Source organism: Nelumbo lutea, chromosome 4 (assembly GCF_056320005.1).
Source record: "Nelumbo lutea isolate HS-2025 chromosome 4, American lotus-T2T, whole genome shotgun sequence".
Classification (NCBI taxonomy): Eukaryota; Viridiplantae; Streptophyta; class Magnoliopsida; order Proteales; family Nelumbonaceae; genus Nelumbo; species Nelumbo lutea.
In genome coordinates this window covers 38,892,693-38,964,781 of record NC_142687.1, presented here as the reverse complement: position 1 = coordinate 38,964,781, position 72,089 = coordinate 38,892,693, and the positions used below count along the sequence as shown (strand labels likewise).

General features: G+C 36.0%; 1 protein-coding gene, 1 long non-coding RNA gene and 1 pseudogene across 4 annotated transcripts; all 3 read left to right on the top strand.

The window, feature by feature from the left end:
- The first annotated feature begins 33,392 nt into the window (after positions 1-33,392).
- On the top strand, positions 33,393-38,457 carry LOC148855314 (receptor protein kinase TMK1-like). Its single transcript, XM_088985153.1, has 2 exons — positions 33,393-36,035; positions 37,619-38,457. The coding sequence occupies exons 1-2, from the start codon at positions 33,710-33,712 to the stop codon at positions 38,143-38,145; spliced, it is 2,853 nt and encodes a 950-aa protein (XP_088841279.1). The 5' UTR covers positions 33,393-33,709; the 3' UTR covers positions 38,146-38,457.
- A 6,590-nt stretch (positions 38,458-45,047) lies between these two features.
- LOC148855313 (uncharacterized) lies at positions 45,048-48,124 on the top strand. Of its 2 annotated transcripts, XR_016094905.1 has the most exons (6): positions 45,131-45,270; positions 45,977-46,080; positions 47,180-47,293; positions 47,430-47,520; positions 47,658-47,898; positions 47,991-48,124. It is a non-coding gene; the product is annotated as an uncharacterized LOC148855313 (long non-coding RNA). The 2 variants fall into 2 exon arrangements; XR_016094906.1 differs by lacking the exon at positions 45,977-46,080 and having other exon boundaries at positions 45,048-45,270.
- Positions 48,125-64,607: 16,483 nt separating this feature from the next.
- On the top strand, positions 64,608-66,717 carry LOC148855312 (U-box domain-containing protein 21 pseudogene; annotated as a pseudogene). The gene has a single exon (XR_016112531.1). The product of XR_016112531.1 is annotated as a U-box domain-containing protein 21 pseudogene (transcript).
- The last annotated feature ends 5,372 nt before the right edge of the window (positions 66,718-72,089 follow it).

Sequence of the window (72,089 nt, the reverse complement as noted above, 5' to 3'; positions counted from 1 at the left end):
AGATCTATCCTATATTGTATGGGCATGAACTACTCGGTTAAATTGATGGCTCATATCCGTGTCCAATTGGACTTTTACCAACAAACTCATCATCACAAACTATAACTCTAATTGAAAAACCAAACTACAAAACATGGTGGATCCAATATCAACTTCTCCTAAGTTGGCTCCTTTCATTTCTCACAGAACATGTGCTAGCCCAAGTTGTGGGTTGCACTACTTATAGACAAATGTGGTCAATGCTCAAGATTATGTATGCTCTGAAATCAAAGTCTCACATCATGCACCTTCGATTTGAATTCAATGACCTAAAGAAAGGAGCAATGACTATGGGTGATTATCTTTTGAAGATCAAGAATATCTCAGATGCACTAGTTGCGGCTGGAGAACTCTTGTCAAAATTTGATCTCATATACCAAACACTGGAGGGATTGCCAAGTGACTTTGAGAACTTCACTATTGTTATACTTACCAGACCCAATGGTCTCTCATATGATGAACTGCAAAGTCCACTACTTCAATAAGAAATCAAAATGCTGAGAACACGCAAGAAACTTACAGACTTTAGTCTTGATGCTTCAGCTCACCTTGCCTCTAAGGGATGGACATTCAAAACAGCAATCGGTTTAGCCAACCTCCTTTTAGCGATAAAGACAATGAATTTAGAGACAAATCACCTAACAAGAGAACTAGAAGATACAAAGGGAGCCCATGCCAGATTTGTAATCGTACTAAGCACTCAACTCTCACCTGTAACAGTCATTTTGATGCCTCCATCAAGTATACACCACGAAAACCTTCAGCCTATGTTTTTGAAACTACAACTTCACCTCCCTCAGCAGACTACTCCTGGTATCCTGATTCTGGTGCCACTCACCATGTCACTAATGATCTCAACAATCTGAAACTTCATAATGAGTATACAAGACCTAAATAACAGTGAATAGGTAATGGTACATGTTTAAAAATACATCATATTGGCCCTACTTCTCTTTCAAGTTTTGAGAAAAATCTAGTTTTGCATGACACTCTTCATGTGCTAGATGTCACTAAAAATCTTTTCTCTATTGCACACATCACATCTGATAATGATGTATTTCTTGAATTTCACCCTTCTCATGTGCTTGTAAAGAATTGTAAGTCGAAGAAGGTTCTTCTTCAAGGCAGTCTTGATCGTGGGCTCTACAAATTCAGTCATGATGAACCGCCTCCACATGCATACATTGGTGAAAGGGCAGCTCTCAACATTTGGCATTAGGCCACCCCAACTTATGTTGTGTGATCTGATTGCTCCCTCGTGTTAGGTGACTCAAACACTGATTTAGGTGATTCCCTGCAAGGGCCAAGCTGTGCCGAGCTGAGCTAATGATGGCTGAGCTAAGGTGCTTCTGCAAAAGAGGATGTTAGAGTGCTCAGGTTGTCTTTACCCGGGGAGGGCACTCCAATGCTTAAGTCCAAAGGTGTTTAGAGATTTCTTGAGAGAATGAGGGATCTAGAGAGTGTATTATCGCATGTACCTTCACAGGTAGAAATAAGCACCTTATATAGGTGTCAAAGGTTTGAGATTCCTTACAACGGGTCTCATCTTCTCGCGATTCATTTCTACATAGTTAGATGAGTTATTACGTTAGTTACATGATCTGTGTGGGTGTTACGACTCGCCCAAACAACTCTAGCGTGGGTAGGTTGGCCTAACGGTCGAGTGTTATTACATTGGAGAGCTTGATCTTTTTAACAAATCTATGTAATAGGTCGGCGAGCACGCCTTGTAAGTCGTCACTTACAACTTAGCTTGGTCGATCTCCAAAGGAGGTTGCTCCTCAAGTGGAGGTCCTTTAGGTTGGCTAGGCCGAGGTACATTAGGTCGGCCATAGGTGAGGTGCTACTGCTTGACCTGCTGGGGTGATCTGCTAAATCAATGTCGAGGTGTCACTTGGATGCCATGTGTCTCTGAAGTTAGGTCGCCAGGTCGCCATGTCTCTAGTAGGTCCTCAGAGGTAGGTCACCAGGTTGGCGAAGCTAGGTCTCCAAGTCTCCAATAGGTCTTTGGAGGTAGGTCACCAAGTCAGCGGAGGTAGGCCTCCAGGTCTTCATTAGGTATCTTGGAGGTAGGTCTCCAAGTCTCCAGTAGGTCTCTGGAGGTAGGTCTCCGTGTCTCTAGTAGGTCTCTGGAGTTAGGTCTCTAGGTCTCCAGGTCTCTAATAGGTTTCTGGAGGTAGGTCTCTAGGTTTCTAGTAGGTCTCTGGAGGTAGGTCTCCAGGTTTCCAAGTCTCCATCATTTTGGCTAAGGCAAGTCATCGCCTATATGGTGTTGGGGTGTCATCTAGTTGTTCTTGAGATGCCACGTATCACGATGTCAGTGGAGGGCCAAATCTTCCCTCATCACCAACGATAGCATCATGAAACACATCATTAAAAGTAGTAATCTTCCAGTTGCATCCAATAAAGCACATCTCTTTTGTTCTGCATGTTAGCTTGGAAAGAGGCATCACATACCTTTTATTCCAAGTTCATTTCAGGCCTCAGGCCCATTAGACATTGTTTATTCAGATTTATGGGGACCAGCTCCAATAGTTTCTCATTTTGGTTATCAACATTTTGTAAGTTTTATTGATTCCTTCAGTAGATTCACATGGATATTTCCAATTATTCATAAGAGTGATGTGCCTTCAGTGTTTATTATGTTTCTCAATCAAGTTGAATGTTTATTCAACTGCAAACTTAAAATCTTCCAAACTAATGGAATGATTGAATACAAACACCTGGAACCATTCTTTGACGAGCATGGCATCATACATCGCTCCTCTTGCCTAGACACTCCTGAACAAAACGGATATGTTGAATGCAAGCATAGACATATTGTTAAAACCGAATTGGCTTTATTGGCTCATGTATTTGTTCCCAAAACATACTGGTATGAAGTATTTCACATGACAATTCATTTAATCATTCAAATTCCAATGAAAGTTCTTCATCTTTAGTCCCCATTGGAACACCTCTTCCAATGGAAGCCAGACTTTCTCTCACTCAAGACTTTTGGGTGTTAGTGTTTTCCCTACACTAGATCCTACACCTCTCATAAACTTGAGTTCAAAAGCACTCCTTGCATCTTTCTTGGCTACTATGATAACTTCAAAGGGTACAAGTGCCTTCATATTTCCACTGATAAGCTTTACATCTCTTGGCATATTGTTTTTAATGAAGAAAATTCTCCATTTACAAACACTTCATCCACTACACCACACTCACTCTCGCTGCCCATATCTCTCATTGGACCACCTCCTCTAATGCCTTTTTCTATTCAGCATGTTAATTCATTTGAATCATTACCCACATTTGAACCCTTACCTACTCTTTTAATTGAACCTTCCTCACTTGACCCATTACCTTCATTTCCCTTGTCCACTTCTTCCCCTCCTAATCACAAAACTCGATCCATTGCTGATCTCCTTGCTACCATTCAACCCATTACCTCTCAAACCTCCGACCAACCTGCACCATTCCCTAGTCGTCATCACATGGTAATCCATTCCCAAGTCAACCGTGTCCCTCCTCATTTTCATGTTATAATAAAAGACCCATTGTTTCTTGATGACACCAAACCAAGTTAGTCTCTCAAGCCATGCATCACCATCGTTGGCTAGATGCTATGCAACAAGAACATGCTTCACTTCGTGCAAATCAGACTTGGACCCTTTGCCCCCCTCCCCCTAATGTCAAGCAAGTTGGTTGCAAATGGATTTTTTGATTGAAATGGAAAGACGATGGAACTATAGATAAGTACAAAGCCCACCTTGTAGCCAAAGGCTATACGCAACGAGAAGGTATAGACTTTACAGATACTTTTAGTCCGGTGCTTAAGCCAGTCACTCTCAGGGTTGTACTTCATCTTGCCCTTGCTAATAGCTGGTCTCTTCACCAACTAGACGTGAATACAACATTCCTGCATGGTGAACTACATGAAATAGTCTACATGGCACAACTGCCAAGCTTCGTTAATCCATCCAAACCCACACATGTGTGTTGCTTACATAAAGTGTTATATGGGCTTAAACAAGCTCCAAGGGCCCGGTATCATACGCTTTGTGGTTTTCTTCTACAATCTGGTTTCCATCTCAATAGCTTGTTCATCATTATTTATCAAACATTATTCTCATGGCACTCTCTTGGTGCTTGTCTATGTTGATGATATAATAATCACTGGCTCACACTCTCCCATGGTCACAAAGCTGATATATGAATTAGGGAATGCTTTCTCTATCAAGGACCTAGGCTTTTTGCACTATTTCCTTGGCATAGATGTTACACACACTCAATTAGCTCTTCACCTATCTCAACACAAGTATATAGTGGATCTCTTTCACAAGTCAAACATGGCTAATGCTAAGCCCATCAACATCCCCATGTCTGCTCCCTCCTCTTTGTCTAAGAACTTAGGTTCTCCACTCCCCAATCCCTCTGAATACAGAAAACTTGTTGGAGCTCTCCAATATGCCACACTCACACATCTAGAGATTGCATTCACTATCAACAAACTATGTCAATTTCTTCATCAGCCCACTAAAGAACACAGTTGTGCTGAAACGTGTTTTATGCTACCTCAAAGGGACCTTATATTATGGGTTGGTGTTCCACAAATCTACTTACATAGAGTTACATGCGTACTCAGATGCCGATTGGGCTAGCTTCCCTGATGATCAACACTCTCATAGTGGATTTGACATTTTTCCTGAGTCCAATTTGATCTCTTGGTTGTCCAAGAAACATGCCATTGTGTCTCGATCTAGCATAGAGTCTAAATATAGGAGCCTTGCTATTGCCACCTTTGAATTACTTTGGCTTCTCTCTCTCATCACTGAGCTGAAAATAACTTCACCTGTCCGCCTACTCTTTGGTGTGATAACATTGGTGCGAACTATTTAACGGCCAACTCTATGTTTCACGCATGAACAAAGCACATTGAGATAGACTTTCACTTTGTCCATGAATAGGTTGCTCGCCATCAGCTTCAGGTTTAGTACATCAACACCACTGATCAACTGACTAACATCCTAACTAAACCTCTTCCAGGTCCAAGGTTTAGCATGTTGCAAGACAAGTTAAAAGTGGAGCCCTCACCTTCAACTTACGGGGGGATGCTAGCCAACCAACCTGACAAGGGCGATCAGTGTTTGAGATAAACACTAACCACTTGTTTTCTTCTCTATATCCTATCCTTGGTAACTGATCAATTAAATGATAGCCTTCTTTTCTTTTAATCCTTCTTTTAGGGGTCTATATCCACAAAATTGGTTTTAAGGAAGTTAGATTTTGAAAGCATTTCCTAGCATTAGCCTATACAAACTCATATTAGTTGGTTATTCTTGTGCATGAATTAACCAATATTTACACAACTCTTTTTCTTTCAAACACGATGGTATCCGGACTCGAAGCTACATCTCCACTAGGACAAACCATCCAACATACCAACAAGCTGTAGTTCAAGCTTGGAAATAAAATTTGGGAAGAAAAATAAGGACTTCAAAATAAATCAAGGTATCTATTTCTAGGAATTCAAGTTACTTAAATGTTGCATTTCAAAATGATCTAAAAAACACAAAAAGAAAATTTAGATTAGCTGAATGTGATGGTTGTTCAACAGAACGTGGAACCAATGATATCAATTAATGGGCCCCACTATGAGCGTATCTCAACTTCCGTGCATTTTATTAATGGTGTGCAACATTATCATTGGTTCCACAGCCCACTAAACAAACATTGCGTTCATCTAATCCTTACTCACAAAAATGTAGTTTTGAGAGTTCATGGTAACTCTGTCACTACCCCCCAAATTACAAGGTACCTATCAGTATTTTACCCTAAAATTAATTTCGATGCTTCTCAGGAGAACGATGGAAGATGCACGATTAATAGCAATGGACCCATCATTAATATTGTGAATAGGGGTGCAACTTAGGCAGCCTTGAGTTGTGATTTCACCAAAATTTGAATAGATTCCAGCCCAAAGGCCCAAGCATAGAACAATGTAAGATGCAAACGGGCCAACCCAAGTTACAACCCTAATTGTGGTCAAACCAATTGGATACACTTCTATAAGTTCTACTAAAGCGTGGGCTTCATGGGAAGCCCATCACTTGCTATTTCTAGAGGTGCAAACAGGGTTATCATTGAAAGTTATTCCCAGCTAATTGTCAACTGTTTGAGAGTAGAAGGTTGATTAGGCCCAGTAGAGGTTTATAAGTCAATTACGATCATGTATGTAGAGAAGCAAACCACGCGCTGCTGACTGGCTAGCAAGCAAGGGTTTGGACTTTAGAGGGTCCGTTAGTTGATAGTTTGGCTCTATCTTCAGCAGTTCAGCCTTTTAATTGTATATATTTTTGTAATTCCTGGGACGTGCTATTCCCTGCCTTGTGTAGTATTTATATAAAAAAAATCTAATTTATTTTTCTAAATCAAATAAAAATTGGATTAAATGCCCAGAGAGATATTATGTGAATAGGGGTGTCAATGGACCAGTTTTGGATTGGATCCCGTCCAAACCAAAATCAATTTGGACTGATTAGACGTATAGAATTGAACCGGTCCAGACTTAATGGTCTAAAGTATTTATTGGATTCGATTGGACCTGGTCCATCCATAATGAATTTATATTGGATTGGGTTTGATTGAACCAACATTTAATCCATTGATAGAAGATAGTAATATAGGTGTCAATGGATCATGTTTGGGTTAAAATTAATTTAAATTAAAATAAATTTGAACAGATTGGATGGTCCAGATATTGAATTGGACTGGTCCAAAATATTCATTGGATTGGATTGGACCTGGTCCATTTGTAATGGACTCACATTGGACTGAATCTGATTGGACCAAATCCTGTCCAATTGACACCCCTATTTAGAGGGACACTCAATGACCTAACCCACCTATTTACTTTGTCGGTTGGAGATGTATTAAATGCCGCACTAGGTATAATTTAATGGGTTGGGTTAGGTTGGGTTGTGAGCCCGTTCTATCTTGAAAACCAAAAGGTCCAAAATCACTTCATTACTTAGTGGTCAATGATTCAATAACTATTAAGGCTATGTTTTGGAGTGCTTAAGTTATAAATAAGTGCTTAAAAATAAAATGCTTATTCGAATAAGCACTTATTTGCATTTAGCATTCAACTTTTTCAAGTGCTTATTTTTACTTATTTCATATTGGGTGTTTGGTAGTTTTTTTCTCCAATAAGCATTTAAATAAGCATTTTTGACTATTCTGTCCATTTTCTTTCAAAATTTCAAAATATACCCTTATGAAAGTAATTTATTAAATTACTTTTATAAAAACACTTTTGTGAATGTACTTTTACGAAAGTACTTTTGTGAAAGTACTTTTACGAAAACACTTTATAAAAGTATTTTTATGAAAACACATACAAAAGTACTTTATAAAAGTACTTTTACAAAACTACTTTTATGAAAGCACTTTTATAAGTGATATTTTAAAATTCAACTAGGATATATAATTTTATAAGTGATATTTTAAAATTCAACTAGGGATATATAATTTTATAAGTGATATTTTAAAATTCAACTAGGGATAATTTTGGAAGAAAAAAATTGAATAAGTGCTTGTTGTATAAGCATTTAATAAAACCTGGTAATTTGGGCTTAAAAAATAAGCCATTATTTAAACACTTATTTCAGGCTTATTTCACAAATACCAATAAATGTTTAATGACCCAAATAAACACTTATTTTTAAGCACTCCCAAACATGGCCTAAGAATATGTTGGTTTTAACTTTTAAGTCATCCTTTTTATAAAACTAAAATTGTTAAAATGTTAATGGATTGATGAGTTGGGTTGGGTCAATGCGGGTTTAGTTTCATTTAAATGGATCATTAACAGGTTGGCAGGGTACATGGATGGGTTGAAATTTAACCCAAATCCATCATGCCCAAACCCAGCCAATCGTCACCCCTAAATTACAGTCGAATAGATAATGGATCATTAAAGTATATCCTGCATATTTTAAGCTCAAAACCCAATTGGGTCAATTAGGATTCTTTTCAATGGTGTTTTAAAAACCAACTCAGAAATGTTTGTTTTTATACTAAAAGTTAAGATTTCAGGCAAAAAAAAAGAATTTTTTCTAGAAAAAATACTGAGTCAAAATCCTTTTATTATATATATATAACAAGAAGTTACCTAAAATAATAAAAAAAATTACCTCACTCAGACCACAAAATAAAAAGTTATGGCCTTTAGAAGTTTTTACACATATAATATAATTACATGTGCCAAAAATATAATAATATATAACTATTGTTATAAAAAATAATACTTTAATTAATATGCATGCACACACATACACATGTATGTCGCTTATCTGATTTATACAACATCAGGCATGAACCTCTATCCATCCCCATTCAAAATTTCTTAAGTTCTCAACCTGAATCTGCCGAAGGGATCACGGATCTCCTACCCATAAACTCTTTCCATATCCTTATCCACAGAACACTACAGATGCACATTAGAAATATTTCCCCTATCATTCATGAGGAGATGCTACCATACACGGTGATAGTATCTTGTGGGTAACAGATCTAGAGTGAAAAAGAAAAAAAAAGCAATAGATATTATTATATAATAAAATTTAAATAATATACTGAGAGTAAGGTTTAATCCTAAGCATATTGTATACATACACGAATTAATCTACAAGAGTACATGCATACATGAAACTGGTTTTCTAGTCAAGTCAATTAAGCTTTTGATTAAGAGATATCACATGGAGCTACTAATGAGGGTCTGAAGCTGGAAGTCCTGACATGTCTAGTCCGCAAAGTTCCAAGCCTGGGCTTAGGAATTTTTTCTTAGCCAAGCCTGGGCAAAAGACCACACTAGGCCCACATATAATATGGGCTGGGACATGGCCCAAAACTTCTTTTTCTCTTTTTTTAGGCTCACAAAAGACCTTTTCTGCTGTCAATGAGTTAGATATGGTTCAGGTCAGGGTGACCCAATATGACCCTATAGGGTCTGTAATCAGGACTGTTTGGTATGACCCAATAAGACCCCAATTGATAACAATGCTTTTAACTTATTTGAAACATATAGACATCATATACACACATACGCACATTGACCGACCAAAACTAATCTGGACCCACTTATAATTGGGGCACAATATGAAGACCCAGACCCTATATAATAGGGTTTGTTTGGTTCGGGTGTGTCAGACTGCCTGACCCATTAACAGCCCTATTAGTACAGCACAATGTGGTGGTAGGGACGTTGGGTGGATGAGGTGAAAGAAAGGATTCTTTCTTTTAGGGGAAGAGTGTTGGCATAGTAATACTACAAGCAAATTGGGCCTCTTTCGGAAATGGGAATAACCATTTCTGTGAGACATTCCTGGAAGCACCCATTTTCTATCATCAATCACGCTATGTAGTAATGATGCCAAAACGGCATTTTCCATGCATTTTCTCATGAAATTATGTTTGCTGTTTGCATATTATTGGCATCAGTTGGCACTTCAACAAAGGCTGAAACCTAATCAAGAGTGAATAAATACATCAGTGATCGGCGTAGATGTCGGTTGTGTGGCATAATGGCATTTTCACTCTCGATTCTACTTCTAGGCTGTAGGGGTTCAAATTGGGTATTCAATTTAAAGAATTTACATTTCACCTCATTCAGGTTTTCAGGTTGGGTTCATTTAAATTTTTCATCCGAGCTGATCCAAGTTGTACCCTTGCTTTAGGGCCATCAATGGATTCCGAAAGTTTAATATCAAATTTGACTTAAATTTTGGTTATTCTGAGTTTGGATGCTAAAACTTACATTTGATTAATAATTGTTTTGGATGCAGGTTTAGCACCATCCAATTCTGATAAAAAATTATTATTTTATATACATATATAGATATACAGTTATAAGATTTATAATTAAGAATACTTAGTTTTTTTCTAAAACTTTTTTAATTATTTGGGCATTTTAAACGCAATATGATGGTTGCAGATTAAATCCAAATCCAATCCCAAATATTTAGAGGTTTGGTAATTGAATGTGGATACAGTATCCAGATCCGATTCAAATCTGATCCATTTACATTCCTACCCTCATTATTGTACATACTTACATACTTTGTTTTGTAGCAGATTTAAAGTGACCTCAAGAATGAATCAGATATGAAACTTGGTATTGACTATTTTCTCCAGTGTTTTTTTTTCCCAAAAAATTGAGCTTACCAAATGTGTTTTCTCAAGTGTTTTGATGAATTGGATGATGTGGCAAGTTGAAAAATACAGGAACGGGCATTTTATGTTACATGACATTCCTTTCAAGTAAAGAACAGAACTGATAGTGGCGAGACAAATGTTGAAGAAAAGTCACAAATTTTCAAAGTGCCAAGACAATAGGAAGAAAGGATTCAAGAAAAGTTTACATAGAATCTGGCATAAAATTTGATCACACAGATTTGATTTGTTAAAAGGTAGGCTACAAATGCATATATATGAATTTTATTTACATGTAAATGTATGAGAGTGCAAATAGGCTGAGTGTAAATTTTGATTTACTTTTGCTTTATATTTGATTTTATCTTACTTGTTTGCGAGAAAGTAAAATGACTACCACCACCTTATATGAAAGAGAATGGTGGTAGGGGGTGCAATCCGACCAGATCTGAGATTCTATCCTGTTTTGTTGAATTTGGATCTCACTTTGTATCAGAATTAGATCACCCCTTATCCGATCCGAGAATATATATATACATATATGTTATTTATTTATTTATAAATTTATTATTTATATCGCACTTTTGTAAATTTATTATATTATTTATTTTTTTTATAAAAACATGTATATATATGATCAAAATAGTTGAAAAGACACTTATATTTTTGTGTTTCTTTATTCTTTATTTAAATTGTTATATTTTATTTTTTTAACAACTTATTTATTTTTTAAAAAATACATCAGATCAGATCAGATCCAACAATTTCATCAGATTCAAGTTCAAATCCTCATTTATGAGATCAGATCAGATCTTTAGATTGAATCAAATCTCCCTCTTAACGATATCGAATCGGATTTAAATATACCCCGATTCAAATTTGATCTGATCGCATTTACATCCCTAAATGTAAACTCCTTGCTCACTCGGCATCCTTGAAATACGGAGGCACAGGATTTAAATCCGCATAACTCCAATGCTCTCTGTGGCAATGCAAACGCCAATGGAACTCAACGTACACCCTGCTTTGTCCCTACCCCTTGATCCCTCGTGTAACGTGTAACATGTAATACCTAAAAAGAAGATAAAAAAGTAAGAAGCACAATGATTTGGTAGGAGTACAAATGTGGTGCAAATTTTATATCAATTTTGGGATGTAAAATTTGCATTACTAATGAATCCAAATAAGAAAAAAAGTATAAATTTTATATTAGGTAGGAGTACAAATCAATTTAGATTTGCTCTGCAAAAAATCGTATTCAATTTAGATTTGCTCTGCAAACAATCAGGCCCAAATAAGAAAAAAAAAAAGCACAACTTATTTTATATCTAAACATATACATAATTTATCAATATTCATACACAACACATAATTTCAGCACACACGAAAAATTATCTAAAAAGCAAATTATTTTGTAACCCCACAAGACTATGATGTATCCCTATTATGGTCCTCTTTTTAGTGGTGGATACTGGAGACTTCTTCATGCTCAGCCAACCTCAATCCATTTTGGCAGGCCAGTCCACCTGTCCATCCAGGCTGGAGAGACCGTCCTTGCTGTCATTTTCTACCCTTCCTTTGAAACTATCTTTGTATCTTGTCCCTCTCTTGAAGCCCTAAATGGATCAGTCTAAACAATATGGCATATGATCATTTGCAGAGTTTAATTTGGGCCAAGGCTTTGGAAATAGTTATTGTGAATAGAAAATACACCAAAAATGATTTATTCCCATGCCTGTTTGGTTAAGACAGGAATCGAAATGAGAATTGAATTTAACTGGCTTGAGATTTCATTTCTAAGGGAGGGGAGGAAATAACTATTCCTTCAAATGGGAGAATACCATTCCATTATGAATTAATAGGAATGAGATTCTGATTCAACCCAAACAAGTCTTATTCTTACAAACCAAACAAGCCCTAAGATATATTTTTTTAAGATTCCTTCCCCTGTGTTACAGACTGTGCACAGGCAATCCAATGATAAAAAGTGTCTAAGATCATCCACTTACTTAGGAACGTACTGTTCACCTGTAAAATCTTTTAGATAGGCCCACAGATCAGACACTTCAATATTATGTTGTGATATTGGCAGAGTTGTCCTATTCCTGTGTAAAAGATGTATGGGGAGGTACTGAAACCACCCATGCGTTAAAAAAAGCTTTAGAATCATTGAATTGTAGTTATTAGCACAGGTAGTGAGTCAAGATGAGCCCAATCCCAACAACTGAAGCAATATCTTATATCTACCCTTAACCCTACCCAGACCAAGAATCAATCAAAGACTTCATTTTTGAGCAAAGAATAGTTTGTATACTTCAATTTCACATGATATCATTCAGCCAAACTCATTGAAATTAAGTTGTTCAATCAAAGTTAAAGCCCTCCCAAACAGACCTTTATTGTAATAGCATAAACTCAAAATTCCATGTTAACTCATTGAAGTAAACCAGAGGCTTTGTGCTTGCTTAGAAACCATGCAGATATATATATATTAGGTCCACAAATTCTGATCTCAAATTGTGAAAGTAGGATGACTCAGAGATCTCGGCTAATATGGTTCAATTCAACTCAGCCTTAGTGACAACTATTTGAGGTAGATTACACGCTTCTTGGAGAGTGTTAAATAAGTCCCTCATTCTCATTGGGCAACGCATTGCCCAATGAGATTAGTTGAACGATTTGGCTGTATAGCTAGCTGTGGAATCAATGATATTGCCCAACGCTAGTGATGATAAAATACATGAGGCCACAGTGAATGATTGAATGGTTGTGGGCCCTATGGTGTGTAGAGTTATTGTTGTGGGGGTGTTTCAGTATCATATAAGTGTCATATGGAATTTTGAGAAAGTCACTTTTGAAGAAAACACTATTTGGATGTTCCTTTCTGCAGGGACAGTTTTCACTTTTGGTTGTCCTATGTGATGTCTAATAGCGTTTACTGGTGCTTATGATGCCTTTTAAACAACAATAAAAAATTGTAGCATTGAATTATCTACCAAAACACACTCACCACAAAACCAAACAGCCTCTTGGTTGATTCTGTTATATACTATCATTAAAATATGGAACTATTCTTAATTAGTTATAAAAAAAAAAACCACCATTCTTAATCCTCTTCATAGGACTATACAACAGGGGTTCTGTCTAAGGGTGTCAATGGACCGATTTTGAGTTGGATCTCATTTAAACCAAAATCAATTTGGATAGACCAATAAAGCATATTGGATTGGACCTGTTTAGACTTAATGGTCCATAGTGACTTATTGAGCCAATATCTAGTCCATTGATGAAAGATAAGAATATAGGTGTCAATGGACTGATTTTGGATTGGATCTCATCCAAACCAAAACCATATTGGATTGGACCAGTCCAGATTTAATGGTCCAAAGTACCTTATTGAGCCAATATCTAATCCATTGATAGAAAATAAGAATATAGGTGTCAATAAACTAGGTTTGGGATAGAACCAATCTAAATTAAAAAAAAAAAAAAAGAATAAATTAAACGATTCAGATATTGAATTCAACTGGTCCAAAATATTCATTGGATTGGACTGGACATGATCCATTTGTACTAGACCCACATTGGATTGGATCGGATTGGACCAAATCCAGTTCAACTGATAGTACCCCTAATTCAGTCCTTCAATACCTATAACCCCCAACGCTGGTGAGGGTGAGAATAGACCCCAAATCTCCGCTATAGGCTACAGCCAACAAGAGATCTTACCAATTGGGCTAACTGATAATCCTCTTTATGTGATTGTTCTCAAATTTTCGTTTCTAGTCTCTCCACTCATTCTATATCTTAAGAGAGAGAGAAAGCCCGGCCAAAAACATAAAACACAAAAACAAACAAACCAAGCTGAAATGGAATGCCATTTCACCCCTTCTTTTTCTACCCTATCCCTCACACAGCCTGTTTCTTTAGGGCAAGCCATGAGAGGCCTAATTGTTTAGAACCTCAGAAAATGCACAAAATTTCCTCGAGCTATTGCTAAAATAATGTACTAGAGGATCCCATCATTTATTCCAGTCTAGTGATTACTTGGGGTAGGGAGAAATTTAGTGTGTGCACAATTGATCGTAATTTAAAGGTCCTGCCTAGATTCTTTATAGTGCCTGGCCCATGCCAACTTTTTTGTTTTTACACTGCACATGACAATAACATGGTTAACCGAGTTTTTTTGCCACGTGGCTGGAATAATTGGTCTCAAGTTACATGTGTAAAGGGTGACGTGGCATATCTATGGAGAGTGGATGAGAGATGGTGGGTAAGTGTGTCTGCAATAAAAAGCCATTTACTGGGCTGCAGACGGTATTCATTTGTCTGAATTCAAATTCAGTCCTATTAAGGGTTTAATTAAGGCATCGTTTGGTTAATGTGAATAGGAGTATGGAATTGGAATCAGGATAGGTCAATTGTTTGATTGAGTGGAATAGGAATTTCATTTCCATTTCGGAATGACATTATCAATTAGAGGGAATGGCCATTCCTTTTCCTTTTCTTGAGAATGAAATTTCATTCCTCCTGATTTTAATTCTCATTTCCATTCCTGTCTGAATTAAACAGATTATAAGACTATAGGAAAAGACCATTTCAATTTCGGTTCCAACTACAAACCAAACAGACCCTAAATTTAACAGAACGACTTGCATTTATATCCAATTCGATTTGATCCACTTGCAACCCTTTGCTCGTCGAAATTTAACGATAAGACCATTTATTTCAATAGGTTCAAATAAAATAGCAAATATTTAAGATAAAGTTTTAGTTCTAGGACTGTCAATGGATTAGGCAGACGCAAGCAATATACTTGAAAAGAACCGGCCCAATTATATTAGATGCCCAATCTGATTATAATTTATAATTGGATCGGGAATTGGGATCAGTTTTGGTTGTTTTGAACCAATATTAGAGGCCCAATCTGATTCCTAATTCTCTCTGCAAAATCTATGGTAATTATGGACAAGTGATATATTTGATATCGTAAACATCAAAGTACATCTTGTTAAGCATGTAAACAACTAAAAAATAAGATATCTTTAACATAGATTAATTGAGCACATTTAATTATTGAGTTAGATCGCCAGATCGATCGGCTCTACCACGACCGGGATCCGACCCAATCCATTGACAACTTCAAGTAGGGGTTAGCATAATTCGGTCAAAACCAAAAAAACTGAATCACAATTTTGGTTTTGGTTTAATTGGTTCGGTCTAATCGGTTATTTGGTCGGTTTCAATTTTATTGTTCGTTTTTTTTTTGTATTTTGGGTTTCGGTTTTGATTATCATATTTTATAAATCGATTAATCGAAAAAACCAATTTACAATTATAATTATATATTTTATAATTTATAAAGAATGAAAGAGTGAAAAACAAGTAAAAGACAAGTAAATGGCGCCTGCTAGTTTCCGAAATAAGAAAAATGTAAGAGTGAAAAAAAATATTAAAATAGTACCTGAACCCACTATCCAATAGGTCAAAAAGTGGAGACTAACGTAAAAGAGTGAAAGAAAACATTAAAATAGCAGCTGAATGTCTTAACCCACTACCCAATAGGTCAAAAAGCAGAGACTCTCACTTGCATTTGCCTACCTCTGTTTTGAATTCTACTCTACTTCGCCAGATCAGCACTGCCATTGCAGCGTGGCAGAATACTGTTGCTAGTTGGTTAGTTGCTGCCCTACCTTACAAGCTCAGCCATCTTCAATTATTTTGCTACAAAAGAGATCGCCTCTATCTCAGCTTTTCTCATACAGTACCATCAGAAAGGGCTCAAGTCAATGTGTCTTCACAACCAAACATCAGTTGGACAGATAATCCCTTCTTCTTCTCTGTTTTTGATAAAACACGGACTGATAGAAGGCTTGCCATCATTGTCGAGTGCCGCGGCTGCCGCTGCATCTTCCTCCAAGCTCTGGTCTTCTTGCATTTTCCTCCGTTCATCTCTAATTTCTTCTTCTTTTCTGTTTTCAATAAAACACATATTGACAGAAGGCTTGACTTAATGAATAACCACATAACTGATATACATTTTTAATTCTTCTTCTTCTTCTTCTTCTTTTTTTTTTTCTTTTCTTTTTTTTTTTTTTTATCTTGGTGAAATGAGACTCAAGTTAAATAATTTTGGTTTTAACTGAAATATCCGAAATAACCGAAAAAAATCGATTCGATTTATTCAATTTTCACATATTTCGGTTTTGATTCAGTTTATCATATTGTTAAGTCGATTTTTAAAATTTTGATTTTTTCGATTCAGTTTTAAACCGAATGCTCACCCCTAACTTCAAGTTTTACCATCCCAGCATTTCGAAGGACCAAACAGCCTTGAATCAATTGGAAATCTCTATTTCCCTGGTTTGGGTGGTCTGACGGTCCGGTCCCTTAGGGGTCTAAAAAATGTATTGCTAGAAAAGCTTCACTGCATCATGCACTGTGAGGAGAATGATAACAAATAAGAAAAGCCAAGGTCTATAGATCTTAGCTTTTTACCTCAAACCATGCAAGACAGAAAGTGTGTTTGGACACCTACCTCACTCCATGGTCCACTCCCAATTGTGTCACAGTATCACTCATTTTTCATGGAGAGATGCGATTGGCTGTTCTGTATCACCAGATTTCTTTTTAGAGAAAAGCCTGCAGGCAGAATTTCACTATCAATTCTCGAAGTCTCACTTGATTGGATACATGATTTAGGTTTGATAATATGACTATCAGAAAGACATGATATGGTGATCAATCATGTGGTATTCATTAAAAATTCACGGGATGTTTTGACTGGTCAAGGTATCGTGTCCTCTATAGAGAAATAAAAACAATAAGAAAATATGAAAAAAAATCGCAAATTTAAGTTATGAAGTTAAAAGTTGCATCAAACTGCAAGAATACCCTCTATATGTAAGAGTAAATGAGGGTGAATAAGCAAAACTCAAACTCAACCGGAACCTGACTCGGGTTAAAGAATCAAAACCCTAATTCAACCCTTCACTTAAATAAAACCTGACCCTAGCCTGATCCTACAAGCTTTGATTTACCTCTTAACTTGACCCATGCATTGACATCCCTATTCCAGTCAAACCAATCTAACTCCAACTAGGCAACTAGGGCTGATTGTTAATTTGTCGGGTACTCGTGTTTATATAAAACCAGTCCTGAAGTGATTATTAATCAGGACAAAATCATAAACCCAGAACCATCCCAATTAATAAACGGGCCTATTTGGTCTAGACCTAACGGACTTGACTATACTGAAAATTATATTTATTCATTTAAATAATAACTTAAATTTTAAATTTTGATAATACAATTTTAATAAAAATAACAAAAAATACTAAATTATTTATGTGTTAATAAATTAAAAAGTTTAATTGATATTACTATCAATTTTACCATTTTAAACATAAAATATGATAATAAAATTAAGATAAATATTTTTTTATTTAATAAAATAATCAGTTCCGGATCTGAATCGGTTTGGAACAGAGAAGAACCGAAACCGACCCAATTATTAATAATCGGGATAAAAATACGGAACCAGAAGCATTATAGTCGATTCGATCAGTTCGGGTCGACGGGTAGATCCGACCCGTATCCCTGGCTCCAACCTCCACTTAGCGCCCAAACCGAATGTGGAATGTTAGTTACGTGATGACGTTGGCAGCCCGTGAATCGGAAAAAAAGCAGAGCAACCGCGTACGTAAGTCTTTTTCACTTGCAGTCACAGAACAGTCCACAGACATGCAAATTGCAGGTGGGACCCACATAGCCAAAAGATGCACCCCCACGCGTGTCCACAAAAAATCTGTGTTCTTTAGACTCGAGTGTCGAGAGACAGAACCGTCCCGTCTCGTTGGGAAAGGTCTTGGCTCACGCAAAAATCCTTGAAACATATCCGAAAGATTTTGGTCATCCAAACAGGCCTTAAATTTGGCACCCACAGCAGACGGCACAGGGTTGTCCGGTCCGGTTGAAAACGCGACAAGGTTTGGCTTCTCGGTCTCGGTTGGTTACAGCTTGGCCTTGTAACTCAACTGCGACACGTCAGCTTCCTAACCAATCCCTATGCCCGCGTAACGCAAGATATAGGACCGCTCTCATCGCTTCTTCTGGAGTTCTCTGGTTGTCCGCTCCGGTCTGACGACAGCAATTGGTCCGGACAAAACCTCTTTCAATTACCTAAATACCCCCGGAATAGTGATTCAAAGAAAAAGGTGTCCGAAGAAAGGGAGAATGGGAGTTTTTACAGTATGTCAGAGTATTTGACTAAAGAAAGCATGAGTGGGCCCACCGGCCTAATGCAATATAAAAGAGTATAATTGGAATGTCCTTGTGCCTTTGCTTTGTGGGGGACAAAAAGAGAATAATAAGGTTAAAGAAGGATTATCGACTCATGTGGATGGATGCTTTAGTATGTTACGCACCCCAGGGCCCAGCATAAATTATCACCTCAAATCAAGGGGAACACTTTGATAGGTTGAAGTTTGAACCATGAAAACTCTGAGGGCCATTTCCCTGAATTCTACCAAATAACATGGTGCCTTGGTCTATCAATTGAGAGCCCTTTACTTTTGATAATCTGGTAGGCTTAGTGTAGAAAAATTGAAAATATTTTCAATTATTTTCAAAAAATAGTTGAAAATATAATAATAATAATAATAATAATAATAATAATAATGATAGTAGTAGTAATAGCAGTAATAGTTGTAGATCTTAACAATATTTTATTCCCCTAAAAAAGTCCATTACATATATAATAGAGCATGGGGCACAGACAAGCAAGGGAGTTTTCTATAAGCTTTCATGTTTAAAATGTCGACAAAATCTATGGTGTATCCATGCACTATGGATCAAAAGATGTGATTGGTTGAACGTGATGGAAGTACACCTTATTAAACATAAAAGTATATTTTGTGAAATGTAAACTAATGAAAAATAAATAAATCTTAATTTGACCATTTGAAATCTATATTCAACGTACAACCAATTAAGTTCGGTGCATCATGATCATATTATGTCAATGTTCCTACGTATAATTAATAGTAGAAGTAAACATCTCTTGCATATGGCAGTTTCAAATAGCAATAGTAATTGCAATTTCCTCAGTATAACTCATTGAAAAGATAAGTAATTAAAGCATGGTATGTTAGTGGATTTAATATTTTTTATTTTATTTAATTTTAATAAAAATACTTTTTATTTATCATATTTATTTTGTTTAATATGATAAACATATAATATTAGAGATGTGCATAATTTTTTACAAATTTCTGTATTTTCTATAATTTTTTTATTTTATCTATTTTTGACTTTTTATTATATAATTATGACATCATGTGCTGACCTATTTGACTTGAAGGGGAAAACAATCTCATGTTTTGAGAAATTTTAATTTTTCTATTCTATTTCTATAATTAATTATAAAAACATTTCTTGTTTATCACCACTTTTCTTTGTTTAATATGACAAATTTATAGCATAGGAGATATGCAAAATTTTTCTATAAATTTTCTATATTTTTGTTTTTGTAACTCTATCTATTTTTATTTATTATTATTATTTAATTATCACATCATTGGCTGTCTCATTTTACCCAAATGATTGGACCATTCAGATGCAAGTTGTGCAGGTTTGGTTGAGTTTGTAATCAACCTAGGCCCAACCCATGCCGAAACTTTTTGGCCTAAACCCACGCCCAAGCCGAGGACAAAAATCCAAGTCAGTTCGTTTAAAATTGCAAGTTGGGTTGGTCTGGGCTCAAATTGAGCCTACTTAATTTGCACATGTATGAGTAACTAACCACTAGTTAGATGGAAAAATAACTTTATTTTTGAGTTAGTTTAAACTTTTATTCTATTTCCACCATTAATAAAACTAACTCTTATTTATCACACTTATTTTTATTTGATATAATGAGATACATAATATTATGTACCTAAATGTTTTCTACAAAAAAATGTATTTTTAATATTTTTGTTTCTTTATCTTTTTTTTTATTTAATTATGATAATGTTGGTTAACTGACTTGACATAAAAGGTTGAACCATTAGCCTATCGCTTGAATATGAAAAATGTTTTGTTTCTAGGTTAGTTTTAAATTTTGTATTTCATTTCCATCATTTATAAAAAAAGGCACTTCTTATTTATTATATTTATTTTTGTTTAATGTGATAGATATATAATTTTTGAGACATGACTTTTTTTTTTGTAACTTTTATGTTTTTATTTATTCTAAACCATTATTATTTACCTTTTGGAACATTGTTTGACCTATTTGACCCAAATAGTTGAACTATGTATGCACCACATATACAAATTAAAGGACAATATAGTTTTCATGTTGGGCTTGAACACATAGCTTTTGTATGTTTAAAATTATTGGGTATAGATTTAATTAGTAGAATGTATTGATGAAAAACAAAAAATGCTTCAAAAAATAAAAGATCTAAAGAAGGAGAATGGGAGTTAGCACCTTATTAATGAAAAGGAATTGAATTGAAATGAAAAGTAATAGTTTAAATTAGATTTTTTTCTCTCACAGTCAGAGAATGACCAAATTTAGAAGTATGGGTATTTTATTCAAGAAAAATCCACAAAGCTTATTTATTTAATATATAGTAAATATGGGATTTAATGAGAGATGGTGAGAATTTAATAATTTAAATATCTGACTTAATAAGAGGGAATTAAATGAATTTAATATATGTAATAGTTCAAATTATGTTTTTCGTCTTCCTAATAAAGAGGGACCAAAATCTACAACAAAGGCATTTTAGTTAAAAAATATTGGGATTATAATTGATAAATACAACTTTTGCACCCTAAAATTAATATTTTTAATAAAATTTCAAAAATAGATTAATCTTTTAAAAGTAAGGTAAATCTCTTAAATTACACTTACTTTTCACGAAATTGACAAACCATAATCTTACTGTTTAGATACTGTCTTGCGGTATAAATTTTCTTTAAAACTCAATTTTACCCTTCGCCCCTCTCCCTCCTTCACCATCCCTCTCCTCGGTTGCAGTTACAGCAAACCACTCTACAACCGTTTCACTCCCCGTCTCTCTGCAGCATAGCCTGCACCAACATGCATAGCTTAGCAACATCACCCACCATAAGATCCTTCTTGGCAATCCCGTTGTTGTTACAAAACTTGCAAACCGACAATAACACCATCACAACTTTATCATTAGCTATTTGGGATACCCTTAAGATCATCGTAGCCACCACCGCTACGCTTGCCAGATGGGCCAAGAAAGCTGGACATCCCTCTGCTCTCCCACATAGTTGTTCTATTACTCCCAACATGATCTCGCAGCGTCACCGACAAAATCAGATTCTTCAGTGTTCATCATCTTCGGCTCATTGAACGACAACAAGAACAGAGGTGGCGGCAAACCCCTTTCATCTCCAGCTATTTTCTCTCTCTCTCTCCAATCTGAACCTGGTGGCAACCTCCTATCTCCCCAATCTCTCCCCAGGTTATTTCTTTTTTTTTTCTTCCCGCTTTCCCTCCCCTGTTCAGTCATTTGCAGATTGCAGCAGGGTACCGATTGTCAACTGCGAGAACCTCCCATTAGTCGACCTCAACGGAGAGCCAATTGGAGGAGTGTGCTCAAGACGCATTGTCAAGCACCAACAGCTTGTTGCGCAACAGCAGAAGCAGCAACCACCACCAGCCTATTGCACAATTGCGAGAACCTCTCGTGTATTATTGCAGGCAACATTTTGTTTTTGTTTGTAATATGAATATAATAAGGACGGTCGTGGACGAAAATGAAAATCAGATTAATCTATTATTTTCAACTCAAATGAATGAGCCAAACTCTTTTGTTTCTACACGGCACTACTCTCAGCTCTGTCAAGTCTTCTACGAAAATCTCTTGACTTTGTCTCTTTGTGTGACACGTTCAAGGGGCACAGGACACGAGTCTGAATCATCTTCTGTAAACAGTTATAGTAAGACTCTACATTTGACACTACCTAGATGCTGATAGCAAGAGTACAAGATGTACAATTGAAAATTATCTAGATACTGGGCGGAGCGGCCTGCATGGGCGAAAGAAGCGTCTTAAGACTACGTAGGTGGGATTTAATGGGGGATTCCGACGATTCTACATAGACGGTGAGATAATGGGACGCCGGAGCCATCAGGAAAAAGAGATTCTGGACCATCGTTGATGGACAACGTTAGTGAACGATGAAAGTAATTTGTAAAATGGATTCGATTTGAGTGAGAGTTAATAGAAGGATAAAAACGTAAAATTAAAATTATTGTCCCGATTTAACGATAATGACAATTGTCATAAAACTTAAGGGTACCGCAAGAGAATATCTAAACATAAGGGTACTGTTTGTCAATTTTGTGAGCATTAGGGGTAGTTTAAAAGATTTATCTTTAAAAATAATATCAAATAAGAGAAAAATATTATTCATCTTCTTCCTCTTGTAAATCATTTATCAGCACCTCCGCCCGCCGCCGCATCTGGCAACCTCTGGAAATGCTTCCACCCACCTCCACCTCTGCCCAACACCGCCACTTCCTCTTGTAAATCATTTATCAGCACCTCCGCCCGCCGCCGCATCTGGCAACCTCTGGAAATGCTTCCACCCACCTCCACCTCTGCCCAACACCGCCACTTCCACCCATCTCTGCCTCTGACAACATTGCTGGAGGTGGGCGGAGGCAGAGGCGGCAACAGTGGCATTGGCATCCACCATTTGTCGTGTGACAAATGGCTTTTTCTATTAGTGGATGCTTTTGATCAAATGGTGTTTGCGAATGCTTTTGATCAAAAGAAGCAAAGCTATTGGATTGGTATAAAAAGAAAGGCTAAATCGCTTGCTTTGTCGTCACACGAAAAATGGTGTCTGCGATGTTATTTCAAGAGGAGAGGAACAGAGAGGGAAGAGCGGAAAAAGGCAGAGAATTTGGCTTCGGAATGGGGGATTTTTTAAGAGTAGATGCACTATCTGGTCTTGTATACACTTTTGAAGTTTGGAGCCACCGGTTTTGGAAGGCAGGGAATTTGGCTTAAAAAGGCAGAGAATTTGTCTACGCTTTGGAGCCAGTGCTGGCATCCACCAACGCCGTCGCCATCGCCTCTGCCCACATCCGACAACGTTGCTAGAGGCGGAGGCGGAGGCGATGGCGTTGGGTAGGGGTGGAGATGGAGTTGGGTGGAGGTGTTGCCGAAAGTGGGCAGAGGCATTGCTGGAGATGAGCGGAGGCGGCAGAGGTAGGTGGAGGCATTGCCGAAGGTTGTCAGAGGCGGCGGCGCTAATGGATGATTTGCAAGAGGAAGAAGATGAACATTGTTTTTGACCTTATTTAATATAATTTTTAAAAATTTGACATATTTTTGAAATTTTATTAAAAACATTACTTTTATTGATATTAGGGCCCAAAAGTTGCCCTTATCCACTATAATCCCAAAAACATTCCAGAATATAGACTTCATTCCTACTTTTAATAGATAGTAGTATAAATATAGATATAGATGTCTTAAGAACTAGGATTGTCAATGGTTTGGATTGATCTGAGTCTATGCCTTCATATAAGATGCTATAATATTTTGGGGACATATAATATATCTTCAAAGACAATTAATGATTCTTCTTTAGAAAAAGAAGCGAAGACAAACTGAATTAGTAGGTTTATTTCTTGTCAAAATACTAATTTAAAGGTTTGTCAAATATTATCGGTGCTTATTGGGTGAGACCTAATGAGCCAAATTGATAAAAGGATCGTTTATGGATTCAGTGCTACTTACGAAGTCTAGGTAGGTTAGAATAGGTCTGTTAGGCTCTGTTTGGCATCATTCCTATGCATTTTTGTTCTTGAGAAAATTTTTATTCCATAACAAAAATCTAGTTTCTTATTCCTGATAAAGAATTGGCTTATTTGGCAAATTGTTTCAAGAAAGGAGTTAATGAGTAAAAATTAATACATTCTTCTCAGGCCCTGCTCGCTTTAGCCATAAAAATATTTTTTTTTGGAAAAGATAACTATTATATTCAAAGGGGGGGGGGGGTTGTCCCATCTAAGTGTAGACAACTTTCCTCCAAGTGGGAAAATAATTTACCCACATAGGAGATGGGTATCACTTTCCTTGGTCCTCACACAAATCGGAAAAAGAACATGAATTTATCCCTTCTTAAAATCCAAAAAATGAACTCCCCCTTAGCATATCTTCAACATGTGATCTAATACCACATCAGTTATGCAACTTTGGTGTGTCTCAATGCCCCTTGAATGCAGGCACCTCCAAATCAGCTTGTTGAAATCATCTCATTGAGCCAACCTTGGAACTGTCACCCTAAGATCAGAGATTCAAATTGTCAAGCGCTCGTCTCAAGGCATTCATGCTTTCCTCGCTTTTGATGATGTCTATAACAACACAACTTAGCTTTATTGCCATGGTGACCGTTAGCACACATAATGATCATGATGGTCTAGGATAATGAGAGTTCTTGTTTATCTCTTGTTCATCTTATTTCTTATTGTACTTTATTATGTAACCTATATTGGAATTGTAATCCAACTCAAACTGGGTTTGACTAGCTCTCCACCACCAAACCACAAAGTTTTTCTTTCAATTATTTTCTTCTTTCCTTTCTTGTGTTTTAGCTTTGGTATCAAAGCCCTATGGTAACCTGTCCAGAAACCAACAAGGTGGGTTCAAGCTTGACGACAACACAATGGTATCGAGTGAGAGTTCCAGAATTCCCTCAATTTAGAATGGTGCATACTACCTACCAATTATGTTAGGTAGTGATAATTACCTCTTATGACAAGCCCAATTCTTGCCTATTCTTTGTCATCGTCTAATAGGACAGGTACAATTTCCAATCCTAAAACGAGAAGTGGATCAATATTGATTAGCTAGTACTTAGCTAGCTCATCTCCTCTCTCATTAAGGGCATCATGGTGTAATTTGTTGGATTGTGCAGTTTGACAGAAGTATGGGAAATGCTTGCAATAAGCTACTCCACCCACTCCAATCGAGAATTCTTCGGTTATGGCTACAACTCCAAAGTCTCAAGAAAGGATTATTTTCCATCTCAACGTACGTTCAAGGAGCCAAATTCATTGGGGGTACTCTCTCAACCATATTTGAGTCGGTATCTAATATGATCTTGTTCTCTTTATATTGGCTGGTTGTGGTAGTGAGTATGAATATATTGTTACTGCTATTACAAATCGGCCCAATGCTGATAGCCTTGGCATTGAGAATGTTCTTGGTTCTCTTCTTAATCACGAAAATTGGCTTGATGAGCAACCTTGTTATTCAAATGATAGTTCTATGAATGCTAACTTTGCCGGTGCAAAGAATAATAGTTATCAGCAATAGGGAAAATCCCTTCAACAGTTTGTTCCAAATTTCAATGGAGGTTGCAATAGGGTAGGGGTTGAGGATCCTTTCCTTTCAATCATCAACAGTTTCAACAAAATAATTTTCTGATAAGAAACAATAGTTTTTCAGTGGTGATCGAGGAAATAAGAACCCAAACGTTGTCTCTCAAATTTGCAACAAAAATGGGCACAGTGCACTACAATGTTGTAAGGCAGGGTACCCCTTTGGTTTTTAGAATGATAATTCCAACGATCCTTTTCCTTTTCATGGTGGTGTGACCTCAGTATCAGCCTCAGTATCAATTTTTCAATTCATACAATGGGAACCAAATGTTTGACCCCACATCTACACATCACATGACTCCAAACGTTGTCAATTTGTAAAATCAATCAAAATATATGGGTTCTAATCAAGTTAAAATTGATACTGAGCAATGTTTGCAAATTTCTCACACTGGGTGTTCATCCTTATTGTTCAATCAATATGCTTTCACTCTCAATGATATTTGTCATGTTCCTGATATCTGTAAGAATTTGCTTTCTACTAGTTGATTTACCAAGGATAATGACTTATACTTCGAATTCTATCGTGATTGTTGTTTGTAAAGGATTATACGGGGAGAATTCTTCTTTGAGGGATCAATAGAGATGGTCTATATTGCTTCATATCTTTATCTACTATTTTAGATAGTTCTTATCAAGCACTAGTTAGTGAATGAACTTTAGTTCAAGGATGGCATCTATGGTTAGGACATGCAGCTCTTTGCATTGTGAGACAGGTTATGTCACAATATCGTCTTTCTTCTAGTTTAGTTTGGTCTAGTCATTTTATTTGTGAGTCATGCCAAATGGATAAGAGTTGTAGGGTGTTATTAAAGAGTTCTTCTTTTTAGTCAAAGCGTCCCTTGAATTTGATTTTTCTGATGTTTAGGGACTTGTCCCTGTTAAGTCAAATAAAGGACATGCTTATTACATTTTATTTGTTGATAATTATTCAAAATTTTCTTGCTTGTACCCCATGGCTAAAAAATTTGATGCCTTTGATATTATCTTAAAATTGAAAAGACATGTTGAGGTGTGTTATGAGGTTTTATTTAATGCCAAAATTCACTCCTTTCAATCTGACTGAGGGTGATTATAGAAAACTGTCAAGTTATCTAGACTTGCAGGGCATTACTCACCAAGTAAACTATCCTCACACTAATGAACAGAGTGGTTCAGTGGAATGAAAGAACTAGCACATTATTGAATCAATCCTTTCTTTATTGGCCTCTTCCAAGTTCCACTTGTCCTTTTGGATTGACACAACTGAGACTGCATTTTATTTAATTAATCAACTTCCCACATCTACTCTTAATGGATGATCACCATATGAGAAATTATTTCAAAGATCCTCAAATTATCCTATGTTGAAATGCTTCAGGTGTGCTTGCTATCTTTTTCTCCTGCCATACAATAATCACAAGATCATGTTTTCAATCTATCCAATGAAGCTTTCTCGGCTACCACAACTCTCACAAGGGGTACTATTGCTATCATCTATCTTCTAGCAAGTTATTTGTCGTACGACATGTAGTGTTCGATGAAAATTTATTTTTGGGCATTCCTTTGTCTTCCTCTTCTACATCACCTCCTTCTAGCAATACCTTTATCTTTGCACTTATTCGACAATCTGTGTTGCCACTGCACACACCACTCCATCAAAGTCGAGTTCGTTGTCTCTAGTGGTTGGAGCTTCGTCTCCTATTGGTTCTCCTGCATCTTCATCTGACTATGGCACATTTGCACTTGCACTAGTATGATATTGTAGTGTTCAAGATCTCCTTGATACCAACCCTGTTGTTTCGCCACCACCTAGGACACAACCCATGGTTACTCGATCCATGGATGGGACTCTATATTCTTGCTCTCATCATGCCTCTAGGTACACCCTTCCTTCTGTAGTTGTCGCTCTACTTTCTTCCATTGGGAGTGAGCCTTGTTCTTACATTGAGGCGGGCAAATCTCCTCATTGGCATGATGCCAAGCAAAATGAATGTGATGCATTAATCAACAATGGCACTTGTGAGCTTGTTCCCTATGACCCTAGTATGAATGTGGTTGGTACTAAGTGGGTATTCAAGATTAAAAAGAATTTTGATGGCCTTTCAACTACTACAAAGCTCAGTTAGTGGTGCAAGGGTATAACCAAATTCCTGGTTTGGATTTCTTTGATAAATTCAGTCCGGTTGTCAAACTTGTCACTATTTGTAGCATTCTAGCTCTTGATGTTTCTCATAGGTGGTCTATTTGGCAACTAGATATCAACAATGCCTTCTTTCATGGTTTTCTTGATGAAGATATCTGACAACCTAAAGGCTTCGAAGATCCTTTTTAGCTTGATTATGTCTGTAAACTTTGAGAGGCACTGTATGAACTCCGACAAGCTCCTCAGGCTTGATTTTCTCGTCTCAGTGCTACTCGTACTCACATTGGTTTTCAGAATTCCACTATTGATCCCTTTCTCTTTGTCTATGACCATGGAGGTATAAACTCTTTATGCTTATTTATGTTGATGATCTTATTCTTACTGGTGATTCTTCAATTGCCATTAACCAATTTCTTACTTCTTTATTCACTATCTTTCCCTTGAAAGATCTTGGCTCTCTTCATTATTATTTTTGGGTATCAAAGCACAATTCTCCTATGTTGGTTTATTTCTGTCTCAACAACAATATATTGTTGATTTATTATGTTGTACTCGGCTTGATGGTGTTAAGCCTATTGCTACTCCTATGGCGACCTTTGATAAGCTGTCCAAATTCTCTGAAACTTTGTTAATTGATCCTATTGAGTATCAAAGTGTGGCTGGTGCTCTCCAATTTGTTACTTTGACAAGGCTAGATATTTCATTTGAAGTTAACAAGGTGTGCCAATTTTTTTCATTGTCTAACTAAGGAACATTGAAGTGCAGTAATGCTGATCCTTCGCTATCTAAAAGCTACTAGTGATTTTGGTTCCCATTTTACTGCCTATTTGGATATCACGTTAACTAGTTTCTTTAATGCTAATTGGGTGAGCAGCCTAGATGATTGATGCTCCACCGGTAGGTATTCTATATATCTTGGTTCCAATCTCATTGCCCGAAGCTCGAAAAAGCAAGCAATCATAGCGCACTCAAGTACAGAATCTGAATTTTGTGTGCATGCAAATTTAGTCACAGAGGTTCTTTGGATTCAGTCTCTTCTTGCTTATTTGGGATTCCCTGTCTCGATGCCTAGTGTGATAATATTGGTGCTACCTACTTGGTTGCTAACCCAATATTCCATGCTCGAACTAAACATGTGGAGGTTGACTATCATTTTCTTTGTGACTTATTCTCATGGAAGAAACTTTACATTCTTTATATCCCTTCTAGCGAACAGATTGTAGATGTACTCACAAAGCCTCTGTCTTCTTCACGCTTTCAGCTGCTTCGGTCCAATCTTCATGTCACTGCATTCAGCTTGAGGGGGCGTGTTAGCACACATTGTGATCATGATGATCTAGGATAATGAGAGTTATTCATTATCTCTTCTTCATCTTATTATGTAACCTATATTGGAATTGTAATCCAATTCAAACTCATCGTGTAATCTCTTTAAAACAAATTGGATTTGGCTAGCTCTTCACCACCAAACTACAAAGTTCTTCCCTTAATTATTTTGTTCTTTCCTTTATTGTGTTTTAACTATGACAACAAGAGAGTAAAACTGAAAGGAGAAAAAGGGTTATGCTTTTTTTGGAGGTTATTGAGAGGCAACCCTTTGGTTCTCAATCTTGCGGCAATGTTAGAGAGAGAGAGAGAGAGAGAGAGAGAGAGAGAGAGAGAGAGAGAGTGATGAATGAAATGAATGAGTGGAAAAGTTGGTGCTAGAGAAGAGTCTTTTTCTTTGGAGGTGGTAGGAGATGAATCTTTGGAGTAGTTTTTCTTTCACGTGTGAGTTCCTGTAGACTTGTTTTTTTGGAGGAAAAGCACATTCTTAATCTCATGTTCTCATTCTGAAACATGTTGTTTCTCATGAAAAACATGTGTTCAAATGTGTTTCTATTCCGCGGGAACGTCTAGAATGCAAGAAACATTCCCATAGAACAATTCCAAAAAGGGCCTTAGTTTTCTTTTCAGTTTGGCTATCGACTGACGACAACCCCGTTAGTATTATTTTTTTGGCTTCTAATGTATCAATCACAACAAGGGTATTGCGTATGTACTCTATTTATATATTTTTTTTTAGATAAATCATATGGATTGACAAGTTAACATAAAGGTAACTTAGTAGTATAGAGCATTGTTTTAAAAGGCTTAAGCCTTGAGGCATGAGGCGTACGCCTTGAGGCGAGGCACATAAATTTTGCCTCAAGGCTTAAGCCTCACAACTTTGGTGTGAGGCTTAAGCCTTTGTCAGAATGAGGCATAAGCCTCAAGCCTCAAGGCGTGACGTGTAGCCTAAGGTGTAAAAAGGCATTAGCCTCAAGTGTTAATGATTAATTAGTGATTTAATGCAAAAAATGTATTTTTATAATTTAAAGCATATAGAAAAAGCACTTCAATAATTTTGGGCCAAATAAAAATGAAAAACCAATAATGCAAATCAAATTCTATTAGCTTTTTTTTAGCATTTTAAGAGAGTCCAATGCAAAAAAGACTAATCAAGTTCTTAGTTTCTTTTGGATAAATCAAGTGAGGTTTTTCTTATTATTCTAATTGTAATGTTATTATTATTATTATTATTATTATTATTATTATTATTATTATTATTTGCATATATTAAATTAACTAAATTGGTTCCTTTCTTTTTAACTATTGGATGGCCACAAATCTAATATCAATTATGTGGATGATTCTTCATATATTTCTTTTCTAATAAATTGGTTTGGTTTTTTACATGAAATGTAAATTGTTTATAATTGTTAGTTGACTAGTTATTATTTTATATAATGCTTAAATTCCAAAATTTATTGCTTATAAACTTTTAGTTTGTGGATTGTGTAACTTCTATCATTTTAATTTGGTATATTATATGTTATCTTCATTGATTTACAAAGTTTAATTAAAATTTTCCTTAAACTTTGAGGCTTACACCTCACCTTTTTGGGCCAATACCCCTCAAGTAGGAGTGGATTCGAGCCGAGCCAAGACAAACAGTACTAGGCTCGAGCTCGGCTCGAGACTGTTCTACAAGGCTCGAGTTCGGTTTGAGCCAGAACCTTGAACTCGAGCTCGGCTCGAGTAAAAAATTCTTGAGTTCGGCTTATTGTCATATGTATAATAAGAATAATTTTTATTTATTTTTACATGAAGAAGTCATTATGGAGCTCAAGCTGAGACAAACCTAAACATATGAGTAGGGATGATCGTTTGTATAAAAACCAGACCAAATAAACCAAAATTTGAAAAACCAAATTTAAAAAATGAAAATTAAACCAAAACTGAGTTATAGAAAAAAGCAAATAATCTAAGCCAAAATTTTTTATTCGATTTTCAATTATTTTGGTTAAAACTGAATTTCAAGAATATATATACTTTATTATACTAGTAAACATGTATGTACATTTGCATGTGGCAATATCTCTAAGACAAAACTATTTATAATTTATGGTCACTTTTTATAATTCATTTATCCAAAAATTAATTAAGGTATTAAGTGGGCAGTTTCTAAACAGTTATAATTTGATGGTTTCAACACTTTGGCAGTTGTTGAACAGTTACAAGTGAGCAGTTTCTGAAGTGAGAGTAAAGGATATATATGCCCTCTTTATACCCGTTGTATGCTTAGATAAAAGGGTAAAAAAACGTTCAATGAAAATTCCAAAAGAGGGGCATTCACTCTTTTATAGGTAGTATGTATATATATATAGATATAGATATAGATATATTATAACATATAATATATATTAAGTGTTAAATATTAAATGTTATATATTATATATTACATGTTATATAGCAAAGTTCAGTTAATTTGGTTATTCCGGGTAACTGGGTTTCTAATTATAAAAATCGAAATTGAAACCAAAATATTCAAAAACTGAAATAACCGAACTGGATTAATCAAAAACAAAATAACTGAACCAAAAAAATCGAAATAAAAAATTTTCAGTATTAACCCAATAATGCTCACCCCTACTGCCTAACATATGAACTTTTGAGTTGAGACAAATTTGAGTTAGTATTTCTTACCTAATGCAAACACATCGTGAACTCGAGCCTATTCTTTTTTGTCCAGCTTAACGTGTAATGTTCAACTCGGGTCGCATCCTCCCTCATCAAGATTTTGAAATTTCTGATCTGTTTTTACACTGTATGCAATCTTATTGACCTTTTGGGAGTCGTACCTCTTGGCCTTTCACGTGAAAGTTTCTTTCACTTCTATCACCATTTCCCCATGCTTTTACATTCCATCCATTACCCCTCTCCCATTCCAACAACCCATTTTAGAAGTCAGATCGCCCTTCAGATGAGCTATTAATGTCACTATTTATCCTATCCACCTTATTTTTTACCATTTTCCGGTAGAGACAAATTCGATTCCGGCTACCACCACTAACTTTGGAGAGGGGACTATGCTATTCAGCGGTCTCTATGGGAGATTTAGATAGGTATTTGGCATTGGTGCTGAAAATATCGCACCGTTTTATTTGATGGGCATGTAGAGTTGTAAGAAAACGGTACTTATTGTTTATTTGGAATAAGTGCTGCTACATAAATGTTTATTTTTGAGAGAATAGACAATGTTGATATCAATGCTTTCAATATTGATCTATATTATTTAATGTCCAAAATGATGTCATATTAATGTCACATCATTACACCATTGGCAAAAACACACCACTTTCTCAATTATTAAGATATAATCTAGAGCAACATTTTTTTTCTAGAAAAGTGATACCAAACAAAAAGACGTTATTTGAAACACTACTTTTTCTAATGTAGCACCTATGTAGCACCATTTTCTCAGAAAATGATATCGATACCAGACATCCACTAGGTGAATCGTCAAATATCAAAAGAAAAAAACAAACCATGGGCCCAGAATGCTCACCAGGTTATAGGATACCAGTTCATCCATAGGTCCAGTCCAAGTCAGACCTCAGTGCCCAGTCCTAAGTGTTTTCAGACTCGGATTGGACTGGATGGTTCAGCCGGTGACTCAATGACATGTTGGGTGTCCGGGCGGTTTAAGATGGTTGAACCCATTTTCAAACCAGCCCATTCCAAGACCTCAAAGTTACCTTAGTTCCAAACTCCAAGGGCCACACAGCATATATGATACTTGGTGGTCCACGTTTGGTCCTTCAAAAACCCGACAAAAAAAGCAATTAAAAAATCATTATCAAATCATAACGAGAGAGGGAGAGAAGCAAAGCCCATAATCAAATTTTTCATTCACAACGCACTGACACTATCTGTCACCCACTAAGCTGCTGCTCGGCCCATTTTATACTGCTTATCATTATTTTAATATTTTATTTCCCCTAGTCATTGCTCTTCCAGTCATCACCAAGTACACGGACCCAGCTTCCAGCTCAAAACACACATGGGCCTTGAGTTTTGAGCCCTGAGCCCAAATGGGCCATTCATTTGTTCGCCCTTGTCTGGGTCTGGCCCACTATTCGGACGGTCCAGATTGGCTTCCCATGTTACCATAAGGAGAATCCAAGGCAAGGGCATTTTAGTCCCCTCCCCTAATTTGCCTTCCCCCTTGTAAATTTTAATTCCATTTCTCCTTAAATTATCACTAATTGCTTAAAATAAATAGGGGCAAATTCGTCAAAGCACGGGCGCTGCATCGTTGGCGGGGGGCCTGGGCCTTCTTAAAACGGAAACGCAGTGGGGCCCACTATAACGTGCCAGCTTCTGCTCTGAAAAACCCACCCTCACACCACCCTCCACGCTCTCTCTTTCCTCTCTTTTCCTCAATCTCCGGCGCTCGCTCTGCGGCCCTTCTCCGCCTGTCTGTTTTTTTCTCTCACTTCTCTAGAGCATCAACACAAACAGCTAGCGAGCAATGCTGACTTAAACGGTTAGAAAGAGGAAAATCTGTTCAGTCTTGCTCAAGTCTCGTCTCTTGAGGTTCTTCCTTGACGGGCTCCAAGATGAAGGAGACCCATGTCGAATCTAGGGTTTTAACCCTTTGTCTTGCGGTCTTCCTTTCGGTTTTCTTCTCTGTACAGTCTCAGACGAATCCCGGTGATGCTTCGGTAATGCAGGAATTGAAGAAGAGTCTGAACGTTCCAGTAGGACTTGGATGGTCCGACCCAGATCCCTGTAACTGGGACCATGTACAATGCAACGACAACAAGCAAGTTACTCGGATTCAGATCGGAGGACAGGATCTTCAGGGGACGTTACCTCCCAATCTTGGAAACCTTACAGCTTTAGAGCGACTAGAGCTGCAAAAGAACCAAATCTCCGGCCCTCTTCCAAGCTTAAGTGGGTTGTCGTCTTTGCAAGTTGTACTCCTTGGTAATAACCAGTTTTCTAAGATTCCGGCCGATTTCTTTGCTAAGCTTTCGTCTTTGCAAGTTATTGAGATAGATGATAACCCCTTTTCGGCCTGGGAGATTCCGGACAGCCTCCGTGATGCTGCGACTCTTCAGAATTTCTCTGCGAATTCAGCCAACGTTACTGGGTCGATTCCTGATTTCTTTGGAGGAGATACTTTTCCAGGCTTGACCGGCCTGCATTTATCTTTCAATTCACTTGAAGGTGTGCTTCCGCAGAGTTTTGCCCAATCTAACTTGCAGTCTCTGTGGTTGAACGGGCAGAAGAGCACTAACAAGCTCACGGGAACCATTGATGTTTTGCAGAACATGGCTTCCTTAAAGGAGGTCTGGTTACATGCAAATGCATTTTCTGGGCCTTTACCTCACTTTTCTGGGTTGAAAGGCTTGCAGGTCTTGAGTCTCAGGGATAATATGTTTACTGGTCCTGTTTCGGCCTCGTTGATATCTCTTCCATCTTTGAAGGTTGTGAATTTGACAAACAATCTGCTTCAAGGGCCGATGCCGAAGTTCCCTGATTCAATTGCAGTGGATATGTCTACTCAGACAAACAGTTTCTGTTTGCCCACTCCCGGCGATTGCGATCCCCGCGTTAATACATTGCTTTCTATTGCCAGCTCCATGAATTATCCGACGCGGTTTGCCGAGAACTGGAAGGGTAATGATCCTTGCACTCCATGGCTCGGGATTACTTGCAACAGTGGCAACATTACAGTCATTAATTTTCGGAATATGGGACTCTCGGGTAAGATCTCTCCTGACTTCTCGTCCCTTAAGTCTATGCAAAAACTGGTCCTTGCTAACAACAATCTCACGGGTACTATTCCGGTGGAGCTTACAACTCTACCTGATCTTAGGGAGCTTGATCTAACAAACAATCAGCTTTTTGGAAATGTCCCAAGTTTTAATCGTAATGTGATTGTTAAGACGAGTGGTAACCCGGATATTGGCAAGGATAAGGCCAGTCCACCTTCATCAGGGGGTTCAGAAAACCCACCACCTGGTAAGAGTGGTGGAAATGGAACAAACAGCGATTCAAGCAATGACAATAATAACGATTCAGTACCAGTTGGAGTTATTGTGGGTTCTGTAATTGGTGGTATTTGTTTGATTTTCTTATTAGGGCTGTTGGGCTTCTGTCTTTACAAGCGGAAGCAAAAGCGCTTTGGCAGAGTACAGAGCCCAAACACAATGGTTATCCATCCTCGCCATTCTGGGTCTGACCCTGAAATGTTGAAGATATCAGTAGCAGGTTCAAGTGTGAATGCTGGGGCTGCAAGTGAAACATTCAGCCGGACCAGTAGTGGGCCCAGTGATATCCAAATGGTTGAGGCAGGAAACATGGTGATTTCCATTCAAGTCCTAAGAAATGTGACAAACAATTTCAGTGAAGAGAATATATTGGGAAGGGGAGGTTTTGGAACAGTTTACAAAGGGGAATTGCATGATGGGACGAAGATTGCAGTGAAGAGAATGGAGTCTGGGGTGATCAGTGGGAAGGGATTGTCCGAGTTCAAGTCTGAGATTGCTGTTTTGACCAGGGTCCGGCACCGGCATCTGGTTGCGCTTCTTGGGTACTGTTTGGATGGAAATGAGAGGCTTCTTGTATATGAATACATGCCTCAGGGGACTCTAAGTAGGCATCTTTTTGACTGGAATGAAGAAGGTTTGAAGCCATTGGAGTGGACAAAAAGGTTGAGCATTGCCCTAGATGTAGCTAGAGGTGTTGAATATCTGCATAGTTTAGCCGCTCAAAGTTTCATTCACAGGGACCTGAAGCCCTCTAACATTCTTCTTGGAGATGATATGAGGGCTAAGGTTGCAGATTTCGGTCTTGTTCGTCTTGCTCCTGAAGGGAAAGCCTCAATTGAAACACGGCTTGCTGGAACTTTTGGGTATCTTGCACCAGAATATGCAGGTAACACTTTAATTTTTCTAAATTCAAATATGGTAGTTTAGAATGATTATGAGAAGAATTGCAAATTTGGAGTTCTTCCTGAATTAACTAGGAGTCAGAACCGTCTTTATGGATTTAAATACTTACTATTGTATATGATTGAGAAATGTCAAACAAACACCAAAAGAATAGCTGAACCAGGGAGAGACTACAGAGAAGCAAATAATTAATTACATTCAGTTCTGACACCCCTGATCCCCATCCCCCTCATTCACACCTGAGTTTGCATTTTGGCAGACTTCACAGTTGGGCATTCAAAAATTTGAAACATGGTACCGCCTAATTATTAATGGAAAAGGAAAAGAGAAAATTGAAAATGTAATTTTGAAACATGATAGAGAACCACGGTGGTGATATATTTAAAGAAGGATCAAACAATGTGTTAGATAACATGAAAGTTATAGGGTTCGAGGGGGTGCTGGGCACTGATTGTAACTGTAACTTACATTCTTGTTATTATTTCTCACATATAATAAATTTTATTTCAGTTACCCATAAAAAAGAAAATCCAAACTTTTCTTGGTAGAATTTGATGGATGCATTTATTCTTAGGAGAGTTCTGATGATATTCAGCAAGATTGCAATGCATGCATCCAGCTACAAAGGCCATTTCCCACCAGCTATCTGAGTTTTGGGAGTGGTAGACTGGATACTACCCTAACCTTGTCCTTTTTTTTTTTTTTTTGCAAAAGCATCCATTCTCAGACTTGGACCTGCCTTTTTAATAAAAAAAGGCTCGAACCTGCCTTCTCACACTTGTCAGTTCAAGATTTTTGTCGTTGGATCAAGTAAGGGTCCCGAGCATCCAGCTGTTCAGGTGAAATCATGTTGGGGGGGGGGGGGTCTCTCACCATTACAGACGCCCCCTCGATGGTGGGCGTGTATATTGTGTTCGTGTCATTCACACCCTTGAATACCGTTTAGATATTGGCTTCTGCCAACCCAATTGGAACCTGTTATAATTTCATCTTATTATTATTAGTAGGATTTTGATTGACTGACGTTGAATCCCTTTACATGGTTTACATTCATTTATACCATTATATCCATAAAAAAATTCATCTTAATGTGTAGTTAATTGCAAACTATACAATTCTTTTTTGATTGGTTACGAATTATGTAGTTTTTATCAGCCTTTAAAGCACGGAGTTTTTAATGTTTAGAAACAATGAAAGGCAATATTTCTAAAAACTATACATGATAAGGCACACAGACCAATTTTAGCATGCATCCTAAGGGAAATTCATTTGTTATGGTCTCCAATTGGTTAAGCCAAAAGCAGGGGGTCTTTCATCATACTGAAGTTTTATTCAATTAATACTTCTATTTTCTGTTTTTTTCTATTAGCATCTAACATATCCAAAAGTATGGTTGTAGTTCCATAATAATGGCCATTCAGTGGTTGCCTTTTCATGGTTCATTTTTTTTTAATAATCACTGCCGTTTATTCTCCATTCTCTTTGATGCCTAGCCAATACGATTATTTTGGTTTTTGTTCATTACTAACTTCAGAATTGGTTCTTTTTCACCATGTAATTGAACAGTGACAGGGAGAGTGACCACCAAGGTTGATGTTTTCAGCTTCGGGGTGATATTGATGGAACTTATAACAGGGAGAAAGGCACTTGATGAGAGCCAGCCCGAAGAAAGCATGCACCTGGTAACATGGTTCAGGAGGATGCATCTCAACAAGGATGCATTCCGCAAGGCCATAGACCCAACCATTGATCTCACTGAGGACACTCTCTCAAGCATAACCACTGTTGCCGAACTGGCAGGCCATTGCTGTGCAAGGGAGCCCTATCAGAGGCCCGACATGGGGCATGCAGTGAATGTATTGTCATCCCTAGTCGAGCTCTGGAAGCCGGCAGACCCAGACTCGGAGGACATCTACGGCATCGACCTCGACATGACCCTACCACAGGCGTTAAAGAAGTGGCAGGCGTTCGAGGGCAACAGTCACATGGACTCTTCCTCATCATTCCTTGCCAGTGTGGATAACACCCAGACAAGCATACCTACCCGGCCTTCTGGGTTTGCAGATTCATTCACATCAGCAGATGGAAGGTGAAGGAAGAGTGAAGAAGAATAGAGATAGAAACTGGGTTCTCAACGGTGGTGACAAGGTGGCTTGTTCATTCCTGATGCTCCTGTTCTTGCTTGTTGATCCTTTTGTAAGTTACAAAGTTTGTTTTCCTCTTTTCCTTTTTCATCTGTTTCTGTCCTCACAATCCCTTCCCTTCCCTTCCCTGGGATGCTTTACTTTGTAGTTTGAACAGTCTTTTGTTTAAAAATTTTCATTTTTCCTTTTAGGAGCTTTACTTTAGAGATGCAAATAGAGAGACAGTCAAATAGACACTTAACAAGAATGTCTTTAGAATCATTCCCCCTTGCTATGCTTTTCTTGCACTCCCACTTTTGGGGCCCTGGTTCTTGAAATGATGGACCACATAAGATTATACTAATCTAATGGTCGTTACGTAGTCATGTTGTGGGTCTGGACCAGCATACTTGCCAGGTGTCCTCATCACAAGGGTGTTAATTGGGTGGGGGGCCCATTGACATCATGACCAACTTGGACCTTTGTCTCAGAAGCTCGATAATCCTACTACTCTCTAGTCTCTAGTAGTGTGTCACACTGTAAAGGACTAAGGATGCCTTGAGAACCTAGTCTTTTGCTGCCAGTTGAGACATAAGACTACAGCTCATCAGCACCGAAATGTCATGGTCCCCTAGAGGGACACGTGGCACGTCTGGAGTCTTTATTCATGCAATTGCCAGCTGGATGAGTCATTTCAAGAGCTGTCGAATATTCTCCAACTTGGAATGAGAGGGACATCGGACATGTGGGGCAGCGGCCACGTGTTGACAACCCACAAGCTACACGTCGACCTGTCTCCCTAATGAAACATAATTATTATGAGGAAACCTTATCCAGGGAGGAGTTAATCTGTATGTGGGGCTACCATTGCAAGGTTGTTTCAGTGGGGACTGTCATGTCGATGTAGGGTTGAGATGGACATGTGATGATACCCACCGCCCAGGCGCTCACGCGCTTCCATGAGGTATATCTTCTGGTCCAAGTTAAGAGATTGATTGTCCCCTGTCGTTAACCCTTGGCTAAAACTAAAAGACGGGTGATATAAATGGGCTTTGGTTTTACTTAATTTGTCGGGGACATCAGTTATGGGGGTCCATGAGATGGACTGATGGAAGATGGGCCATGCAGAAGGGAGTGATTTATTAAATGGAGCTGTCGGATTGGTGTTGGATGAACAAGAGTTAGCTGTTAGGTATGTATTAATTCAAAAGTGTCAATTTTTCATTTTAATGGATTTGGGTGAATCCGAATCATCCAAAAGTTGATAGGATCGAAAGGGTGGATCCGATACAAATCCGATCCGTATACAGCCCTAAATGCATATATGGGTGAAATTTATTTTATTCATGATATACGATTTTAATTTTTTGTGCCTTATTAATAATATATAATATTTTTTGATAATTTTTAGTTTAAGTTATTAATGCTGTTCAAATACGAAATTGATCGGAATCCGATGAACAACGTTACATGATTGAATTTATGTTAATTATACTGATATTTATAATTATTTACATAAATAACAAAATCAAAACTTGAATTTTCATAATATATAACCATAATAAAAATGACAGTAAAATAGGAAATTATTTATAACCGAGTGTTTTTAACTAAAATGGACTTATATATTTTCTATCAAATTTGCCCTTTTAAACATAAAATATAATACAAATTATAAGAAAACTAGGAAACCTTTATTTTATTAACAAAATGATCTGTTTGGGCCTAAGGATCGGTTCAGAACAAGCAAGAATCAGAAATGACCCAATTATTAATTGTCACAAAATCCTAAAACCAGAATCAACATAATCGGTTCAGTCCAATTCTGTTGGGTAGACCTGACCCATTAACAGCTCTACTTCTATAGGGTTGCAAATTCATCCGATTTAATCTAGTTGGAATTCAAATATGACTTTCTTACTACAGAATCCGATCTGTTGTATCCAATTGGATATGAAAATGCCACCCCTTTATTAATTGGATCAAATTTGGATATTGCTTGATCCAAACAGGAATTAATTTGGATTTGGAACTTTTATAGGGAAAATCTATGATATAGAAAATATATAGTATGGAAAGAGTTTTGACCAATCAAAATCTACCCATGAATTTTGATAAATAACACTTGATTCGATTACCAAATTTATGATTTTAATTGATTGGTCATATGTTTTTTTGGATATCCTATATTTCTTATAATATATATTTGTTTTACATTTGATTTGATAAATTCATATTAATTTTATACAAATTTCTTGATATGTAAATTTTTGAACTCAAATATATGATTTACATATCCGCCACATAGTGGATCAAATTCGGATCTTCAAATTCGTACCACATTGGATTCGGATATTACCTACATCAGAATTCGGTTGGATCTGTTTGCAGCCCTAAATTTCTATTGTATAGACTTTTTTTTTTTATTATTATTATTAAGACTAGGAGATAAGAAGCAAGTGGGACCATATTGTTCCCTCCTTAATTACATATTGACCATGCAAACATACATCCAAACATGTTCTTTCAGTTATTTTCATTACATTTTTGGGTTATCTCCAGGCTTTTATTAGAACCATATAACAAAAATATTTCGGAAAGAATCAATAAATGAGAACTTCTACCAGAAAATATCTGTCTTTTATGTTTTGGAGACGTTGGTTGATATTGCAAAAAACATTTAAGGTGTTGTTCCACATCAATTTGAAATAGATGTGCATTTAAATGGACAGGGACGCGTTGGACTTTGGATTAAAATTTTTGGCCTCTGGTTTAGTCCCTGCTTTAATTCCTTGTTATTTCCCATAAAAGCCCTAAGACTCCTTTAATTCATCAACATAAATTCAGCTAAAGCTTCTTGATCAATAGGGTATTTCAGACCAGACCGGACCGTCCAAGAACCAATAGTCAAAGTGGTTATGTTTTTTTTTTTGGAAAATTCTTGATTAGTACCTTATACTTTGGGCCTACTGTTATTTTGGTTTCCGAATTTTAAAACGTGATAATTAAATGCCCAACTTTCAAAGTATGCCAATCCATTGTCTGCCATTAACCATCCATTAAGTGGCATTTGAAAAGACACAAATGCCCTTTGAGTGTCATCTAATTTTCTTTATTAACCATTCAAACGTTGCCAAAAAATGAACAGTCTCAAATTCTTGTCTCTTCCATCAAAAAAGATGGGCTCACCGGAATGTCCACTGAGACGTGACCCCAACTTTCTAGCATAGAAGAGGCAAGGATTTGGGACTGTTTATTTTTTGTCAACATTTGGATGGCTAATAAAGAAAATCAGATGACACTTGAGGGGCATTTCTAGTTTTTCAAATGCCACTTAATGGCTGGTTAATGGAAGGTACTGGATTGACACATTTTGAAAGTCCGGGTATTGAATTATCATGTTTTGAAGTTCGGAGACCAAAAGTGGCACTAGGCCCAAAATACAAGGTACTAATCAGAAATTATCGTTTTTTTGCATGAATTTTGTCAATGACCCAGTAGTTGAGATGGTCACTTGGGGGGTCACTCCAAAAAAGAAGGCATGGAATGAAACCCATGGAACTGCAGGCTATGTGTGTTGATTAGAGGTACAACTTGGATTGGCCCGAATTAATATTTTACTCTGTTTCAGGTTCATGTTTTGGACCGGGGCCATTCAAATTTTGACAAAAATCAAACCTGAGCCTGCCCAAGTTTAAAAAATAAAAAAAATAAATAAAAACCATGGTTCTTAGAATGTTGATTCGATCAAATTTACCCTATTTACATGTGTTAATGTGCCATTCTCTGCTCTAATTGCATCCAACAGCCCTGTTAGTGTCTTAGAATTAATGAGATATGTTTGAGCCTACTTGAATGGTCCAACTGACTTGTCCTTGATTTAAAACAGTTGGGATGATCTTTTAAATAAGATGATGGGTTCAGATTTGCAGAGATAGAATTCCAGGCCTCATCAATATTCATTTATAGTAGCCTTTCATCAGTCCAAACAATTCTCTATCTGAAGTTAATGTCTTCACTTCTGAAACTTTTACCAGAGGAAGAAGCTCTGGCTTTCTGTCCATTGAATTCTTATCATCCTGTTAGTAAATTCTTTGTTATTAATGGAATGCGCACATCTTCAACAAAAAAAAATTAATAATCTGCATGGGTGGTTGTCAACCATGGAGGCTAAGGGTGTCAATGGCTCGGTTTTGGACTTTGGACGGATCAAAAAGATATAATGGATTGGACCAATCTGGTCCAAAATATTTATTAAATTCTGGACCTGGTCTGTCGGTAATAAATTTATATTGAATTTGGTTAGATTAAACCAATATCTGATCCATTGATATAAGATAAGAAATTTATATTGGATGGTCCAAAATGGTCTAAATTATTCATTAGATTGAATTGGACATGGTCCATTTGTAATCGACTCACATTGGACTGGATCGGATTGGACCAAATCCAGTCCAATCGACACCCCTAATGGAGGCTGCATCTGGGTGAGGACTCCACACATACTGATCTATTTTGTCACTATCAGCAGCCTTGGCAAGTGATGAAACACAAAATAAATCCAAATCTTCTATTATCTGGTGCAATGGTAAAACCTTGGGATGATAAGTGTGAGAATGTAGCTTCAAGCCTTAAGAGTGACTGTCGATGCATCTCTACCATTGAAATACCAAGGGCTGTAAGCTCTGAACTTCAACTCCAATTTCATCCCATTAAGAGTGATCCAAGTTTTGATCTATTTATAATTGGGCCTTGGAGCGATCGTTGAGTTGCTGCATTGCAATCTGGGTGATTAAGGTTCAAATCATGGAAACAGCCAGTCTGTGTACAGGGGTAAGGCTATATACATCTGTCCCTCTCCAGACCCGCCATTGGTGGGAGCCTCGTACACTAGTTTGCCCCTTATGAATCTGACTCTATCTGATCTGATATGATTCAATTCGATTTGATCTATCTATCTATATGCTAATAGATGCTTAAATTTTATATTGTATCTATTGGCGAAAATATATTGTATTTTTACTAGTCATCATAGGTTTAAATTTCATATAAGTTATTTTTTGGGTTCATTTTGTTCATGATAATATCAACTTCATTGGGTTATACATCGAATGGGGGGCGCATGCATATGCTGGTGGGGGAGGGCTTAACCTGTCCCCTATCCATAACCCTCCAACCTTGGTGACAATGAATTTGATCCTTAGGGGGCATTCTTTTTTTGGATTTTGAGAGGTGGATACACATGTTCGTTTTTCAGATTTATGTGGAATTTTTATGACTAACATTGTCATTGCCTTGTTTACATGGGAAATAAAAGAACATGGGTAAATACACTTACCCGAATAAGTGACTTACCAAAAGCAAACAGGGCATAAGTATTGGCTACAGCTAGCTAGAGGACTTACCAACTGAACCAGGTGGCAATATGAATTTGATCCAAATCTGATATAAAGGATAAGATTCAATTAGAATATGAGTATTAACAATCAAAGTTAGGTCTGGGTGTATCCAAATCAGCTGATCTGTTTGCAGCCCTATGGATAGCCTGGACCATCATTAATGGCCCTTGAAATCATACTATCATCCATAGGAATAAACCCAGAGTATGTAAGGAACATGGAACTTTATCACTTCATGTTGGGAATATCTCCCCCTGCATGAAAACTCTACCCACAACATACTACTCCCCGTGAATTGGCAACAATTCCCCCTGTAAAACACTATACAGAGGATGAGATATTCTCCATGTATAGCTGCAATAAATGTGGGCAGAATTTGTGTGGGCAAGAGATCTGGACTCAAGAAGAAATACATGCATTCATTGCAAAGTTCCTTATTCTTTTCAGACTGATACGGGACATAAGAAATGCAGCTTTACATAAAAATCATGTCATGAATCCAGAAAATCTGATACATCATATGTTCTGGTTTTTATTACCAAACCCGGCCATACAACCCTCCCATCCATCATTTATGCATTCTTATATAATCTTAGCCACGAAATATAAAATGTTCATTGATGGTTCCTTTATTCCATCATCTGGTATGGCAAGAACAAGAGCTCGGATACTCTCAGCAGATGATAATGAAATTTTCTCAGGAAGCAGAAGAACTGGCGCAACAAATCCACCACAAGTCGAATGGTGGGCCCTCCTACATAGCATACAATATGCCCTCAAGCTGAAGATAAAAACTCTGGCCATCTTTTCTGAATCAGAAAGCTTAGTGAACAACATCTATATGGATGAGGATTCGGACCGGCATGCTCAACCCATGTAAATAGAAGTATGAAGCTGCTCATGAACTTGCATATAATGCATGCAAATATAATATAGTAGTAGAAACTTAGAACAGCCAAAGTAGTTCTTGTAATATGTTATTATAAGCTATGCAAGCTTTCTGAGGTTTAAAAAAAAATGATCAAATTCTTTTTCTAGTTATGGATGAATGTATATTTATAATTTAGAAAAAATTATGCCCTAGGGAATAATTCCTTAGCAAATTTTGATAGATCCTATCTGATTGGTACCACTTTTATAATACGGATTGATTGATGGGTTACAAGTTATTTTTTTTAACATGGTCAAACTCTTATAATTAATGTCATAATAAATAGGGTAAATTACGCGGACCCCTTATACTATGGGGCTTGTGATAAATAACCCCCTGTACTTTTTTTTGCGATAAAAACCCTCTGAACTTTGACCGTTAGACAAAGACCCCTTCTCTGTTCTGATGGAAGGTGATATTTTCCCAAAATACCCATTTGTTAAGTCATTGGGCATACAACCAATTATTCAAAATGACCAAAATGGCCATGTCACCCCAATTACCAAATGCGAGTAAAATATTGACCTTTTAGACAAAACCCCGGGAAAACCTCTATGTTCTCGCCAAGAGCTGTTCTCCACCGGATTTCTTGATCAAACCTCACTGCGTAACGGCCGGTATAGCTGAAAGATAAAGAAATATTCGCCGCTAGGTGGTTTTGTGTGCAGAGGAAGTTTTTACTCACTGTCACCATAGAGGAAGGGGTTTTCTTCGCCATGACCAGAGAAGAACACCATTTCGTTGCCGTTGCCAGAGAAGAAGAACGTAAGTTCTATTGTTTGTAGAATATGGGGCAAGGAACTGCATATTACACTTATTTATTGATTTTTTTTTTGAAAGGAAGCATTAGTTTTTAGGGTTTCATTTTGTCAACGAACCATACTATTTATATTGATTGCTTTGTCAACTTCTAGGCTAGGTTGTTTTGTTTATTCTTATTACTTTAGTTGCATTGAACCAGCTGTTCGGGCTTTTGTTTGTACTTGATTGTTGTCTTTTGCTTGCTTCATATCTTTGTGATTGTGTTTTGTTTCAGTATAATATTGTTTTAGGACTTTGTTTATTGTGTTTTATCTAGGTATGGTAATAAGTAATTGTTTGAAAAGCTTGTTTTCTTATCTCTCTCTCTCTATATATATAGGGGGCTTAGGGGGAAATCTAAAAAAAGAAGGGGAGTTGCTGAATGATGAGAAATAAATAGGGAGTTGTTTCCCAATATAGGGGTTTTTTGTATATTCTCTCTCTCTTTCTCTCTCTCTATTTATCTTTTGTATAGGGCAAGGTTATATAGGAGAGTTTCAATGACTTTTTGTTTGTTTAGGTGCAATGGGGAATGGTTTTAGAGATAGATACCACCCTATCATAGGATTGGATGGGTGCCATTTGAAGGAACCCCATTCATGGTGGATTTTACATACTATTGGTCTAGATGGTAATAATGATATTTTCCCAATTTCATTTGCAATTGTAGAGGCTGAGATGAAGGATGCTTGGATCTAGTTCTTGAGGTTATTAAATAATTGCATTGGAAGTCCAGAGGAATGTGATTGGACTTACATATCTGATGAGAAAAAGGTATGTGGAATAGTACATATGTATATTTGTAGTGATTTGCATTTATTATTTGCTACCAAGCTAATAAATTAATGGCCATTTTCCTATAGAGGCTGGTGGAATGTTTTCAGAATTTAATGCCAGGGGCTGATCATAGTTTCTATGTTAGACATATGTATGCAAACTTCAATGGCTATTTCAAAGGAAATGACCTTAGGGGCTGTCTCTGGGGAGCTGAAGTGGCATACACTATCCTCAAATTTTAGTTCTGTGCCTTTTAACTTATGGTCCAGATCTGCATTTAGTCCAAGGGCTAGAGGTGATGATATCTACAACAATTCTTTAGAGTCATTCAATAAGTGGATTTTAGAATGCAAAGAGAAGGCCGTAATCACTCTAGTTGATACCATTTGAAGGTAAATGATGAAATTGGTTCAAACAAGACAAGATAAGTTGAGAAAGGATAGGGGGATAGTATGCCCTAATGTCTGAAAGAAGTTGGATATTGCCCAGGCATAGACCAGGAATTGCCTCTCTGCGTATGTTGGTTATGGGTATTTTGAAGTTAAACATTCTAGAAGAAGAGTGGTGGTGAATTTCCATGCTGGGACTTGTAGTTGTAGGGCATGGGCAATAACAGGGCTGCATGTTGTCATACAGTTTCATGCATTTAATCACAACAAGACACCATATACAACTACGTTGATCCATTATACACCAATAATAGTCATTATGTGCTACTGGTGCTTGACGAATCCCAATGGCCAAGGACAAAAGGTATTCCAATCAAAACACCACTATTTAGAAAGCAACATGATAGGCCAAAGAAGGTTAGAAGGAAGGGACCGGATAAAGTCACATATGGAGTTCATGTGTCAAGGAGGTTTAGGAAAATGAGGTGCACACTTTGTGGGGATAAGGGGCGCAATCATAGGAGATGCAAGGGCCGAGGTAGAGGCAATCATTAAAGCAATGATAATGGTAATCCATTTCATGGGTAAACTAATAGAAATAGAAGTAGTACAAACTACACACAACCACTGAAGTGGTGGTTTGCTCCTGTTAAACCATTAGGTTTGTATGATAATCAACTCAACTAGTTGAAGTTGTTTATATGCAGGTGGGACACTCCAACAACAGCTTGTCAGCAATCGGTTTTGAAATGGCATTGGAACCATCTCACCATGTGTCCTGTGGTAGAGGTAGTGGTATGGGTATGGGCCCGACACAGCAGGTTCCTTCATAAGCTTATTCTGAACAAGTTCATTCATTTGATTATTCATGGCATAGTATGGATAGAGGTGTGCAACTACTAGGACATTCTCAACCATACTCAATGAGTAGCTTGACTATTTTGTTGTCATATGCAGGGAAGTCAGTCAAGGACCAATGAATTTTGGTCGAGTAGAGGTAGTAGTACTTCAATGACATCATCTGGGCCAACAAAATAGTCCACATCAGGTATTGTTTATTATATAACATTATATAACACAATTCTCAACCATATCACCCTCCCTCACAGGTAAATGAACAAGTTAAGTGTTATGTTTTAATATTTTTTGGGCACAAACTAATTAAGTATTCTTTGTTTTGCACAGACTAGTCAAAATATCCCCACAAATGGGATGAGTAGAGGTATAGGTACATATGGGGCACGTCAGGGTGGACCCCAACAGTTTGGAGAACATCAAGTTTGGTCAGAATACAAGTACCCATTTTGGAGGAAGAGGTATGGGCAAGGGCGGAGGTCAACAATATGGTCAACACATCACCACTCATGGAAGGGGAATGTGTGTGGCAATATTAGCACCCTTACCTATACAAGTAACACCCTCCCATGTAATGTCAATCCCAAACGTACATGTAACATGTGTAATCCATCTTACTCTCATACTCAATGAGTAGCTTGACTATTTTGTTGTTATATGCAGGGAAGTCAGTCAAGCACCAAGGAATTTTGGTTGAGTGGAGGTAGTAGTACTTCAAATGCAGGGAAATCAACAATTTTGTTTATTATATAACACTATTAAGTTGTTTGATACCATATAAGAAACCATTTGTGATATGTTCAATGTAGGCAAGTCAGGTACGAATTAGGATGGTTATTAGGGGGAAGGGAATGGTGACCTCACCATCACAGGTATATTGTTTAGACCTACATACTCAAAATGCAGGGAAGTCAACTTAGATACCTTTCCTTTGAAAATGAAAAAACTCCATTCAGTGCAAAAAATATAAAGGAACAATACATATAAGTTGTGGTCATTCAGTGCACAGAGAGTAGGAGAAGCATATATAGGAATTTCTGATGGAAAATGAGATTGCTAGTATTTAGAAATAAAATATTGTCTTCTCCAATATATTAAGTTTTTAGAAATAGTCACCAAGATTTAATGAAAAGAGACGTGAAACCTTATGAAGAAATCTGCACCCAAAGGCTATCCATTAAATCATGATGGAGGGATTGTACCTCCTCAGTTCATAAATCTGCATATAGAAAGATATTCAAGCAAATTCCAACCAAGGAAATTAAGAAGAAAACCTTGTGCATTGGGGTACTACCTTCTTACTTAAACTATGCCATACAAGCAAATTCCAACAAAGGAATTTTCTACTTATGAAGTCTAAAGTCTAAAGTCTAAAGTCATAGGGTCATTGACATCAAGGTTTCCTTAGAAAACCTTGTGCATGTTTCATATGGTCTAAATTGTGAAGTCTGAAGTCCATTTAGTTTATTTGATTAGCCGTGGGCAATGAGGTCCTGATATAGCAAATGGATTTAAAAAATGGACTTATTAATTTGTGTAAATGTCTTATTGACTTATTTTTTGGTTTATGTTGATGGACACCATGATATCAAAAGGGGATTTTTTTTTCTTTTTTTTTTTTTTTTTCGGTGTGTGTGTGTGTAAAGAAGTGGGGGAATTTTTGTTTGTTAAGGATAATAGTATATAAACAGATGAGGATGTTACATATGTTTTTTTTTTCTTTTTTTTTTTTTTATTTTGTGAACAAGTTAAGTGAAATCGACCATATATATATATATATATATATATATATATATATATGTGTGTGTGTATTTTAAATAAAGCAGTCAAGAAATTTTTTCCTTTTTTTATTTTTTTTATTCTATGTCATTTTTGAAACAACCAATGAGATGCACTTTCCAAAAACCTAACTAATCTCTTTTCATAAAATTTCTCTTAAACTACCTCTCACATTTTCTCCAAAATTATCTCTAATTCCTATTTATCTCCAAAACTATCTCTAATTTAGTAGACAGATTCTCTCCTAAATTATCTCTAATTCCTATTTATCCTCTCCCATACTTTTTATCTATATCTATCTAAAGAATGTTTGGATTAAAAAAGTTAAGAATTATTTAAATATTCTAACAAAATTATATAATAAATTTAAAATATTTATTAAAAACACAAAAAAAATAATTTTATCTTTTTACAAAATATATCATGAAATTATGAACTAACAATTTAAATTATGTTTTTCCATATTATCAATTTAAATGTTTTTTTAATTATTTAATAATATGTAATATTTTTAAATAGATAAAATTCAAATAGAAAAAAAAATTAAATGTTTTATAGAATATTTAAATATTTATAATAATAGATTTTAAATAGTTAAAACAAGGGAATTATGTAATATATTTAAAAAACTTCTTCAAAGTAGAAAGATAATTATAACATAATATTCAAATTAATAATAATTTAATATATTACAAAATTAATAATGAAATTATGAAAGCTAAATAATGGAAAAGGCCATTTATTAAAATACATAACTAGTGGGAACCAGTGCGATGCAAGGGATTTATTAAGTGAAAGATACAAAATAGGAATGGTCATTTCATAAAGGGCCATTTGTGAAAGCTAAATAATAGAAAAGGGCCATTTATTAAAAAAATTCTTCAAAGTAGAAAAATAATTGCAACATAATATTCAAATTAATAATAATTTAATATATTACAAAATTAATAATGAAATTATGAAATAATTACAAAATATTTAACATAACTATGTTTTAAATAGTTAAAATAAAGAAATTATGTTATAAATTAAAAAAAAATCTGAAAAGTAGAAAAATAATTATAACATAATATTGTAGATAACTAATTTCACTTATATCAAGTAATAATTCAAGAAATAACTTTCAAAAAATTAATATTTGTTGTATAATTGTATATATTAAAATTAATATTTATTGTATTTCAGTAATTATTTGTTGTTTTTGTCATAGATGTATTTTCAATGGTTATGTATAAATTTATTTTGTTTTGTTATTTAACAGCAAATTTCAATAATTATTGGAGATTAAACTACTATTATTGAATTTTTTTAAATTTGATTTATTGTACTTATTGTATGAATTGTATTTTTGTTATAACTAATTGATTAATTAATATTTGTTAAAGAATAAACTATTATTTGAGATCATACTATTTATTGACTAAGTTAATATATTTTTAGTACTTACTGTATTTTTGTAATTTTTTGTAACTATTGTATTTTTTCATTACAAATATATTTTCAATAATTGTGTATTTTTGCTATGAATTTTCAATAATTAACTATTGTTGTTTATCGAAGATAAGACTATTAATTTAGCAAAAATTATGAGTGTTCGTGAGTTGGTTTGATCTGTCCATAGGCTACTTGGCCAACCAAATTGACCTGGTCAGGTTGGTGAGTTGGTTAGCTGAAATCGGCTCATCTTTTGTGAAAACCAACCCACTCAAGTTGTATCGCTTTGGGTCGGTTTTCACAGAAGGTCAATTGGTTCAAAAGATTTAAACTTAAAAATTAAATTAAATTTTAAAAATCACAGTGCAATTATTAAAAAATAAATTTAAAATTAGATTTATGTAATAATACATTTTAGACTGAGAAATATGGAAAATTTCTCACTTTTTCATATAAAAAATATAAAATATTAATATAAAATTAATAATGAAATTATGTAAAAATAGTATAAATTATGATTTTATGGATAATTAAATTCAATTAATAATTAATATTTTAAAATTTAAATAATTTACATTTTATTTAAGTATTTAAATAACAAAATATTTAGCATAACTAGATTTTAAATAGTTAAAATAAAGAAATTATGTAATAGATTTAAAAAAAATGAAAAGTTGAAAAATAATTATAACACAATATTGAAATTAATAATAATTTAATATTTTTACATAATATTGTAAATAACTAAGTTCACATATATCAAGTAATAATTCAAGAAAATAACTTTAAAAAATTAACGTTTATTAATGATAATTTTAAACTCTTAATCTATATTTATTATATAATTATATATACTAAAATTAATATTTATTATATTTTAGTAATTATTTATTGTTTTTTATGATAGATGTATTTTCAATGGTTATGTATTAATTTATTTTGTTTTGTTATTTAATAGAAAACTTCCAATAATTATTGGAGATTAAACTACTATTATTGAATTTTTTAAGTTTAATTTATTGTACTTATTGTATTTTTGTTATAACTTATTGATTAATTAATATTTATTAGATATTAAACTATTATTGTATTTTTGTAATTATTGTATTTTTTTTCATTACCAATATATTTTCAATAATTATGATTTTTGCTATAAATTTTCATTAATTATTGGAGATTAAACTATTGTTATTTATCTGACATATTACTATTAATTTAGCTAAAATTATGAGTGTTCATGAGTTGGTTTGGTCCGACCATAGGCTATTTGGCCAACCAAATTGACCTGTTCAAGTTGGGGAGTTGTTTAGCTGAAACTGATTGACCTTTTGTGAAAACTAATCCATTAAAGTTGTATCAGTTTGGGTCGATTTTCACAAAAGGTCAATCGGTTCAAAAGATTTAAACTAAAAAATTTAATTTAATTTTAAAATTTACAATGCAATTATTAAAAAATAAATCTAAAATTTAGATTTATGAAATAAAACATTTTAGGCTAAGAAATATGGGAAATTTCTCACTTTTCATATTAAAAAGTATATTTAAAATAAATAAATAAATAAATAAATATATATCCATGGTTAGATTGTTCGATTTTGGTCGGTTTACAAATAACCAAAGTGAAACTGATCCAACTTGGTGGAATTGGGAAATTTTTTATCCAAAGTCAACCTAAAATACTAGAAAATCGACCAACTCGGGTCGAGTTTATCAGTTCCATAAGTTTGATGAATAAACCTAACTGAAATTAATTATTGTTATTTTTGTATTATATAAAAATTTATTAAAAGTAGTATATAAAATATGGATAATTATTAATTATTTAAAAAGTTGAAAATATAAAACAATTTCTATTAGGGTCATTTACTATAACACACCTTATAGTTTTATATATTTACTTAAACCTACCTTATAGTTTTCATTTTACTAAAACATCCCATAGATTTTACAACTTATTTACTTAATCAACCTTTCATTAAGGCTTGTTTGTTTTAACATTAGGCCCATGATTTTTTATTCCAAAAATACCCTTAACACTTTTATATAGAACACAAAATTGGCCAAATATAGCCAATAGAGTGGTTGCCCGTGTCTTATTAAGGGCATAAATGGTATTTTTATTTTTATTTTCTTTTTATTAAATTTATTTAATTGAACATTAGTGTCAACACTGTTATTTTTCACTATCATCTAATGGAATATTGATTAAATCCATTGCAAATTATAAGTGGTGTTTTAGTAAAAAGCTAACTATAGTGTAGATTTTAGTAAATCCATGAAACTATAAGGGTATTTTTGTAAATGACCCTTTCTATTATTTATCTTTTGTTTATAAATCTCGGGTCCCTGCTAGTTGTTTTATATAATATTCTTCTATTGATACTTCATCATTTCATTCTCGACTGATAGCTTGGGCACTCTCTAGCACGTTTTTTTTTTTATTTTATTTTCAGAATTTTCTTATTGGATTCGCTTTTTCATTCATTGTTCCCTTTCTTCATGTGAATTCAGGAGTACATACATTCTCCTCTGCTTGAAGCGAGTGATAGAAAAAGAGCTCGCATTCTGTGCACCTGCGAATGATTGATCGACATGTCGACCAAGCCAATGTTAACGCGCGTTTGAGTGTTAACGTGGTCTGGTTCGATTCATGCAGAAACGAACCGGTTCGTGTGAATAGGAACCAATCAAGTACCAAATCAAAAAGCCCATTTTTCTAGTTTCTTCAGTTTTTCTTTCAGTTTTTTCTTCCATTTCTCTCCACCGAACCCTACCCATACAACAAAGTAACTCTTGTCCATCGGCGGCGACAGAGCTCCGGCAGCGGCGACGTATCTTTCTTCTCTTCTTCTTTGACTCTCTATTATTCTCTTCTTCTTCTTCTTCTTCTCTGGTGGTTGGTCTAATTTGAAGGACAAACAGGTAGGACACATCGACCAGTAACATCTCACATCCCACATCCCACCATTGTTTCTCAGTTTTGAATGAAAAACAATGACTGATGAAACAGGGGTTAGGGCTTGGGGATATTAGCTTTGTTCTGACGATTAATGACTGCCGATGTGAGGAGTAATGGTTCTTAGAAGAAGAAGAAGAAAGAAGAAGATGGGAAGAAGATGGGAAGAAGAGGAAGAAGAAGAAATAAGAGTCGTTGGGAGACTGGAGAGAACTTTTCTATATTTATCGTCGAAATTCTTATCACCACCGGTGGACCACATTTATGGACATCGGTGTATATGAGTGGCTGATGGGATGATTTTCTAGGTTAGGATTGGGACTGGGATAACCGGAGGAAATGGGAGGGACTGAGGGAGTTCGAATGAAATCCCTTTATGGGCGATTCAACCGGAGGAGAGTCAACAATAGTCGATTCAACCAGCCAAATTATTAATAACGGAGAAAACTTCCATTAATTCGTGGTTAACACGTGTTCGCCTCTCATTTGTGGGTGCACTCATCCAGTGCACCCACGGGTGCACAGAATGCGACCTCGTAAGGAGTGGGATTAGGGGTGACCATTTCTGCCCACCCGGCCACACAAGCCCAACCAAGAAATTCCATGCTTGGGCCTGGGTTTTGTGTTCAGGCTCGACTCGGGCCTGGGCCCACATTAGAACTACAAATTTTAGGGTCGGGCTTGGGCTTAATACTTCAAGCCTAGGACCGGCCCGGCCTGTATATATTTAAACTTACGCATTCTGTGTATAATGTATACATATGTATACATGTTATTTTACATTATATTATATATTTTATAGATAAATATTATAACATGACATGTATAATTTATATTATATGTAATATTTTATATTATATAATATATAAAATAAAAGTTTATATGCATGTTATGTCATTTAATATAAAATATTATAGATATGTAATATTTTTTATATGAAAGACATCGGCCCAGAATCAGGCCCAAACAACCAAGAAATCAAAGAACCGTTTTGACTGCCAATTTTGAGGTCGGACCCTCCAGTCTGGTCCGAGTCTGACAACATTAAATTGAGCGACCCATCTAGGTTTTTGGAATACTTTTCTCCGTGGAATGAATATACAAAGTTCATAAATACAACCATCCTTGTGCTTTTCTACAAAAGTAGTGGAAGGGGAAAAAATAGGAAAATATTATATCATTGTTGGTTATATTGTTCATTGGACAACAAACAAAAGGGCAAAGTATTGTTCATTATTAGACAAGTAGGTTGTGGTTGATTTGATAGAAAGTTATGGAATTTTATAAAATTTGAAAAAGAAATTTTCCTCAATTTTTATTTTTCTCTTATTATCTTCAAACCAAACATAGCCTTAGGATCGCACTGGATTAGGCATTTGTGAAATTTTAGTAGACCTGAGGTCAAACCCAAAACCTGTATAGTTGAAAACTCTTCAACTCAGGCAACCTAACTTGCAGTCTTAATACATAATACAGTGCACAGTTTCGGTCTGAAAATTTCGGCACAGCCCGAGGTGTTCCAACCTCAGGAGAAATCACATCTAAGCCCAAAGCTTAGACTGTGTTTGGTTTGATGGATTTTCCTGCAACTCTCTCTCTCTCTTTTTCTATTAAACCAAATACAGCCTTAGTGGATTAATTTTGGCTAACAAAATCATTCCCTTGACTCGAGCCCAAAACCTTATGGCATGGTAGTAGGTGCCAACAGACAATAGATTTAGCATCATTTGAAGCCTCGTTATGTCTTGTAAGAAAACAAAACCAAGAGATTGAAATGGATCAATTTAACCTAATTGGCTAGAAAATCCCCGCCCCATTGAAATGGATCAATTTAATTTGTTCGTCAATGTGAATGGTTATATTTTCTTTTAACAAAAACAGTTGCTACCCACAAAAGCGGAAAAGACATGGTATCAAAAAGTTTTGATCAATCAAAATCCACCCATGAATTTTTGATAAATAACAATTGATTGGTTACCATGTTTATCATTCTAGTTATTGGTCAGATGTTTTTCGGATATTATATCTTTTTCATATTATAGTTACCTTTTGTTTTTTATTCACAGGACAGTTGCTTTTGTTTTAGAAACAATATTGATCCCTCATGACAATATATATACAAGTATAAGAGATATTTCCGATGTATGGCTGCAAATACTGTGAGATTGGTGTGTGAAGAGTGCTGTGTGTGAGGATAAAATCCAGGATTCTCCTTTAAACTACCACAGAGATACACCATTTTGGCAATCCAAAGCTATCTTAATCTGGTTCATCCGGTTCATCCAATCAGATCTGGTCTCCCATGGTTAGAATTTCAGAAATTGCATAGGATGATTTGGAGGAGATTGACGTAAATCCAAAAGTAGGCAAAATTGAACTATTGAAAAGCACCAGACATTAATATTTTCCATTTTTCAAGCCTTTAGTTTCTTCTGATTTGCCTCAATTCTTCTCAAGAGAAGCTAGATATGGAGTGACACTTACAGTTTTGGACCACGGTTTCTTTGTGGATCTATTGTCACGGTCAAGTACTTGGTCCTTCTGTGTACTGTTGAACCGCATGTTTGATGAGCTGGGGGATATATTGCAAGTTGCAAGTTTCAAGTAGACCTGTTCACAGGCCAGGGTTCGGATTCAACCCATATCTCAACATTTTACACTGTTTCAGGTTCTAGTTTTAAATTGGGTTATTCAAATTTTGGCAAAAACTAAGGTTGAGACCATTTCGTGAATAGGTCTAATTGCAACTTGGTGGGTCTAACTGGATGGACCCAAGCCTAATGTAGTTGAAATTCTTCAAATCGGAAAACGTGACTTGTAACCTTATATCCACTGTTATTGGACCCATTTGAGCTGGTTGGTCATAGTCGAATGGTCCAGTGTCTTAGGCAATGGCAAAATTAAAAAAAAAAAAAAGAAGAAAAGAATGTCAAAATAAAATTTAAGTAATAAATATTTTGGGGCTAAACACTTAACACTCGTTAGCATGATTATATATGGAATCTTTGACCAGATCAATGTTTAAGATTATAGGGCCTAGGGGTGAGCATGTGCTGGTTCAGTTCAGTTCTATGGAAAAAATCTGGAATCTATCCTATAAGGATTGGTTATTCCAGGTTTTTGGAATCGGAAGGTCGGTTCTAGGGTCAGTTTTGGCTTTGGTGGTTTTGGGGTTGGTTCTAGGGTCCTGTACTTTCTTTGCTCTCCCCAGCCCCTTAAAAAAGGCATTTTATTTAAAACTTTATTTTAATAAATATAATGTATAGTTTAAAAACTAAGTTATCTTTATTGACTAAATTGGATAACTTAATATGTAGCTATATGATTTAAAACTTATAATTTAAATTTATATTTTGTAAATATTACATTTTATGTTACTTATTGTACACATTCAAATATTAAATGAAAACAAATGATCAAATCACTAAAGTAAATCAATAGTCAAGTGAGAACAGGACCTTTATAACCATGAGTGCTTGGATTCAAATCTTTACATCCTCAGAAGTATTTTAAGATTTATTTCAAGATAAATTTGGTTCTAATGCAAGTTCCACTAAGACCAACTAAAATCAGTTCGAGATTGGCTTGAGGTGGAGTTGATTCAAGACTAGTTTGAGGTCGACTCCATTCAATTCCGGATAAAACCTATTCATTTGCTCACCCGTAATAGGGCCCATTTGAGAGGACTTAGCTTTATGTATACATGCTCGAAGAAGCCATTGAAAAAGCGTGGGAATTAGTCCAATATTGGGATTATCTCTCCCCATGAATTTCATAAATGGATGCTTTTCCTTAGAGAAGATCAGGGTTCATTGAAAAGGACTTGTATGAACTGAGATAGTCAGTCGGTGCCCCTCCCTACATAAATGCATGGAATCAAATCCGCCTAAGTCCAAATTCTCCATCATTAAGGTCACTGGATTCATACACATGTACCCTGCCGTCCCCACTCCCCTTAATATTCCTCTTGTAATACTGAAAATGCTTTACCAAATATTGCCTGTGATGGGGATTTCACTTCACCTAGTAAAATCAAAAGCGACAGTGTGAAATCCCTCCCAAACGGGACCTTTTTCTTTTTCATCTCTCTTTGTACACCGTTCGTCGACAGGCCCCTTTCTTTTTCAAAACACTGTTTTCGTCACCAAGTTATAGTCCAAAAGTGCCGACCATCCAATCCAATCCAAAATATCTGGACGTAACTTACTAACTTTAGTTATTCATACAAAAGAAAACACATGCATAATATGCAAAATATGCAATTTGGAAAAACGCAAACATGTTTACATGGGAAATGCTGTAAACGTAAATGAAAAGCTCAATGCTCAACTATACCAAAGCAAAACATTTCTTAATTGGCGTCAAGTAAGGACTTTCCCCATATGGCCACATGAACTTGTCTTTTTATTTATTTGCCCCTTTTTTTTCATTTGGAGGGTTCAAATTGGGTTTTTGTCAAAATTTGAATGGATTCTACCTAAAGGCTTGAGCCTAAAACAATGTAAAATGTTAATTTGGGCCGACCCAAGTTTCACCCCTAATGACAAATCGGCCTTCAGTTGCATTTTTTATTAATAATTTGGAGAAGAAACATAGATCCTTTAGGCTATGTTTGGTTTGAAGGAAAAAGTAGGGAAAGGAAGGGAAAGACAAGAAAATCAATATAAGGTTTGTAAAGATTTTCCTACCTTCCTCTTCCTTTCTCTATATTTTTCTTCAAACCCAACATAACTTTAGGGTTTTAATTTGTCCAAAAGCAAGTTTGTTCTGACCATGTAGCAAGGGTTGTGGGGCTGAAATTTGCTCCACGACATGAAAGGCTCCTTTGTCATGTAGTCTTTCTTTCCTAAACAAACTCAACTAACAAATCAAATCTCTAATTTAAGAATCAAGATTAATTCACTAGCCATATCAAATAGGAAGCTTCCTCACAGAAGTTGGTATGATGTTATCAATCCAAACAAAGTACAAATCCTCCGGATTGGCCACCCATTCAGTCCTATAATCCACATGTGTTTTGTACAAATAAAATCAGTCATCCAATTTTTCAATATTTTAATACTAAAAGATATCCGAATAAACGGCTTTGTTCTGACCATGTGATAAGGTTTCAGGAATCAGATGCCAAAGATAAAAAGCTCCTACTAAATTAAGGATGGTAAGAGGGTTGTGTGGGGCCATCATATGTCCCAAATCACATGTTAGATTCCTTGAGCATTCAGACCCATGAAACAAGTAGCTGGTTATGAGGGTGGTAATTCTAGGCTGCATTTTATCCTCCAGAAAATAAGGGTTTTCAACATTTTTTCAGGCAGGATTGTGGAGAAAAGAACAATTAAGGATTATTTGGTAAGACAAAAGTTTTTATCCATATAGGTGGGTAAAAGTTGCTTTGAACAGGTTAGTGATAAGTGTTAAGACATCAGCTAGCTAACTCAGTTGGGATCCATTCCCACGGGTGGATTTAGTTTGGATTTTGTTAAAATTTAAATGGGCCCAGCCTAAAAGTCTGGGTCTAATGCATGCTGTGTAAAAATCTATATATTCAGGGTTAAGATCTGCTACCCATGAGCTGTTCCCACATTTATACCCACAAGACATTACAACTATGCATTGGGAACATCTCCCTTGTCATTCACATAGAGATGTTCCCAAATCCCAATACACAGCGGTGGCACTTTGTGAGTATAAATATCGGAACAGCTTGTGGGTAGCAGATCCGAAGGCTTCAATGAACTGTGACCAAACATCCACCGCATGAATTGGCTAGCATCCCGCTTTATGACCTCAGTTCCCACTAAATTTTCACAGGCTCTTACTCCTTTTGTGGTTTTTCTAATTAGGTTTTCAAAAATCACTTGATGAAATTCAGAAAATGCCTAAAATATTTTCCAAAACACTATATAAAGCAGCTTTTAATATCCTTTAGCCACAAATAACTAATTTTAGAACACATGAGCTTCCTTTCTACAATTTTCAAATGACTAATCATCTCTTTCCCTTTTGAAAGAGTAGATTTTCCCACCATAATGTGCTATGGATAAGTTGTGCCAAAAACAACTGTAGTGTTTGGGCATGTAACCAGAATTGTATTAAGGATGAATAAATTCTCCACCAAAAATAAAATAAAAAATAAAAAATTACACTTTTTTTTCTTCTATATTCAAAATATCCGTATTGCAAAGAATACTTTAAAGACAATTTTAAGAGAAATATCGAAAATAACAAAATGTATAAACATAATGAAATAATTAATATATGATGGCTCAAATGACCATAAAAAAAGATTAAGAAAACACATTTTAATGGTCTATGTGAAGTATGAACTATCATGATACACTTGGGAAATATTGGCAAATGGTAGGAGGACTAAAATGTGCATGTATTGTATACTTTATTTAATATCATTAATTGTTTCCCTTCTAATTTTCTGGTTGATAAAGTATTTATTAAGAGAAGGTCCATAAAGGTGACTTAAAACACGTATCATCCTAGTAGGTTGTAGCACAGAATAATAATAAAAAAAAAAAGTCTGATCATGTGGGCAACCTGGATTTTACTCTTGCCAATTGAATACATTTTTTATAGTACAGCAGTGATTTTGAATTTAAATTATGAGACTTAAAAGGGCCTTAATATTGTGAATGAGAATTTAATGACATTTTATATTTAGAACAGAGATTAAAAAGGGTATAATACATACTTAATGTTCCATGTGCCAAATATGTATTTTTTCCCATCAGACAGTGTTTTAAAAAGGGTTTCTTGGCAATTTTTTGCCCTGAATATCGATAAAAAAATATTATTTTTATAATATAACAAAAATAGAGTAACTTTTAAAAAATATATATATCGAGAAAGGGCAATGACACTGTTTATTGTCTTCCTATGCCTCTTATAATCTTATTCATCCGAATACACTGTTCATGTGAGAGCCGGAGCAGGGCACAGGCGCGTTCTTCGTTCTTTGTTCTTCTTAACTGTTACTATTCCAGAATTGTGGTGACACCGTTTCTCTTGAAGCTGAGTATCACATCGGGTTTGAAGTTATCTCTCTCTTTTCGTTTCAATATTGTTGCGGAGGGGAAGACTAAAGAGGAAAAACAGATCTTACAGCACGCGTGGTGTAAAGAATGCAAGTTGGTTTCCAGATCCAGGAAGCTTCAAGTTTTCCAATTTCTAAATCAGGAAGGTTCAGCACACGAGATCTTTATGAATCAGGACGCTTCAGCACCCAACACCATGTGAGATGGAGACCCGCTCGAGATGACCTCAAACCCAATGTGGAACCTTTGAGAATTTGAAGCTTCCTGGATCTTTATGAAACTTTCGAAGCTTCATAAGAGAGATAAGAGGCCTGAAACTTTTGAAGCTTCGGTGATATTTTTCAAAATAATCACATAGGTAGAGGAAGATGAAGATAATGAACAATGTCATTGCCCTTGGTATTTTTCAAAAGAAGTTACTTTACTTTGATTATTTTATAAAAATATTATCTTTTATTGATATTCAGGACAAAAAATTGCTCTTTTCTGCTAGAAACCCTTTTAAAAACCCAAAAGCTGATCTGCTTTTTCCCTCCGGGTTGCAGGTCAGAGGTTCAACCATCTAAGGTGACCCATGATGTCATATATAATATATAACACAAATACATATATAATTATATTCTGCATATAATATATGTATATCTTATTTTAGGCATAATTTATAATTGTTATAAATTAAGAAAATTAAAAAATCGAGACTCTAAGGCCAAAAAATGGGTCAAAGCATTTTTCCCCTCCTTACATTGCATAGGTTGTGAAAAAATTATCCAAAATATCAAAAAAAAATGCAAAGTTATGGTCTTTGGAGATTGCTGATCAAGTCAATAATTTTTAAAAGAATACTGGATTCTAACTTTAACTCAAACCAGAATTATGACTATATCACGGGTCGAATGATTGAACCGGCTGGATCATCAACGGGTTCAAAACATTAGTATCAATCAAATGACCAATACATATAAAGACAAATTGATACACTAAACTTGGTTCATATCAAAAAAGTTTTTGTATACCACCAATAAAACACGCAATTCATTCTATATCAATTCATTGTATTCATAAAGAATAAAAAAGCACTTTCGGCAAATAAAGTCAATTAAGCAAATCTCTTCCCCTGATTACGGTAAAAAATGTCAATGAGTTGTGTTAAACAATGAACCTGCCCTAATTAGACCCTATTTAGTCAAGTTTGGTGTATCCAGTTGGATTAATTTGCTGGGGTAGTCCTAGTCGGATTCTGCTTTAATTCAATGAACCTAACCTACATTCTGTTTGGTTCGGGTCAAGGAAAAACCAATAATGAACCCAACCCATCTAAGACATTAAGGATTCCTCCTCTGAAGTTTCTGATAATAATAAAAACCTCTCTTATAGTTTTATTTTAATAAATATCTTTCCTGAACTTTTGAGAAATTCAACAAAAATCTTCCTTTCATCACTTTCCCAGACAGAAATCGTTAGACTGATGCACCAGATTTTTTCCAAATGCCCATTCTACTCTTTTATAAATTATTTTACATATAAAATTACTGAAATAACCCTATTTTAACTTGACAAAAACCTCCTTTAATGGTTATTTTATAACGTTTTTGTCAAGTTAAAACAAGGTTATTTTAGTAATTTTGTATGTAAAATAATTTATAAAAGGGTAGAATGGGTATTTAAAAAAAAACTGGTGCATCGGTCTAACATTTTCCGTCAAAAAAGGTGACAAAAGGAAAGTTTTATCGAATTTCTCAAAAGTTTAGGAGAGGTATTTGTTAAAATAAAACTATAAGTGAGGATTTTATGATTGTCATAAACTTCAGTGGAGGTTTTTGTATTTACCCTAATTTTTAATTAAAATAAAAATAATTAAACTATAATGCTAAAAAGACATGATAATGGAAAGACTTATAACCAATCAACTGGTATTATGAAAGTGACAATCAATCAACTCAGTTCTAATCAGAATTCATGAAGGATTTTGATTGGTCAAAACCTTCGTTATCATAAATTTTCCCTTCATTCGACTAAAACGTTTATTTTGGTTTTATGAAATGGCATCATATTCCGCTGGAATTCTTATTCAGAGTGAGCAGCGAATTTTTTTTCAGTAATCAGCATAAAATCAAACCCACAGAACTGTAGGCATTCAATGCACGTGCATCCTGCTATGACCCATACTCCTCATTCCCCTGCTATGTGTATTATGTAATACCAAAAGCAAAAGTAAAAAAGTTATGATGTGATTGGTTATAAAGCAAAATTGAAGAACATTTAAATATAGCATGTGAGAGGCATGCCTTGAAAAATATTGCATGTGCCAAGTCAAGTTTGGAACTTGGAAGCATGTGCTTTTGGTATACTTTAATCTTAGGGAGTGTTTGTGGATGTGTATGATTTGTGTTTTTCAAATCGAAATTAATACACTTTTTGCATTTTTTTAAATAATACATTTTTTTATGATGTGACAATTGTTTTTTGTTTTGATCATTTGTTTGTTCGAATGAACCAGTGTTTTAAAAACTGCATCAAATCAGAAACGCCATGGTCATGGTTGTCTAGTTCAACCTCTCAAGTTCCTGGTTTCAACCTTAAATGAACCACAAAAGCGGTCCTGGTTTCAAAAGCTATGTACTTTTAATTCTGCTACTTCCAAACTTTGGCCGAGCCGACCAGTTGAACTGGTCAACCCATCATCCAACCATGTTTCCAGTCCATTTTGGCTAGGTCAATGACCTATTAACCCAAACAGTTGAATCATTGAATCATTTAACCCTACCAGGTAGTTACAAATCATGCATCAATTCTTTTTTTGTCTTTTTTTTTTTATATTTTTATGATATCATAGTTTTGAAAATCGGATTTGACTGGATAGTCGGATTGATTGATTGGAATTAATCAGGCAATCGGTTTTGTTTCACCATAAAACTGCTCTTGAATAATAATAATAATAATAAACCATTGATTTGGCCAACAATTCGTTGACCCAGATGGTCGAACCATCAACCCATTGACCTGGACAACGGTTTTTTACTGTTTTTTTATTGTAATTTTTTTTTTTTAATTAGAATGGGCCATTCACTCGAACCGAATGATTGGACTGTTTGACCCAAAAACTAGTTCTAAAATGATTTCATGTCCGATCCAGTTTTTAAAACTTTAATTACCATTGCCTATAACAAAAATTCTTATAGACACTTATTTATATTTAATATGATAAATATTTAATAAAAAATTTATGATACCGAAAAGATATAATATTAGAAGAGCTTTGATTACCCCATAAATTTTGATGAAAATCACTTGATGGTCACCTCTTTCATGTCTTCCCGGTATCATAGTTGATGTTCAACTTTTTTTATTATAGATATTCTACATTTTTATTTTATTATTCTTTTATTTATAACATCACGAATTGGTCTACGCGGCTGAATTACTGGCCAACCTGACCATCTAAACAATGATCCCGTTATTGGGTCGGTTTTTAAAACAGTGTTGCATAAAATTTGTAACCAAACAAATCCCTTCGCTGGTCGTTCGGAGTAAGTTATCAGTACCTAGTAGACGGCCTCATGCGTCTAGCGATAATTACGTTCAGCCTTTCCGCTTTGGCTTGAAACAGCTCAAGCCTCAAGACTCAGAGAATTTGACAAGTGACAAAAGCGTCCAGCACTGAATTACTGAACCCGATCCAACAGAATATCATTGAAAACCCGACCAGCAATTCCCCCCGGCCCCTACTCCCCAGCTGAGCTGACTCGGTCTGTCTATTAATTACACCGCATTTAGCACTTCACACGCCTCCACCTAATCAACGACCTGGTCACCTCGGTTCTCAACCCGACCCGTTTCCATGATGATTATCATGGTAGCCACGCGTTACGTCCGTGTTGCCACCGGGAATGAAAACCCGGGCAAAGCCGGGTCAGTCGCCCCCCGGTTGACGGGCAACGGTCAGCACGTCAACCATTCAAATCCCAGCTCATAATTTCAATATTTCATCAGAGCTACTGTTCTGTTACCGTTTCTCAATCCTCCCACTCTTTTTAACGGTCTCTCGGTGAGTCTGTTCTTCGCTTTCAAACTTTCAACGGTCAATATTCAAATCCCTCACAGAACAGACCTTCCATTTCAATATTTTCCCTCTCTCTCTCTCTCTCTCTCTGAAACTCCAGTTTGAACGGTTCCTTCTGTTTTATTTTCGATTAATTTCTTTGTTTAAAACATTTGGTGAACGCGTCTCAACCTATATATAAATAGATGCCCACGGGATTCCTTCCTCTTCACAAGAAACATATACGGTTCATCATTCTTCTCTCTGTTTGCAGCTTTGAAGTTTTTAACAATTGATACAGATGATTTCCAACTGGAGAAAGAGAAGAGCCAGCCGTCGTGCTGGCAAGACCCAGAAGCAGCCGGGCGGCCAACTGGACATGGAGGTGACTATCCCGACGCATTTCCGTTGCCCCATATCTCTTGAGCTGATGAAAGACCCGGTGACTTTGTCCACCGGGATAACTTACGATCGTGAGAGCATCGAGAGGTGGATCGAGTCTGGAAACCAGACGTGCCCAGTTACGAACAAGGTGTTGACGAGCTTTGAGCCGATCCCGAATCACGCCATACGGAAGATGATACAGGACTGGTGCGTCAAGAATCGGTCTTTAGGCATTGAGAGGATCCCGACGCCGCGAATTCCTGTCACCCCAGTTGAGGTACTGGAGCTTCTTTCGAGGATTACGGATGCAGCTTGGCGTGGGGATCAATCTGGGTGCCGAGAATTGGTGGCGAAGATCAAAAGACTGGGGAAGGAGAACGAGCGCAACAAGCGCTGCATCGTCGGGAACGGGGCAGGGCGTGTTCTGGCGGCAGCATTCGATGCTTTTGCGGCAGCTTCATTCGAGAAGAACGTCGCTGCTCTGGAGGAGATACTATCTGCAATGCCGTGGATGTTGCCACTGGATTCAGAAGCCCAATCTTACTTAGGATCTCCGGCTTCTCTACGTTGCATGGTCTGGTTTTTAAACTCCGGCGGCCTTTCCGGGAGGCAGAATGCAGTTCTGGTACTGAAAGAGCTTCTCTCTTCGGATCAAAAGCATGTTAGTCTCTTGGCGGAGATTGAAGGGGCGAACCAAGCTCTGGTTAAGCTGATCAAGGAACCTATCTGTCCTACAGCCACAAAAGCCTCCTTGGTATCCATCTATCAAATGGTTTCACCATCAAACCTTTACAGCAGCGACAGAATTAAATCAGGGTTTGTGGAGATGGGGTTGGTTTCATTGCTTCTGGACATCCTGGTCGACTCCGATAAGAGCCTCTGTGAGAAAGCTTTGGGCGTTCTGGATGGCTTGTGCAGCTGCCAAGAAGCAAGAGAGAAGGCCTACAGCAATGCTCTAACTATGCCAGTCCTAGTTAAGAAGATTTTACGCATATCAGATCTGGCTACCGAGTTCTCAGTCTCCATTCTCTGGAAGCTCTGCAAGAATAGGAATCCGGATGAGGGAAGTATTGTGATTGAGGCTCTTCAAGTGGGTGCATTTCAGAAGCTGCTGTTGCTGTTGCAGGTTGGATGTGGTGAGGGAACAAAGGAGAAAGCAACTGAACTGCTGAAACTGTTGAATCTTTACAGAGGGAAGCTGGAATGTATTGATTCAACTGATTTCAAGGATCTCAAAAGGCCATTTTGAAGCATAAATATCAATGCATTAATTAATTGTCTGTTAGAATTAGTAGAGCTATATAGGAATGAAGGAATTAAAGAATATCAACAATATTGGGTTGTCTGTACAAAAAACTTCAAATAAACTATTTTTTCAGAGAAGAAAAATAGAAAAGAGAAAAAAAAAATGAAAAGGAAACAACAAAGAATTGAAGATCAATATCTTAGTCTCTGAAGAATTGTTGGTGTGGTTGTTAGCTTCTGTTCTAGGTATTCTTGGGGTATATTCTAAAGCCTCGAAATATTAAGAATTACTACTATTATTATAGAATTAATAGCTAGCCATATATTTAATTAATGGGATGGGGGGAGAGAAGTTTAGTAGTTTTTTTTTTTTTTTTTTGTTTCTTCTTTTTTCAATGTGGGGAGTGGATTGAATAAGTTGGACAATCTCATTATGTCCATAGGTTGTAAGATCATCAATTATCAATATAGAACACTAGTTAATAATAATATTATTAATGATGGAAACCCGGCTGAATGACTGAGAGCCTGAACATGAAATTCAAAATGCTGTTGCTTTCAAGTAGGAACACTGATGTATCAAGCATATACTTCACCTGGGGGACAGTCGTCCTTCCTTGTTTGCTAAATTCCTCCATTTCCAAATTTAAATGAATACCCATTTCTTGTTCTTTCTCTAGAATTGTTCCCATTCCTAGGGTTCGCAAATGGGTGGGTTGGGTTGAGTTGGGTTGGGTAAGGGTTGAATACCAATTCACCCATCCTGACCCACCAACCCACCAATACCCATCATCAATGTTTGTTAAAGGGTCAAAACCCACCCTAACCCTGACCCATATTAACCCACTTGACCCATGCCCACCTTCACCCATACTAACCACCTAACATCGCATATAAATACATAAATGGGTCGGGTCGACTCGTATACCCTAAACAACAATTTTAGAGAATCAACTCTCCCGAGATTGTCAAGTCGTATAAACAGGTCGGATCGACCCATGTACCCAAAAATAACATTTTTGATGAAACACCTCAAAATGATGCCATATGGTAGAAACAGCTCGTGTCCGTCCGTAATAACAACTTTTTGAGAGAAACAACTCTCTTGAGATTGCCACGTGGTATAAACGAGTCGGGTTGACTCGTATAGCCGAAATAACAGAAAATACCAGAAAATGCAGAAATTAATCAGAAAAAATAGCAGAAAATTCACAAAAAATGTAGAGAATTGCAAAAAAAATACAAGAAATTGTAGAAAAATACCAGAAATTTGCAAAATTTGCAAAAAATACTAGAAGATTGCAGAAAATAGCAAAACATAGCAGAAAATTATAGAAAAATAGCAGAAAATTACAGAAAATATCAGGAAATAACAGAAAATGCAGAAAATACCAAAAAAAAATGTAGAAAATTGCATAAATTGCAGAAATGCAGAGAATACAAGAAAATTGCAGAAAAATACCAGAAAATACTAGAAGTTGCAGAAAATGCAGAAAATTACCAAAAAATTGCAGAAAACGCAAGAAAAATGCAGAAAATATCAGGAAATTGCAGAAAATTACAAAAAATACCAGAAAATACCAAAAATACCATAAATAGAAAAAAAATTGCAAAAAATGCAAAAAAAAATTACCAGAAAATTACAGAAAAATCAGAAAACTCCAGAAAATTGCAGACAAATAGTAGAAAATAGCAGAGAATACCAGAATATTGAAAAAATTATGCAGACAAATAGCAGAAAATGCCGAAAATACCAGAAAATGTAGAAAATGCAAAAAAAGGTAGAAAATTATAAAAAAAAAAGTGTATAACTTTTGCAGAACAAATCAGAAAAAATGTATAACTCTCTAAAATTTTGAACAAAATCTAGAAAAAAACATGCAAACATACAATTTAGGTGTATGACGAAGAGGAAAAAAATACATATTTCATATTGTAAGTGTATGAGAAATAAGAGAAATAATACAAAAATAACATTCATTATAATTAGCCATGAGCAAAAAATTAAATACATACTTTGACCATTCCTATAGATGCTATATATTAGAGTATGACATGGAACAATACTTTGGCCATGCCTACAATAGTTTGTTGCTAATTCAAGGATGCTCCTCTAGATGGAATAATTTGTTGCTTTAAAGAAATTGAAACATATGCTTAATCATTTTAGCTAAATATCACATGAATTTCTAGGCATACAAAATTCCAGATGGGTGAACTCTGCTTTCAACCAAGAGAATACTGATTTGAGTTTTCATTCCGTAAATACTGAGATGGTCATCAGATCCTACATTCCCAATATCTTTAGCACCAAGTTCAGAAAAGCTTTGCCTTATTATGATCAGTAACCTTGAGCATTTATATATTTGCTACTAAAACCATGTAAGCAATGTGGAACAAGGACACAGACAAGTTTCAAACAAAAAATATCCATTTTTTTTCAACCAACTTACTTATTTTTCTCTTTTACAAAAGCAAGTAATTAACATGTTCCTTAATTATAAACAAAATAAATAAAAGATTATGGCTTGTGCACGGTTTACCCCAATTTGTAATTTTCCTTCATTATGAATCAAGGCCAATTAGTACCACACAAGCAGGAAGCTGAATCAGGAAATTATGGGTTGGTCTAGCAGATTGGTGAAAATGTTCATTTTATTAAATAATACTTTCTAAATTAGTGACAGTATACTAGCAAAAACCCATGCCTTGCTATTTCTAGCAGAAGAAAAACAAGAAGGAAAGTAATATACCTTATTTAATTAAAAAGAACATAGAGATTTTGAGGAAATATTTGGAATGTTTATTTTAGAAGCTAGATTGGGCATGATCAAGTCTTGTCATGTCTGTGCTGGGTTAAAGTTATAAACCATAAGTATCAGAGTAGTTAAAAAGCTGAAGTTGTTGAAGTGTGACAGTTCTGGTTTATAATGTTAATGTTATTTTAATCAAAAGAGTGAGCTTGGAAGATTAGACACATTGTGAATTGTGATTAGGGGTCATTAATGACAAATAGGGACTTTTCATAACTACTTAGACACAATTCCTCTAACATAGTTTGGGGCCATATAACTTGCCATGTGTTCCAACCTGGGGTAAGCTACTCAGGTGTCCCACCCTCCTAGAATGGAGAGTGATAGGCTCAAAAATCAGCTAAGTAGAATATGATTCCAAATGAATGTTTGTAGTATCAAATATTTAATTTGGATAACACAGAGAAGTTCTATCAATATTCTTTAAAGTTCTGAAGATAATTCTTTATAAACGAAGTCATGTTTAAACTCAAACATTCTGTTGAAACTTTGTTATTCTATCCAATATTCTTTATTCATTGGAGACCATCCCATGGTGTTGATTGAAAACTTCTTTACCAAACCATATTATAATGAATAAACAACCAGGGAAATTAATATTTAGAAACAGGACTCACAATGGGTTGAATAGAGCAGCAGATTTGAGGCTATAAATTATAATAATACAACTGTTATGAGCTTGGACTTGTGCAGCATAGTAGAAGATGTGACCTCCATTGCTCCAATTTAATTAACAATCAGTTAATGCCATGGACCTTAATTTAAATTTACAGAATGATGTGGGATTCAGTGCTGGATATTAGATAAGATTGTTATAAAACTGTGACCATGTTCAATGGGCATGGGCACATGGCAGCCTCAAAATCTAAGTTCAGACAAGTCATCGTCAAGCTTAGACAAAATAAAAGAAATGAAGTTATCAGAAATGGACGTTCACGTCAACCCAACTTAATTAGAACCATCACCTCTAGACGAGATATAAGGAGAAGACAAGCGGCCATTAGATATTTGATAAAAGAACAAATTGAAGACATACTCGTTGGGTGGATTTGCATTAGACTATATTGTAAATCTGCGGTGTTTAATAAATGAAGCTCCATTACAAGCACCAAGTTAAGGGAGACATTCATTGATCCAGTCCGACAACCTTGTAGTCGTTTCATTCTTTTCTCTGTTTTATCTTTTTCTTCCAACAGTCGTCCAACACAGAGAGATCCCCATGAGCCCATGACTCAACTTGCCATGAATCATCCCACCTAACCAATGGGGATCTTTCTGTATTCACTGGAGAGTAAATATATGTTTTGAGCACTTTTGGCGCAAAATATATGCAATAGGGACAAGTTTCAAACATGCTTCATGTTCAACATTTTGATTGAACAATATGACTATGGGAGGCAAATAATCAGTGAAGGTTGAGCAATGTCAAAAGATTTATCTATCCAAAACTCTGATGTACACGCGACTTGAGATTTGAGAACTCTGAGAAACAATGGTATTGAAGCTAAGAGGACAAACTTGTTTCAATGGCAGAGAGGACAATCTTGCTTCAATGGCGGAACAAAGAACTGCGAATGGATAGAAACCCTAACACCTTTTGATCTTGCACTTGATCTAATGACTAGTGGAACAAAGAACAAATATCTGAAACTTAAATAATGGATTAATCTTCAATGGTGGAAGTTCGTTCGACGGAGAACTGAAAAAAAAACTAGAGATCCTTTGTTCGACAGTTCAACTCTTGCAACAACTCTCTCTCAACACTCTCCTCTTACGGTCTTACCCTCTCCTTACGCAAGTGACCCTAACCCTTTTTGACGCAATGGTATCCTCGACCCAATCCACCCTAATCCTTTTTGACCCAATGGGTATCGTTGACCCAATCCACCCTAACCCTCTTTTCCTTGACCCTAATGGGTCACTTGACCCATATAACCCATTGTTGAAATAGGTGGGTATGGGTGGGCTTTGAAGCGGGTCGGTTGGGTGGGTCAAAAGGGTCAGGGTGAACATTGCCATCCCTACCCATTCCTAGTACTAGGCCTCAAAAATCACTCACTCCATTAATCCATCAAGTTACAAGCTTTGATAAGTTGTCTTATTCTATCAAGTATTAAAGCAATTATATGCAATAGATGGTCCATTGCAAGGTTTTTAAAATTGAACCGAACAGTGAATCAGTTAGGGGTCCAGTTCTTGGGTTGAATGGCCTGATCGTTTGAACTGAACGAATGTCCCATTCTGACAAAAATAAAAATAAATAAAAAATGACCAAAACCGTTGGACGGTTTGACCACCAGGTTAGTGGTTTACTAACTAAATCGACGGTTTTTGGTAAAATAACGGTTCTAGGGTAAAACAAAATCGATCACCTGACCAGTTCTTGATTTTTCTAGTCTGACCGTCCGGTCCAATCCAGTGGTCCATTGCAATTTTAAAAAGTAAAAAATTAAATTAAATTAAAAATTAAAAAAAATGGTTGGACCGCTCAAGTCAATGAATTATTAATTAAATCAACAGTTTTTTTATTAGGGGTGAAAAGGAACTTATTGCTTGGGTGGTTTCCAAACAGTCCAACTATCCGGTCAAAACAAGGGCAAAAGGTTTATGGGTTTATCATATGCCCAAATAGGAGTCATGGGTCCTCTCTAAAAAAACTCAATATGCGGCCATTGAATCACCTAGACAGACTTGAGTCACCCTTCCCAACCTAACTCTCACGTGTATAGCCACTCGTCTCGGACGTGTTTGCTTCTTGCTCATGCCGCCTACGATTACGATAATCGATAGACATCTCAAGTGCATCTCTGTCTGTCTTCAAGCTTGGCTGAATCTGTCAACCCATGTCGCGTTCTTTCTTGTCCAAACGCGTCTGGGCTTTACTTAATTGAAAAAAGGTTAAATAATACGAAAAGCCCGTGGGCTGCCCGCTGCGGCCGGTAGCGATCGATAGCCCCATCATATTTGTGCCCCTCGAACGTCTTATAGCACATCTCAACCGTCAACATCTTCTAATAATAAATACGGTGGAGTGCGTGTGGGTAGGGGCAGATTCGAAGCGAGCCG

What these genes read in the sequence shown, in the direction of transcription:
- LOC148855314 (XM_088985153.1), top strand. Translation starts at nt 33,710, where the DNA reads ATGAAGGAGACCCATGTCGAATCTAGGGTTTTAACCCTTTGTCTTGCG. An exon ending in TCTTGCACCAGAATATGCAG is followed by an intron (nt 36,036 to 37,618) that starts GTAACACTTTAA and finishes GTAATTGAACAG; the next exon opens with TGACAGGGAGAGTGACCACC.